General features: G+C 45.5%; 2 protein-coding genes, 1 long non-coding RNA gene and 1 pseudogene across 4 annotated transcripts; 2 read left to right on the top strand and 2 right to left on the bottom strand.

The window, feature by feature from the left end:
- The first annotated feature begins 33596 nt into the window (after nucleotides 1–33596).
- SYCE1 (synaptonemal complex central element protein 1) lies at nucleotides 33597–44495 on the top strand. Its single transcript, XM_039465232.2, has 13 exons — nucleotides 33597–33698; nucleotides 39282–39344; nucleotides 39961–40020; nucleotides 40388–40462; nucleotides 41127–41174; nucleotides 41413–41467; nucleotides 42170–42259; nucleotides 42505–42568; nucleotides 43294–43360; nucleotides 43438–43561; nucleotides 43633–43743; nucleotides 43893–43980; nucleotides 44201–44495. Exons 1-13 carry the CDS (start codon nucleotides 33626–33628, stop codon nucleotides 44276–44278), a joined length of 996 nt encoding a protein of 331 aa, XP_039321166.1. The 5' UTR covers nucleotides 33597–33625; the 3' UTR covers nucleotides 44279–44495.
- Nucleotides 44496–49119: 4624 nt separating this feature from the next.
- CYP2E1 (cytochrome P450 family 2 subfamily E member 1) lies at nucleotides 49120–58694 on the bottom strand. Of its 2 annotated transcripts, XM_074383159.1 has the most exons (13): nucleotides 58562–58694; nucleotides 58154–58443; nucleotides 57700–57870; nucleotides 57377–57593; nucleotides 56375–56534; nucleotides 53521–53670; nucleotides 52966–53126; nucleotides 52403–52579; nucleotides 51990–52145; nucleotides 51398–51539; nucleotides 50942–51129; nucleotides 50314–50455; nucleotides 49120–49445 (listed from the first exon to the last, which is right to left on the bottom strand). In XM_074383159.1, exons 3-13 carry the CDS (start codon nucleotides 57714–57716, stop codon nucleotides 49255–49257), a joined length of 1701 nt encoding a protein of 566 aa, XP_074239260.1. In that variant the 5' UTR covers nucleotides 57717–57870; nucleotides 58154–58443; nucleotides 58562–58694; the 3' UTR covers nucleotides 49120–49254. The 2 variants fall into 2 exon arrangements, with proteins under 2 accessions (XP_074239260.1, XP_039321228.2); XM_039465294.2 differs by lacking the exon at nucleotides 51990–52145 and having other exon boundaries at nucleotides 58562–58689.
- Nucleotides 56468–70287, top strand: LOC141580674 (uncharacterized). Its single transcript, XR_012512987.1, has 3 exons — nucleotides 56468–56555; nucleotides 58784–58904; nucleotides 68550–70287. It is a non-coding gene; the product is annotated as an uncharacterized LOC141580674 (long non-coding RNA).
- Nucleotides 59866–59901, bottom strand: LOC120362570 (U7 small nuclear RNA; annotated as a pseudogene).
- Nucleotides 70288–70673: the final 386 nt, after the last annotated feature.

The following is a 70673-nucleotide window of genomic DNA, read 5'->3' as shown; positions in this document are numbered from 1 at the left end:
ATTACATTGAAGAAGCTCTAATATTTTCCTTTTAGTGTTCTACATAAAGGCTTGGCTACATATCCAAATCTGGGCACACATAAGCTGCAGTACCCAACTGTCACCTAAAAAGGCCCACAGCCATTTGTTGGACTAGGACTCTTGGATGACTAAAAAAACTTTTTTTCCTTCAAGGGATGTTGATCAGTTCCAGAGGTTAAGATAGATTCCAAATATTTGAGTCTTTGAGTCATAATCTGAGTCTTGTATGGTGACACCCTATAGCTGCCATTTCCCAGGAAATATATCAATTTATCAGTATTATTATCTGAGTCATTTTTAGTCAGGCTAGCAATGAGCAAGTCATTTGCATACTGAATAATTGTGCCCCTTTGCAATTGTGAATTTAAGTCCTTAGTTAGAACATTTTCAAATAATTGGGGCTAATTAAGAACTCTTCAGAGAGGACTGTCCAGGTTAGTTTGGAGGCTAAATGAGTATCTGGATCAGTCCATTCAAAGGCAAACATATGGTGAATCTGGATGCATTGAGATGCAGAAAAATGTGTCTTTCACATTTAAGAATGTAAACCAGGCCGGCGCGGTGGCTCAAGCCTGTAATCCCAGCACTTTGGGAGGCCGAGGCGGGTGGATCACGAGGTCGAGAGATCGAGACCATCCTGGTCAACATGGTGAAACCCCGTCTCTACTAAAAATACAAAAAAAACATTAGCTGGGCATGGTGGCGCATGCCTGTAATCCCAGCTACTTAGGAGGCTGAGGCAGGAGAATTGCCTGAACCCAGGAGACGGAGGTGGCAGTGAGCCGAGATCGCGCCATTGCACTCCAGCCTGGGTAACAAGAGCGAAACTCCGTCTCAAAAAAAAAAAAAAAAAAAAAAAAAAGAATGTAAACCAGCTTGCACTCCCCGAGACTTGGGTAAGAATTGGGGACAATGGGGTGTACGGAGACAAGAACTGCATTTATTAATGCTCTAAGGTTTCTGACAAATCTGTAGGCTTTTGATCTGGTAACATGCGAGCATTGTAAGGAGATTCTCATGGTCTTAATAAGTCATATGGCAAGAATTTGGCAATAAGGGGTTGAATTTCCTCTCATGCTCCCTGCCTTAAAGTGTATTGTGTTTTCCGGGGGTGAGGAGCATGAGGCTGAAGTTGGATTTGAATGGTCTTTAGTGTGTTTCCCAGAGCCTGGGTGGCCCAAACCTCAGGATTTACTTGAGATAACACCTCAGGTGGTAAATGTGACACCTATTCTTAACTTCTTCCCCTCCCCCAGGGGTCAGGAACAAAAGTAACATTTAATCTGCTTTATGAATACACCACTTACTTCTCAAAGACAGAGAAAGAATATTTCCTTCCATTTAGGTATCATATATATATATATATAGAGAGAGAGAGATCTTCTTTATAATATATATTATATATTTATTATAAATTATATTATCTATCATTATATATATATTAAAGAATATATATACACTACTTATTTCTCAAAGATAAAGAATATTTCCTTCCATTTAGGCATTCCTAAATTGCTGCCCAGTGAACCCTAAGCTCTCGGAGGAGGCCAAGGCAGAGCAGAGCCCTCAGGTGGCGGGTAATGCACTTGACCCTGAGGACATCAGGTGCCAGGCCCGCCAGTCCCCGCCGGCGCCCGAGCCGCCTCTGCAGCGTAGGCGTGGCGCCGGCAGCAAGTGGCTGGACACCCTAGACCAGGCCCGCGCCCCCAGCAGCAGGGATCCTGGGGCCGGGCGCCCAGGCGGCAAAGTCAGGCAGTCGCCCCACCAGCAGCCACTCCATCTCATAGGTGTGGATGCAGAGTCCCCAGCGCAGGGGCCCAGGATCCAGAGAGGTTTCCAAGAGGAGCGCACCCTCAGGCCAGATGAGCTGTGCACTGCGCGACCCTGATGCCATCCCAGGGAAGCTCCGCCATCCCGCGCGGGTGCCAGAGCTGCACCTGCAAACTGCGCATCAGGCATGGGAAGCAGTGGGGCCGGGAGGGCTGCGCGCCTGCAATCCTGCGCCTGTGGTCCTGGGGCCGCCCGGGGAGCCCAGGAGAACCCGGAGCCCAGGGGCGCTTGCTCAGAGCTGCGGCTCCACCCGCCTGCGCGCGCATGGGGGTGACTTCGGGAGCCAGGGGGGCCACCGCGGGGCAGGCGCGCGCGTAACGACTTCGCCGGGCTCGCTCGGAGGCTGCAAGCTTGCTGCTGATGGCTGTGGTGGACCCGGCTGGATCGCGGATTCCGGGCTAGAAAGCAGATTTGCGGACTGGGGGTTGTATCGGGGATTTGGGGCTGGGGTGGGGGGCGGCGAAAAGGTGACAGGGGACCGGGCGCGGTGGCTCACGCCTGTAATCCCAGCACTTTGGGAGGCCGAGGCGGGTGGATCACGAGGTTGAAAGATCGAGACCATCCTGGTCAACATGGTGAAACCCCATCTCTACTAAAAATACAAAAAATCAGCTGGGCATGGTGGCACGTGCCTGTAATCCCAGCTACTCAGGAGGCTGAGGCAGGAGAATTACCTGAACCCAGGAGGCGGAGGTTGCGGTGAGCCGAGATCGCGCCATTGCACTCCAGCCTGGGTAACAAGAGCGAAACTCCGTCTCAAAAAAAAAAAAAAAAAAAAAAAAAAAAAAGGTAGCAGGGAACAGCCGCTGCTCAGGAGCGAGTGGTTGGAGATCTGAGAAGTCACCGCCATGAGGAAGTTCCTCCGCCTCGGAGCCTCAGGGGCCAGGCGGTCCTGGGCTCCATAGACTGGACTACACGGCTTCCGCGCTCCGAATTCGGGACGCGGAAGATCCACAGCGGCGACTGTCAGCGGCGACACTGCAGAGGTGGAGCCGCCCGGAGCGCGGGAGCTGAGACCTGGACGCCCGGACAAGCCGCGCAGGTAGCGGGGCTCAGTCCGGGGTTGGGGGGAGCCCGAGGCCCGGCTTCTCCTTGGGACCGGCCCTTGGAGGGCGCCGAGCACCCTCGGAGCAGCCAAGCCAAATGGAGCCTCAGCTACTTTCTTTTCTTTTTTTATTTTTATTATATATATACACACGTATGTATACATATAGATGTATACATACGTGTGTATATATATATTTAAAGACGGGGTTTCACCATGTTGGTCAGGCTGGTCTTGAACTCCCGACCTCAGGTGATCGGCCCCCCTTGACCTCCAAAGTGCTTGGTTTACAGGCTGAGCCACCGCGCCCGGCCTCAGCTGCTCTCTATCCCTCCGAATTCCCGGGCTGCAGCACTTGGTGGGGAATGGGAACGATTTAACTCATTAAGTTAAGCAAACGCAGAATTTTGCTGTTGTTCTTAACCTTCACGTTTAAAGCACGGTGTTTTATACATTATAGGAGGTGCCTAATGAGAACTCATTCCCCCATCAAAAATACCGGGAGTCATTTTCAGTAAGCGAAGAGTTCTCAGGTAAAACTGCCCGTTTGACATCGATACCCGCCTGCGTAGATCGGTTCTTTACTGAAGGTTCTCAGAGGGAAACTTGGAAGTGGGAGTGGGTTCTGTGTTCCTCAATGGGAAGAACATGTTTCTCAAAATGTGAGCTCTTTCTGTGTTTGTCAATTTTACATAAACAGAATGAAAATATGAAGGTTTTAACATTGCTGCATGACACCTGCTGTCTTTTAGTATTCTGATGACATTTTTAAAATTTTCATAATGGAGTGAAAAAACACTTGTTTCTCTAGATATTAAAATGTGCTATTAATTTCTTCAATTAATTGTTTGCTAACAGCTGGAAAGACAGATCAATGCATGGAATAGTACAGGAAATCCAGAAATACTGAAATTATATAAGATATATGTAAGAATTGATCATGTTAACAGTTATGAATGGAAAAGGATTAATTATTGATGAAAACATGCCTGCTTTTTGAAGAAAACTAATAAAATTGTATGCCACAAACATGAGTTCCTGATGGAATACAGATTGAAATTTTTACATATGCAAGTCACAAAAGTACCAGCAGAAAACACAAATGCTTATTTTACAGGTACATTTTATGTTGAGAAAGGCCCTCCTAAGAATTACCTCACAGGCAGGCATTCTGAAGTTTGATTTAGCAAACTAAAGATTAAAACTGCCTCTGTAGCAGGAAAAAAAAATAGAACGTACTTGAAAAGTATTTACTATATTATATATATTCAGATGAAAAGTGTGTTTTCATTTTACAGGGAATTCATTATATATCATATGTATACAGTACTGATATGTATAACATATGTTACAGATATATATATATTAGTTATATATACAAATTAGATAAAATTTTAAATATATATACGCATTAGATGAAAACTGCATCTTCATTTTACAGGTAATTTTTTCAAATCACAACTTTAAAAGTGAGTAAAATACTTTTTTTCAGATCTATGTTACTTATGTACATAGGAAAAAATCCTTTGTGTCCCTGGTATAAGAATTTAAATTAAAAGAGGAATGAAACTGTTTTCTGTTCAATATGTGTGAGGATGTTTGGTACTGCTGCTTAAAGTTTAAGTTACCTATTACTTTTCAAATAGATAATTGGTGGCAAGTACTACATTTTAAAAATGTGTATACCCTTTACCCATCAGTTCCATTGTTGAGAAATGTTAAGTTGTTGAGAAATGCTAAGTGTATGAATATTGTGAAATGCTGAGTGTATGATAAAATATATTGTTTGCTAGGGAGAAAGATGGCAAGGAAAACCTAGCTGCCTCCCCCACTCCGAGTGGAAGATGACTTGGGGCACTCAAACGTGGCAGGACAATATATAAATATCACACACTGGTTAAAACAATTCTTGAAGTGTGGGACATCTGACCCTGCCCCATGGCTTCCTTGTGGAGAATGCTTTTAGTTGGCCTGTGGTCAGTGGTAAGTGGGCACCAGCTGCCTACTTGGTATATTTTTGTGTTATGAGAAAATACTGGGCATCTGTTTGTTAATAATCATCACCTGTTCAGAGAGAATAATTGCATGGGTCAGGGTCTGCCTGAGGCCCACAGCCTGGAATGCTGTCAGCCCCCTGGGGCTGTGAGCTCGGAAGGCTGCTGGTCCTTTGGATAGCTCACTTTGTTGTTCTCTCTGGGTGTCTGCTTCTCAATTCCTTCCGCACCACCTGGGTGGAGGTCTCTATGGCTGAGCTGGTACTCAGTATTGCATTATACTAAAATACCCTTAGGAAATAGAAATACATGTACTTTGTTTTTTGCAGCACTTATTTTAAAAAGAACACATAAATAAATAAATTTCTGTTGCATCCACAGGATGGAATATGTGACCACTGAATCTGACAATAGATATAGAAGTATGTTAATGTGCAAAGATGTATTTTGTTATAGCCAGCAAGGAGAAAAGAATCAGTCTGATTATACATACACACAACATACCATGGTCTTGTGTTAGCAAAAAAGTATGCAAAATATAAAATTTGTAATTTCTGAGCCTTTGTATTTTAAGTAAAGTTTTTTTTTTCTTTTTCTTATCTTTGATTGCTACAGTGAGCATGTATAACACTTTTAGTAAGAGTTTATTATTAATGGAATAATCCTTGGGGAGAGAGGAATACGAATCTTGTACAGATAAAAATAATTTCTCACTTTATATTTTTATCATTATTGTGTGTCATATTTGAACTTTTTCCCTCTTCAGAAATAAAAAGGGAATGTTTTTATCTGTGTTTCCAGATTTTATGTATATAATTATGTACATATGTTTTTATATATATGGATTTATTCCATATATTGTAAACAATGATAGATTAATCATTTCATTTTACTTGTATTCTTTAAAAATAACAAATATAAGTAATTATTATTGCAAAAATGCTGCTTTATAGAAAATACATTTATATTAAATGTATTTTATTTAAAAATATTGAACTCCCCATCTGTGTTAATCCATTCTTTCATTTCATTTATTCATCAAATGTAACCTGAGTACCTACTATGTAGCAGACATATTCTACTATCTCTCAGGACCCTTCCATCCTTAAAAACTTCATGTTTATCTGTACTGTCTGCACAAGCTGAGAGATTTGAAATGGGGATATTAGGACTTATTCTCATTTAAACTTTATCTCCCACCTTTCAAACAAATGAATTTCTGAAGTTAGGAAATAGAAGATAACCTTTAACTGCCCTTTCAAACATTTATCATTTTAAAATACTAATATTAATTAATGGAAAGTCTGGTTTGCATATATTCTGTAAAAATGAGTCATATCTATTCATTTGAATCAGGAGATTCCTTTGACTTCAAACTGTTTGAAAATCAAATAATTAAATTGTTTAAAAAATGTATTATTGTTATTTCAATGCTCTTTCCCCACAGTACCTTTAAGAACTAAAATGTATTTAAGTGCTGCTTATATGCCTAGAACTGCCCTAGACTTGCTGAGTATACCATATTCTGCTTAACATAAAGTCTCATGGATTGCGTGATGCCCCATTATTTTATATATCAATAAAATAATTTTTAAAATGCTACCCGTTATAGTTGTAATAAATCATGAATTATAGGTGGCATTCCAATATTAGAGGTGTTAAAATGTCACCTATTTAAGTCATACTACAAAGTAGGTATAATTGTATTATTTTACTTAATTAAAATGTCATTATTAAGTAGTAGTAATAGTAAGAATGATAACATCTGGCTGACTGCAGCGGCTCACACCTGTAATCCCAGAACTCTGGGAGGCTGAGGTTGGAGGAAAGGGATAACTCTATGAGCCAAAAGCAAAGTAATACGCTTTAGAAACGAAGCAGGCTGGAAACCCACAGTGGCAAAGCAAATAGAATTTCCAGCTGCCTCTGGTAGCCCCTTCCTGGAAGTAGTCACAGCCCAGGGTGTTCAGACTTCTTCCTCTCTTTTTTGTTTGTTTGGGGGTGTGTGTGTTGTTGATGTTGTTTGCTTTAAAAAAAAATCCCTTTCCCTGCTTTTTTGTCACAGTAGCCTTTGTCGCTTCAAACACTGCAAGTGTTCTTTAAAAAAAATATATACACACACACATATTTATATATATATATGCATATATATATATATATATATGCATATATATATAAAAATATGTGTTTCTCAACCTTTCAATTAAAATGCAGCATGTCCAAAACTTGGTATCTAGTGAGATGAGATGGACAAAGGAACCCTTGTCACTGCATGTCTTCTTGCCCCAGCCTTCACCTTGCACACAGCAACAGACAATGAGCAAAGCCACTTCCTTCTGGACTGAAATTCTGAATATTGGATATTTTTGTTTTCTTCTCAGTGACAGGGGAACATATTTGGGTCTAATGTATCTGTGACCCAGATGCTTCTTTTTCTGGAATGCATTTATTTTGTAGCAAACATTTATATCCATTATTTTTCACTGTCTTTTGAAAATAACTAGGCAATATCTCATCTGAGGTAGGCCGTCTCCAGTGGTTGTATTCTTAGGGAGAAAAGCTAATCTGTTCTCTTTCCACTGCATTCCAGGAACAGTAAGAGGACGTTGTGCATGAATAATTTGTTTCCACACTACAAAGTGGGTAATAAGCAGATTAGTAAAATTAATTCTGCTTCACTCCAATAACAATCTCCTCCACCTCATTTTTTCTCTACAAACGTATTTGTCCAGCAGAAGAATCCCAGGCTTCTTAGGGAACCCAGTGATTTTTCACACCTTAAATCTGTTAAAACTTCATGTTTTCTTCTGCAACATGCATAGTTCAAACATACAAAGATGAAGCAAAGTCAGACACATTCCTGAAGGAACCCAAGAAATTTCTCTTTCTCTCTCTAGAACAAAATGAATTCTTTAGACCATCAGTTCTAACCTTCAAAAACCAAACCTGTTTGTGAGATCTCCTTTAAATACTACTGTAGACCCCAGGGTTTATTCACTAAATATTTTGGATACTTGTTTTATTTGGAAGCAATTTTTTGGAACTTTAGTATTTGTATTAATATAAGGGAGAAATGTTGAAATCTGTCTATGCCATATGTGCCTCTGGCTTATTGCACAAATAATTGTAGCCTCAGGCTAAACTTTGGTTTCTGTCTCTAATTTTTGTCAGAATAAATACAACTGATCTCAAAACATCTGCTTTTATTGTAGGGACTCATGCTTCCATCTCCATTCCTCCCTCTTTTCTTGCAATCTGGGTGGAAGTTCTTTGATATGAACGTTGTAACCACCTTCACACTCCCATGTCCTCTATCAGCACATTCAGACTTACCCAGTCAAGGCTGTCATCTAAGGCCACGGATTTTTCAGGAATCATTATTTTGCTGTGATGTTGTTGGCAACCCTTTGACTTATTTTATCACCCCAGGGTTCTTTTCATTTTAGGAGCCCAAGAGGGCAGAAAAAGAAGTAAGTGAGTAATTAAACCCTCTGACTCAGGAGATTCTCCCCTTGCGTTAAGCAATGTTGTAGAACATCGCATGTAGTAAGCTCCTAGCAGATGAGCCACGTGGCTGCCGAGCACAAATGCCTGCTTGCTGCTGTGAGCTCAGAGACCATCATTATTAGTCTTTTCCACTTCTGGAGGGAATAATCAGGGCCACTTAATAACCTGTAAGTCATACAGAGTTAAAGGTGTTTCCCCAAAACACTGAGGACAGAATGAAAGGTGACAAGTGTTAGCCACAGGTCAAAAGTGCAGGAAAGTCTCTCAGTGTGTGTTATTGGAGAATTGCAAGTCTTTTTTCTTTTGGAAGCCTCCCTAGAATGGGGTCAAGGATCTGCCCATTCTAGGATGAAAAATTGGGATATTAGACACCCCCAAATATTTATCCCAAGCCTTCATTTAGGGTTCTTAGTTTGCTCAACCATTACATTCTCAAATGCTAAGCAGGGCATTTGAATCTCTCCACAGTCCATATCAGCACTGTCTTTTGAAGTTGAGTTTCTCATTATTTTCACCTGACACATCTTATTTATCCCACACCCACCCCATAACATGTCGTACTCACTGTTATATTTGAGACAAGACTTGAATTTTACTCTGCCTGGAGCGCTCCTCACATGCCTTGTCCAGATCCAGTTCTGATTCATTCCTCAGCCATGCATCAGTCATTGGGGGCTATGTTAAACCATTGTGACAGACAACCTAATTTCAGTGGCTCAAAAATCTTCTTCCTCATTTATTTACATCTCATTATGGGTCAGGTGAGAGGTAGGTCTGTGCTATACCGTCCTAACACAGGAATCCAGGCTGAGGGAGGTACCATCAATAAGATCCCCATTGCTATAGAAAGGAGAAAAAACATGCTCAATAGAACTCTGCTTCCTGGAGATTCCTCCTGAAAAAGTCACATTATTTTTTTCTCACCTCCATTGGCAAAAATAAAATAAAATCATGTGGCCATGCAAAAATTTAATTAGGTGGGCTGGAACAGTCAGAGTGCATTCATAAAAAGTAAACTGAAAATATTTGGAGAACAGCACCAATGACTATTGTGAATGCCAGCATGCGTCCCAAACAACTCAGTACTGTTACCCTCCGAACTTTTCATGGCTTGCAAAGTATTAGAGCTTTATTTATTTATTTATTTATTTATTTATTTATTTTTATTGCATTTTAGGTTTGGGGGTACATGTGAAGAACATGCAAGATTGTTGCATAGGTACACACATGGCAGTGTGATTTGCTGCCTTCCGTCCCCTCACCTGTATGTGTCATTTCTCCCCATGCTGTCTCTTCCCACCTCCCCACCCCCCGTCCCTCCCCCATTTCCCCCCAACGGACCCCAGTGTGTAGTGCTCCCCTCCCTGTGTCCATGTGTTCTTATTGTTCAACACCCGCCTATGAGTGAGAACATGCGGTGTTTGATTTTCTGCTCTTGTGTCAGTTTGCTGAGAATGATGGTTTCCAGGTTCATCCATGTCCCTACAAAGGATGTGAATTCATCGTTTTTGATGGCTGCGTAATATTCCATGGTGTATATGTACCACATTTTCCCTATCCAGTCTATCATCATTGGGCATTTGGTTCCAGGGTTGGTTCCAGGTCTTTGCTATTGTAAACAGTGCTGCAATGAACATTCATGTGCCTGTGTCCTTATAGTAGAATGATTTATAATCCTTTGGATATATACCCAGTAATGGGATTGCTGGGTCAAATGGGATTTCTATTTTTAGGTCCTTGAGGAATCACCACACTGTCTTCCACAATGGTTGAACTAATTTACACTCCCACCAACAGTGTAAAAGTGTTCCTATTTCTCCGCATCCTCTCCAGGATCTGTTGTTTCCAGATTTTTTAATGATCGCCATTCTAACTGGTGTGAGATGGTATCTCAATGTGGTTTTGATTTGCATTTCTCTAATGACCAGTGATGATGAGCATTTTTTCATATGTTTGTTGGCCTCCTGTATGTCTTCTTTTGTAAAGTGTCTGTTCATATCCTTCGCCCATTTTTGAATGGGCTCGTTTGTTTTTTTCTTGTAGATCTGTTTTAGTTCTTTGTAAATTCTGGATATCAGCCCCTTATCTGACGGGTAGACTGCAAAAATTTTTTTATTTTTTTATTTATATATATTTTTTGAGACGGAGTTTCGCTCTTGTTACCCAGGCTGGAGTGCAATGGCACGATCTCGGCTCACCACAACCTCCGCCTCCTGGGTTCAGGCAATTCTCCTGCCTCAACCTCCTGAGTAGCTGGGATTACAGGCACGCGCCACCATGCCCAGCTAGTTTTTTGTATTTTTAGTAGAGACGCGGTTTCACCATGTTGACCAGGATGGTCTCGATCTCTTGACCTCGTGATCCACCTGCCTCGGCTTCCCAAAGTGCTGGGATTACAGGCTTGAGCCACCGCACCCGGCCAAAATTTTTTCCCATTCTGTTGGTTGCCGATTCACTCTACTGACTGTTTCTTTTGCCGTGCAGAAGCGGTGGAGTTTGATTAGGTCCCATTTGTCTATTTTGGCTTTTGTTGCCATTGCTTTTGGCATTTTGGTCATGAAGTCCTTATCTATGCCTATGTCCTGAATGGTTTTGCCTAGATTTTCTTCTAGGGTGTTTATGGTGTTAGGTCTGATGTTTAAGTCTTTAATCCACCTGGAGTAAATTTTGGTTTAAGGTGTCAGGAAGGGGTCTTGTTTCTGCTTTCTGCACATGGCTAGCCAGTTTTCCCAACACCATTTATTAAACAGGGAATCCTTTCCCCATTGTTTGTTTTTGTCAGGTTTGTCGAAGATCAGATGGTTGTGGGTATGTTGTATTTCCTCTGAGGCCTCTGTTCTGTTCCATTGCTCTATATCTCTGTTTTGGTACCATTACCATGCTGATTTGATTACTGTAGCCTTGTAGTATAGTTCGAAGTCTGGTAATGTGATGCCTCCTGCTTTGTTCTTTTTGCTTAGAATTGACTTGGCTATGCGGGCTCTCTTTTGGTTCCATATGAAGTTTAAGGTGTTTTTTTCCAGATCTGTGAAGAAGGTCATTGGTAGCTTGATGGGAATAGCGTTGAATCTGTAAATTACTTTGGGCAGTATGGCCATTTTCATGATGTTGATTCTTCCTAACCATGAACATGGAATGTTTCTCCATCTGTTTGTATCCTCTCTTATTTCGTTGAGCAATGGCTTGTAGTTCTCCTTGAAGAGGTCCTTTACATTCCTTGTTAGTTGTATTCCTAGGTATTTTATTCTCTTTGTAGCAATTGTGAATGGCAGTTCGTTCTTGATTTGGCTCTCTTTAAGTCTGTTGCTGGTGTACAGGAATGCCTGTGATTTTTGCATATTGATTTTGTATCCTGAGACTTTGCTGAAGTTGCTTATCAGTTTCAGGAGATTTTGGGCTGAGACGATGGGGTCTTCTAAATATACAATCATGTCATCTGCAAATAGAGACAATTTGACTTCCTCCTTTCCTATTTGAATACCCTTTATTTCTTTTTCTTGCCTGATTGCTCTGGCTAGAACTTCCAGTACTATATTGAATAGGAGTGGTGAGAGAGGACATCCTTGTCTAGTGCCAGATTTCAAAGGGAATGCTTCCAATTTTTGCCCATTCAGTATGATATTGGCTGTTGGTTTGTCATAAATAGCTTTTATTGTTTTGAGATATGTTCCATCAATACCTAGTTTATTGAGGGTTTTTAGCATAAAGGGCTGTTGAATTTTGTCAAAGGCCTTCTCTGCATCAATTGAGATAATCATGTGGTTTTTGTCTTTGGTTCTGTTTATGTGGTGAATTACGTTTATGGACTTGCGTATGTTGAACCAGCCTTGCATCCCCGGGATGAATCCTACTTGATCATAGTGGATGAGCTTTTTGATATGCTGTTGCAATCAGTTTGCCAGTATTTTATTGAAGATTTTTGCATCTATGTTAATCATGGATATTGGCCTGAAATTTTCTTTTCTTGTTGAGTCTCTGCCGGGTTTTGGTATCAGGATGATGTTTGTCTCGTAAAATGATTTGGGAAGGATTCCCTCTTTTTGGATTGTCTGGAATAGTTTCAGAAGGAATGGTATCAGCTCCTCTTTGTATGTCTGGTAGAATTCGGCTGTGAACCCATCTGGACCTGGGCTTTTTTTGGGTGGTAGGCTCTTTATTGCTGCCTCGACTTCAGACCTTGTTATTGGTCTATTCAGGGTTTCGACTTCTTCCGGGTTTAGGCTTGGGAGGATACGGGTGTCCAGGAATTTATCCATTTATTCCAGGTTTACTAGTTTATGTGCATAGAGTTGTTTGTAATAATCTCTGATGATGGTTCGGATTTCTGTGGAATCTGTGGTGATATCCCCTTTATCGTTTTTTATTGCATCAATTTGGTTATTCTCTCTTTTCTTTTTTATTAATCTGGCTAGTGGTCTGTCTATTTTATTGATCTTTTTGAAAAACCAGCTCCTGAATTTATTGATTTTTTGAAGAGTTTTTTGAGTCTCTATTTCCTTCAGTTCTGCTCTGATCTTAGTTATTTCCTGTCTTCTGCTAGGTTTTCAGTTTTTTTGATCTTGCTCCTCTAGCTCTTTCAATTTTGATGATAGGGTGTCAATTTTAGATCTCTCCTTTCTTCTCATGTGGGCACTTATTGCTATATATTTTCCTCTAGAGACTGCCTTAAATGTGTCCCAGAGATTCTGGTATGTTGTGTCTTCATTCTCGTTGGTTTCAAAGAACATCTTTGCTTCTGCCTTCATTTCATTGTTTATCCAGTCAACATTCAAGAGCAAGTTGTTCAATTTCCATGAAGCTGTGCGGTTCTGAGTTAGTTTCTGCATTCTGAGTTCTAACTCGATTGCACTGTGGTCTGAGAGACTGTTTTTTATGATTTCCGTTCTTTTGCATTTGCTGAGGAGTGATTTATTGCCAATTATGTGGTCAATTTTAGAGTAGGTGTGATGTGGTGCTGAGAAGAATGTATATTCTGTGGATTTGGGGTAGAGAGTTCTGTAAATGTCTATTAGGTTTGCTTGTTCCAGGTCTGAGTTCAGGTCCTGGATATTCTTGTTGATTTTCTGTCTGGTTGATCTGTCTAATATTGACAACGGGGTGTTAAAGTCTCCCACTATTATTGTGTGGGAGTCTAAGTCTCTTTGTAAGTCACTAAGAACTTGCCGTATGTATCTGGGTGCTCCTGTATTGGGTGCGTATATATTTAGGATCATTAGCTCTTCTTGTTGCAGTGATCCTTTTACCATTATGTAATGTCCTTCTTTGTCTCTTTTGATCTTTGTTGCTTTAAAGTCTATTTTCTCAGAGATGAGAATTGCAACTCCTGCTTTTTTTTGCTCTCCATTTGCTTGGTAGATCTTCCTCTATCCCTTTATTTTGAGCCTTTGTGTATCCTTACATGTAAGATGGGTTTCCTGGATACAGCACACTGATGGGTTTTGGCTTTTTATCCAATTTGCCAGTCTGTGTCTTTTGATTGGGGCATTTAGTCCATTTACATTTAGGGATAGTATTGTTATGTGTGAATTTGATACCGTCATTTTGATGCTACCTGGCTGTTTTGTTGGTTAGTTGATGCAGATTCTTGATTGTGTTGATGCTCTTTTAACATTTGGTATGTTTTTGAAGTTGCTGGTACTGGTTGTTTCTTTATATGTGTAGAGCCTCTTTCATGAGTTCTTGTAGTGCAGGTTTGGTGGTGATGAAATCTCTGAGTACTTGCTTGTTCGCAAAGGATTTTATTTTTCCTTCACTTATGAAGCTTAGTTGGCTGGATAGGAGATTCTGGGTTGAAAGTTCTTTTCTTTAGGATGTTGAATATTGGCCCCCAATCTCTTCTGGCTTGTAGCATTTCTGCTGAGAGATCTTCTGTGAGTCTAATGGGCTTCCCTTTGTGGGTAACCTGACCTTTCTCTCTGGCTGCCCTTAGCATTTTCTCTTTCATTTCAACCCTGGTGAATCTGACGATTATGTGCCTTGTGGTTGCTCTTCTTGAGGAATATCTTTGTGGTGTTCTCTGTATTTCCTGTATTTGAATATTGGCCTGCCTTGCTAGGTTGGGGAAGTTTCCCTGGATAATATCCTGAAGAGTATTTTCCAGCTTGGATTCATTCTCTTCATCACATTCAGGTACACCTATCAAACGTAGATTAAATCTTTTCACATAGTCCCACATTTCTTGAAGATTTTGTTCATTCCTTTTTGCGCTTTTTTGTCTGTTCTTGCCTTCTCTTTTTATTTCATTGAGTTGAACTTCGACCTCTGATATTCTTTCTTCTGCTTGGCCAATTTGGCTGTTGAAGCTTGTGCATGCTTCACAAAGTTCTCATGTGTTTTTCAGCTCCATCAATTCACTTATATTCCTCTCTATGCTGTCCATTCTCGTTAGTATTTCGTCCAATCTTTTTTCAAGGTTCCTAGTTTCTTTGCATTGGGTTAGAACATGTTCTTTTAGCTCACTGTAGTTTCTTACTACCCACCTTCTGAAGTCTGATTCTGTCATTTCATCACCCTCCTTCTCCATCTGGTCTGGTTCCCTTGCTGGTGAAGAGTTGTGATCCCTTTTAGGAGGAGAGGTGTTCTGGTTTCGGGAGTTTTCATCCTTTTTGTTCTGGTTTCTTCCCATTTTTGTGGGTTTATCCACCTGTTGTCTTTGTAGTTACTGTCTTTCAGATTGGGTCTCTGAGTGAGCTTCTAGTTCGTGGATGCTGAAGTTACTTTTTTTTTTTTTTTTTAAGCTTTCCTTCTAACAGTCTGGCCCCTCTGCTGTAGGACTGCTGAGGTCCTCTCCAGGCCCTGCTTGCCTGGGGATCACCTGCAGCAGCTGCAGAACAGTAAGGGTTGCTACCAGTTTCCTCTTCCGCTATCTTTGTCCCAGAAGGATGCTCGCCAACTGTCAGTCCATTCTCTCCTTTATGAGGTGAGTCTTCGGATCTATGGGGGTCAGAGAGCTACTTGAGGAGACAGTCTATCTTTTATTGGGGCTTAAGTCCTGAGCTGTGAGCTCCATTATTCATTCAGAGCTGCTGGGCAGGTACGTTTAGGTCTGCTGCAGCTGAACTCATAAACCACTTTTTGTTCCCAGGTGCTCTATCCTGGGGAGTTAGGGCTTCATGAGTTTCCATTGTGCTGCTGCCTTTGTTTTTTCTTTCAGGGCTGCCCCGCCCAGCTAGCAGCCCACCTGGCCACTGTCTGCCTGCAGAGGCTTTGTTGAGCTGCTGTGGGCTCCGCCCAGCTGCCCCGTGCTCTTCCCTGGAGTCCTGTTTATATGGGCATAGTTAGAACTGTCTCGGCAATGGTGTCCCCACCTCTGTTATGGCGGACTCTCTCTGTTGTGGCAGGTTGCCTCAGCAACAGCGAGTCGCCTCGGCAACGGTGGCCTGCCTCTGTAGTGGTGGAGAGTCTCAGTAATGGCGGACACCCCTCCCCCACTGAGCTGGACCATCCCGGGTTCAGCTGTGCTTGCTGTGAAGGGCTCAACCCAGAGAGTTTTTAATTACTGTTTTTGTTTTCGTTGTTGTTGGGGGTTGGGGAGGTGGGACCAACTGAGCCTGATCACCTGGCTCCCTGACTCGGAGTCTTTTCTTTTATTTTTCAAGTTGAACGACCCAGCGTTCCAGTCGCTTATTGAAAAGGTGCCAGGATCTCCCGTGCTGCGACTCACTGAGTCGGCTCAAACAGCAGCACTGGCTCCTGGCAGATTTTTTGCCAGGAATCTCCTGGCCTGGCTCACTATTTCAGATGAATGGGCAACTCTGCCGTCTCAGGGCTCCAATCACCGGCTAAGAGGGCTCCCAGACCAGCAGCTTTTGTTCGGAGAACTGCCGCGACAGGGCGTGGTCAAAGCAGCCGCGCGGGCCAAATCAGCCCCATGGGGGCCAAAACAGCCACACCGGCCGGAACAGCAGTGCTGGCGACCCCTCTGCCTGGGTATCTCCTGGTCTGTGGGCAATAAAAATTCGTCTGGAAATGCGGCGTCCACTCACCCTCTGCACTTTCACTGGGAGCTGAAGTCCTGAGCTGTTCTTAGGTGGCCATCTTCCCAGAATTCCCAACAATGCATTTTTCTAATACAGGATACTAGCTGTGGCACTGGCTACCTTGACACGTCTTCATATTTTCTTCTAACAGGCTATCCAATTTCAGTGATCTTTTAACAGGCATTTTGAGATTCGGGGAGGCACCACTGCCGCTGAATAAACGAACCCAGCAACTTCTGAGAACAGAAAATTGGCCAAAGGAAAAGCCAGAAGCATGAAAAGTGCGCGCTGGATGCTGCGTCACGCCCACCGCGGCCTAGAGCTTCTTATCTGAAGCCATAGCACTCAGAAGGACTGCAAAATACATAATGACATCTCCTTTAGGATGTCCTTAGAAAATCCAAGGAAAAGAAGTTACATAATTCAAAAGTGCTCTTGGGTACAGCTGTTTAGTGCTAGGTGGTAAGATTAGAGATAGATCGTAAAGATAACAATAGGGTTAGGGTTAGGATTAAGGTCTGGGCCAGAGTCAGGGCTGGAAGTATGGTTAGAGGTGGGGTCATGGTCAGGGTCAAGATCAAAGTCAGGGTCAAAGTAAGGTTCAGAATGAGGGACCGAGGAAGGGATTGGGGTTTAGGGTCAGGGTCAAAATCTAGACACAGGGTTAGGGTTAGGATTAGAACCAGAGCTTTGTTCTGAGGACCCACCTGAGGAGAGGCCATGACTTTGGAGCATCTGGTAGTGTGTCCACAGTGAGGAGCAGCATTTTGTCCTCAAGACTGACCTGGGGAGACATGACTGCAGGCCAGGTGAGCAAGGGGAGGCAAAAGCTTCCTGTCTGCTCCCGGTGTGCTGAGACAGGAAGTCCACCATGGGCTTTATTTTCGTATGTCATATTCTACGAGTCTTGTTTACAAAGGCATCCCTTGCTTGAGGCTTTAGCTGCTCATCATCATAACATATGGTAAGATTTGGGTTTGTTTCTCGGGCAAGATCTCCATATAGAGAAAAGAGAAATGCTTAGAGCCACGATTAGGACATGGGGATGAAAGCTGGGGGTGGGTGGGCGTCTTTCAAGTCACCCCAAGCCTGAGGCTGGAGGAAACATGTGCACCCCCTGTAAACACTTTTATTCATGTTTTAGTCATTTTTCTTACTTTTCTTAAAGTAGGCAAAACAGCATTGAAAATTGAAAAGTAGGTATATTAAAACTTGCAACATTAAGTTTAAATGTATTATTTGTACCTCATCATTTTTTAATTTGCTGAGGAAATCTATCAGACAAAACAGGCAGAGACTTAAAAGAGAGGCAGGAATGTGAAGACGTCCAAATTAAAATTCCCTGCACAGGACCCTTGGGCTGTTTTCCTGCACGATCAGCCTGCTCCTCTCGGGGCCTACCTATTTTCTCTACAATAAGCTCTTTCCACTGTATTTATTTCCAACGACGTTATCTGCCATCTTTGTACTGGCTCTTGGTGAAAACCTTTCTTCCAAGTTAGACGAGAACTGGGACATGAGCGCTCTCCAACAATAGCTCCATTTCAGTTTAAATTTCCAGGGCTCTGGGTGCTGAGTAACCGGCACTCCGACTTCAGGTGGTGCAGAGGGAGGCCAGCAGGGGGCGCCAGCCATCACACTGAGCAACAAGGCACTACAGTGCGCCCAGCAGCCGGCAGGGGGCGTGCTGCCATTACACCGTGAGCAAGAAGGCCCGGCAGTATCGGCACCACACCGTGAGCGGGAGGACCCTGCATTGCACTGGTTGCCAGCAGGGGCCGTGCTGCCACTACACTGAGCAACAGGGCCCTGGTGCCCGGCAGCCAGCAGGGAATGTGTGTCACCGCACTGTAAGAGGGCCCTGCAGTGGCCTTAGCCGCCAGCAGGGGGCGTGGGCACAGCACCGCGAGCAAGAGGGACCTGCAGTGCCTGGCAGCCAGCAGGGGGCGCCCCAGCTCGCCGGCATGCGTGGCATCACAGCGCCTGCGTGCCTCGCGTCACAGCGCCAGCGTCCGTGACGTCACAGGGCCTGCGTGCCTCGCGTCACAGCGCCTGCGTGGTGCGTGACGTCACAGGGCCTGCGTGCCTCCCGTCACAGCGCCTGCGTGCGTGACGTCACAGCGCCTGCGTGTCAGTGCCTGCGTGCGTGACGTCACAGCGCCAGCGTGCGTGACGTCACAGTGCCTGCGTGCCTCGCGTCACAGCGCCTGCGTGCGTGACGTCACAGTGCCTGCGTGCCTCGCGTCACAGCGCCTGCATGCGTGACGTCATAGCGCCTGCGTGCCTCCCGTCACAGCGCCTGCCTGCCTGGCGTCACAGGGCCTGCGTGCCTCCCGTCACAGCGCCTGCGTGCGTGACGTCACAGCGCCTACGTGCCTCGCGTCACAGCGCCAGCGTGCGTGGCGTCACAGTGCCTGTGTGCCTCACGTCACAACCCCTGCGTGCGTGACGTCACAGGGCCTGCGTGCCTCGCGTCACAGCGCCTGCGTGCGTGACGTCACAGCGCCTGCGTGCCTCCCGTCACAGCGCCTGCGTGCCTCCCGTCACAGCCCCTGCGTGCGTGACGTCACAGCGCCAGCGTGCGTGACGTCACAGCGTCTGCGTGCCTCGCGTCACAGCGCCTGCGTGCGTGATGTCACAGGGCCTGCGTGCCTCGCGTCACAGCGCCTGCGTGCCTCCCGTCACAGCCCCTGCGTGCGTGGCGTCACAGGGCCTGCGTGCCTCGCGACACAGCGCCTGCGTGCGTGGCGTCACAGCGCCTGCGTGCGTGGCGTCACAGCGCCTGCGTGCGTGACGTCACAGCGCCTGCGTGCCTCGCGTCACAGCGCCTGCGTGCGTGGCGTCACAGCGCCTGCGTGCGTGGCGTCACAGCGCCTGCGTGCCTCGCGTCACAGCGCCTGCGTGTCTCCTGTCATAGGGCCTGCGTGCGTGGCGTCATAGGGCCTGCGTGCCTCCCTTCACAGCGCCTGCGTGCCTCGCGTCACAGCGCCTGCGTGCCTCGCGTCACAGCGCCTGCGTGCCTCGCGTCACAGCGCCTGCGTGTCTCCTGTCATAGGGCCTGCGTGCGTGGCGTCATAGGGCCTGCGTGCCTCCCTTCACAGCGCCTGCGTGCCTCGCGTCACAGCGCCTGCGTGCCTCCTGTCATAGGGCCTGTGTGCGTGGCGTCATAGGGCCTGCGTGCCTCCCTTCACAGCGCCTGCGTGCGTGACGTCACAACGCCTGCGTGCCTCCTGTCACAGTGCCTGCATGCGTGACATCACAGCGCCTGCGTGCCTCGCGTCACAGCCCCGACGTGCCTCCTGTCATGGCCGTCTGCAGAGTTGCCTTCTGAGTACAGACCTCGGGGGCCTATGCAAGGGTGAACCTGCCTGCTCCTCAGCACAGACCCCCGGGCAGGGCGGCGGGGGCATCGCGAGGGTGGAGCTGCGTTCTCCTCAGCACAGACCCGAGGGCGCTGCAGACGCAGACCTGTGTTCTTAGTACAGACCTCGGGGACCCGGCGTCCACGGTAAAATCCCTCTGGTTTGCAGCCCTGGCTGCCGAGGGTCAGAGACTAGCGAGAAGGTCTCGGCGTGGAAAACCGGACACCAAACTTCCCTCTGAATTCTGCGCACCCAGGTTCTTCCCAGCCAGGGCCGGGGGCTGCAGTCTGAGGTCCACAGCGCAGCCTCAGAACACAAATGGCGCGTTCCCAGGGCAGATGTGACATCCGGAATACGACACGGCACCCGCGGCGCTCACGGAATCTGAGGCACGGCCTCAGGACCGAAATGTGACTGTGAAATGTGCGCTCCCCACGCGGCCCTGCCAGTACAGCGGTGCTGGTAACAGCACTGACGTGTCAATGCAAACGTGGGAACTAACCTATGGCGAGGATTAGGGTTCAGGGTGAGGGTTAGGGGTACAGTTAGGGGTTATAGGTCACGGATTAGGGGTTAGAAGAAATTTAGGCACAATAGATTTAAAGTTTGTTTGAGGAAAGGAATGATCTATGAATCACGCCTGAAGCACCAGAACAGAAAACAGGGCTTGGGGCTTCGAGCTCTTAGTGGCGGCAGCTAAGTGAGGTTTCTCACTGGCTCCAGCTGGGCGGCCGCCTTCTGTGGGGACGGTTCCCTCAGCATCCCTAGTCATACAGTCAACTGGCAGCTGCGCATTTTGTCATTGACTGTGGTTGGTTTGTTAATTTTTTAAGTCTAAATGCGTCCAAGTTTGGTCTCCATTTGCTTAGGGAAGACTTCAGGCTAACGGGCTCCTCCTTTTTTGCTTAAACATATCAAAACCCTAATTCACTTTCATTTTACTTTCCTGGCGTTAATCGAAGTAAATTCACATTTTTATTGCTATTCAGAAAGTTGGTTTATTTGGCAACCTATTTGTGGTGGTGCATAAAATAGTGTCTTTTAATCACTGGCATCTTAGATGAAATATGTTAACTCTGTTAAACCTTGTTATTAAACCATAGCAGGTGTTGAGTTTCTTTTTTTTTTTTTTTCTCCTAGGCTTCAACCATTTAAAATACACTCAAGCATCTCCTAATGAGGTGGATATTTTCTGAGAAATTTGTCCTTATTGATTTCATCTCTCTGCCAACACCATAGAATGTCCTTATACAACCTGGATGGTGTAGCCCACTCCACATGTAAGTTATATAGTGTAGCCTGTTGCTCCCAGCCTACAAACCTGTATAGTACGTCTCTTCTGAATGCTGTAGTTAACTGTCACACCGTGGTGATTGTGGATTGTGATCCCAAAATATCTGAGACAGGTCTCAGTCAATTGCCAAAGTTAATGACAGTGCCCATGACACAGCCTCAGGAGGTCCTGACAACCTGTGCCCAAGGTAGTCAGTGTAGAGCTTTTATACATTTTAGGGACACATGAGACACCAATCAATATGTGTAAGATGTACAGTTGTTTGGTCCAGTAAGGCGGAACAACTAGAAGCAGGAAGTGTGGATGCTTCCAGGTCAGAAGTAGATAAGAGACAAAAGGTTTCATTCTTTTGAATCTTTGATCAGCCTTCCACTGAATACGTGGTTTAGTCTGGCTTAGTGAATCTGCATTTTTACATATACAATAGGGCAGAGGAATGGTGCGATCTGGACCCACCACAACCTCCGCCTCCCAGGTTCAAGCGATTCTCTTGTCTCAGCCTCTCGAGTAACTGCGATTACAGGCATGCACCACCATGCCTGGCTAATTTTTGTATTTTCAGTAGAGACGGGGTTTCTCCATGTTTGTCAGGCTGGTCTTGAACTCCTGACCTCAGGTGATCCACCTTCCTTGGCCTCCCAAAGTGCTAGGATTACAGGCATGAGCCAACATGCCTGGCCAGGAAGCATATTTTGATTCTGAGATTGTCAACTGTATTTCTGGCATAACTTCTTTTCCTTGGAGTAGTAAATACTGCTTTGGTATTTTATTACACAAATAAAGTGCAGATCCCTTTTTATCATTACATTCGTTACTAGCTATATTGACATCTACATTTAGAAACATTCCAGAGTCTGGGCTTCCAGGAATTCTTTGTGATCCTCTAAAAGGTAAATTATTTTTTCCCACAAGACACAGTGACACCTAACATCACATTGAATGTCCTGCCACTTTTGTTTCTCTAGTTTCATCAGTTTCTGCAAAGCATCTTTGGGGGAATATCTTCCCTTTAAACTCTTCTGTATTAGAAATCATGATGAAATATTGAAGGATTGTGGTCACAAATTCTGTTTACATTTTTCCTGTCTTTGAATATTTTTTTCCAGTGGCAGATATTTGCTTCTGTTTTATTGTAGCCAAAAGGGATGCTGGGAAACAAAATAAAGAAGGCATTCATTAGAATAAGTGATCCAGTCACAATCAATTTGCTATTTGAACTTTTTTTTTTTTAAACACAGTAATACTTTTGAAAACATCCAGCCGTAAATTGAAATAGTCTCCAAAATGTGAATTTTTTCCCTTGTTCTAAGGTGACCAGCTTTCCTGGAGAGTGAACCATACCACAAGAAAAAAGATATGATAATTATGTTTAAATGAATGTATTGTTTTAATATAAAATGTGTAAAAGAGACATTTCCTTGAAATTATCTATTAGTTTGCATAATTTACTTTGCAGCATCATGAATGCTCTTACTTTAAAAAGTAGGAACAGTTAGTGTCAATTACTACTTCCTGGTACAAGTAAGCAGACATTTTTTAAAAAAATTATAATTTTTTAATAAAGGTTTTATTTTAAATTAGTTTTAGACTCACACAGAAATTGGGAAGAAAATGCAGATTTTCCATGTAGACCCAACCGAGTTTCTCCTCTTAGTAACATATCAACATGTATCATATGTTATTAACATCTTTTTTTTTTTTTAGATGGAGTCTCATTCACCCAGGCTGGAGTGCAGTGGTGTTACCTCAGCTCTCTGCAACCTCTGCCTCCTGGGTTCAAGCAACTCTTCTGCCTCAGCATCCCAAGTAGCTGGGATTATAGGCAGCTACCATCCCACCCAGCTAATTTTTTATATTTTTAGTAGAGATGGGGTTTCACCATGTAGGCCAGGTTGGTCTAGAACCCCTGACCTCAGGTGATCCTCCCATCTTGGCCTCCCAAAATGCTGGGATTACAGGCATGACCCACCATGCCTGGCCAACATCTTATATCATTTGTTACAGTTAATGACCGGATATTACTATATAGGCTCACATTTTATTTGGTTTCCCTTAGTTCTGCCTTTTTCTGTCCCAGGATCCTATCTGGGATCCCACATGACATTTAGTCCTCATGTCAGACTCTTCTTGGCTGTGACAGTCTCTCAGACTTTCCTTCTGAGGACCTGGAACAGTGTTAGAAGGATTGGTCAGGTATTGTGTAGAATGTCCTCCATTGTGGCTTACTTGGTGTTTTTCTCATAATTAGACTGGGGTTATGGGTTTGGGGGAAGCAGATCAGATATGTAGTATGTCCACAAGAAAGAGTCAAGGTCTGTAAAATATTTGAAGAGAAGTATTCTAAGCCAAATATGAGTGACCATGGCCTGTGACACAGCCCTCAGGAGACCCTGAGAACATGTGTTCAGGGTGGTTGGGGTGCAGCTTGGTTCTATACATTTTAGGGAGATAGGAAACATCAATCAAATGTATTTAAGATATATACTGGTTCGGTCCAGAAAGGTGGGACAACGCAGTGGGTTAGGGTCGGGTGAGGCTTCTAGGTTATAGGTAGATTTAAACATTTGCTTATTGGCAGTTGGTTGAAAGAATTACTATCAATAGAAAGGAGTGTCTGGATTATGATAAGGGGTTATGGACACCAAAGTTTTATGCAGATGAAGCCTCTAGGTAGCAGGCTTCAGAAAGAATAGATTTTAAATATTTCTTAGCAGATTTAAGGTTAGATTGTAAATGTTTCTTATCAGATTTAAGGTCTGATAAGAAACTAAATGCTGATTGGCTTTTCTTGAATTCTAAAAGGGAGGAGGGAATAAGGAGGCATGCCTGAGCACCCCTTTCCCATCAAGGCCTGAACCAGTCTTCCAGGTTAAGTTTGGTGTCCCCTGGTGGAGAGGAGGGAGTCTATACAGACGGTTGGGGGAAGGGCCTTTGAATTTTATTTTTGGTTTGCAGGTACTGTTCTAGTCACTTCATGCCTCAAGATGTGTTATCACCATTAATGTTAGCTTTGATCACCTGGCTGAGGTAGTGTTTCCAAATTTCTCACTGTGAAGTTACTTTTTTCCCGTGTCTACATTTTATATATGCTTTTGGAGGAAGTCACCGTGCAGAGCCCACACTTCAGGAGTCGGGAGCCACCTCCTTGATGGCTGAGTGTCTATATCAGGTATTTGGAATTCTTCTGTATAAGAGATTTCTATTCAGGCCATGTATGTATCAATTTAATCATAAATAGATACCAGTATGGATGCTCAGTTACTTTAATGTTTTGGTTTTTATTCAATTCTGCAGTATTTTGTTGCTTTTTGTTTATACCCTGTGGCCATTGGGAGCTCTTTCCACTGGCTCCTTTGACATAATTTCATGTATTTATTTATTTATTTATAATTTCTTTCTGTTAACTTCAAAAATACCCTGGCTCATATATTTTCTTTCCCAGTCCTGGTTTAAACCAGTTTTTCCAAAGACCCCTGATTTCCTTTGTTAGAGAATGGTATTAAAAACGTACATCTGGCCACTAAATGTGGTTATTGCATCATGACCCTCACAGCTGACAGTGCAAACAAATATATGTGTGTATTCTAACTTATATGTACCCACTTAATTATACAGGTTTCTACATGGAACCATCTGTATATACATATTAAGTTAAATCTGAGTTTCTACATATATATATATATATATATATATATATATATATATATATATATATATTCTGATCCATTATCACAGAGATCATTCCAGGCTTCCCATATTTCTTATCTGTAACTTCTCACTCTAACAGTGAGGAACCTGGCTGTCACTATCTGCCATTTATTTCATCCCTTGTTCCATTGGGAACAGGGAACTCATTCTTGATCCAGATTCCAGGTTGGTAATTAATGAGAAATATATTTGGTCTCTGTCTCCAGTTCATCGTACAGAGCTCCTAAAACGTTTATAATTTCCTGAACAATAGGGGTGCTAGGAACATCTTGTGTTCTAACAGTTGGTCTTTGGCCCTGGTTCCTGATGTGGAGTTCCTAAATTCCCTGGAATCTCCTGAGTGATAGGAATGTCTTCTGTAAGGACCCTCTGTGGGTTCCTGGATGGTTTCAGGATGGGAGATGGTCACCAGAAAAACCAAGCCCCGATAAGAAGCTTGTAACTTTTAGCTTCACATGCAGTTCTTTGAGGGTGTGAAGGGACTGGAGATTGAGTTAATAGTTGTTCATGTCTACATGATGAAGCTTTCACAAAAATTTCTAAAATATGGAATCTGGAAAGTCCCAGATCAACTTTCACAGATTTGATGTCTAGTGAGGGCTCATCTTTCATAGATGGTGCCTTCTAGCCATGTCCTGACATGGCAGGATTGGGGGAAGAAGGCTCCTAGATTATTTTATAAGAGTGCTGGTTTCATTCATGAGGGCAGCACCCTCATGACCCAATCACTCCTCAGTTACCTCTGAATACCATCCCTTTGGGGATTATGTTTCAACATAGGAATTTGGAGGGTATACACACATTGAGACCGTACTAACTAGTAAACATAAGTAAGTGTTTCCCTGAGTTCCATAAGCCATTATAGCAAATTACCAAACATGAGGAGGGGGTGTAGGAGTGCATAGTTTCTAGCCAAGTCATAGAAGTTTGGGTAAACTGGGGATTCACTACTTTTGATTGGCATCTGAAGTTGGGGCCAGTCTGGTGTTACTAAGCCCTTAACCTGTAGGGTCTGTACAAACTTCAGTAATTAATGTCATAATTGAATTATAGGACACCCAGTTGTCCAGAGAGTTGGAAAATTGGTTAGTGTGGGAAACACCACCCACCCCAATTTGCTCTCAGAAGTGAAGTGTTTAGAGTATAGGGGAAAGGCATGGTTATTTTTCTTTTTACAGATATAGTGGTTTCAAAATTAACTATTATCCCTATGGGAAATAACTTTCTGAAATAGAGTCCACTGTTTGTGCATAGTACATTTTGCTTTTAGTCTATGAATTCTACTCATTTCCAAAATGACTTAGGTCAGTACCTTTGGCCCACCATTTGCAACATACATTGGTAATACAATTAGATTCTTAGTTGCACTCTGTATTTTGTCCTTAGATACTTCCATAACCTAAATAATTTAATTTGTGTAGATTGTGATTTGTTCTTTGTGCTTTAAAAATCTTTGGGTTTAAATATATACATAGTGTCGGATATCCACCACTAAAGTACCAGAATACTTCAGATCCCCACCCCAGTCACTCATCTGATTATCATCTCTGTAGTTGTGCCTTTTCCAGAATGTCACGTGAATGGAGGCATATAATGTATAGCATCTTCATGTTGCTACCCTTCACTTAGCAACATACATGCAAGATTCATTCATTTATTTTCATGGGTTGAATGTTCATTCCCTTTTGTTCCATTACATTGTTGTACTTCAAGTTAATTATGCTAGTTTTTGTTAGAAAATAATTTTCAAAGCATCTGTCTAAACATATACATTTTAGGGGCACATTTGTTGGATTATAGGTAAGCATTGTTTATCTTTGGGAAAAACTGCCAAACTACCTCCCAAAGTGGCTGTACAATTGATGCATTCTGCTAACAGTGAATGACAGTACCTATTGTTCTTCAGCCTTCAATTGTTATTGTTGAGCTTTTCTTAGAGTCTTACAGTTCTACTAAGTGTGCAGTGGTATCTCTGCATTATTTTAATTTGCAGTCTTCTAATGAGACATGATGCTGAAAATCCTTTTGTGTAATTATTTGCTATCTGTATATTTTCCTTGTTTTTTTTTTTTTTTTTTTTTTTAAGACAACATTTCGCTCTGTCATTCAGGCTGGAGTGCAATGGCATGATCTCAGCTCACTGCAACCTCCACCTCCTGTATTCAGGCAATTCTTTTGCCCCAGCCTCCCAAGTAGCTGGAGTTTCAGATGCCCACCACCGTGCCTGGCTAACCTCCAGATTTGGAGTTACTTTTCAGGATTGGTTTGGTTTTTCAGGATTCCTTGAAATTCCACATCAACATTAGGATCCGCTTTCCCATTTCTGTCCCAAGGCCTCTGGGATTTTCGTAGGAATAACATTGAATCTGTAGATTGCTTTGTGTAGTTTGGCAAACTTAACAAATATCGTCTTCAAATCCATGAACATGACATGTTTTTACATTTATTCGGGCTTTGTTTAATTTCTTTAAGCAATGTCTTATAATTTCCCCCTTTTAAGTCTTACCCTTTGATTACATTTATTCCTAAGCATGTTATTGCCATTGGTATTATTTAAAGTGAAATTTTTATAATTTTGTTTTCAAATTATTCATTGCTAGTGTATATGTATAAGATGGATTTTTTTGGCCAAGGACAGTGGCTCACACCTGCAATCCCAGAACTTTTAGAGGCTGAGGAAGACAGATAACCTGAGGTCAGGAACTGGAGACTAGCCTGGCCAACATGGTGAAAACCTGTCTCTACTAAAAATACAAATTTAGCTGGGCATGGTGGCATATGGCTGTAATTCCAGCTTTATTGAAAGCCCTTTCTTTAACAGCTGAGAAAATGATGGTATGTTTTCCATTCATTCTAACAATACTGTGTGTTACATGAATGGTATTAGTGTGTGGAACCACCATTGATTCACTGGGATAAAAAATTGTGTTCATGGTGTTTGATCCTTTCAAAATGCTGTGGGTTTTAATATGCTGTTATTTTGTTGAAGATTATAAAGTCTGTATTTCTGAGGTTATAGATCAGTCCTTGAAGTGGCATAGCACTGAGTAGGAGAGATCAGGATGAGACTGTGTACAGACTGCAGTTAGTATTTACAGAGTTAGTGTGTCAGGATATTATAAAATCAAGAGATTCTGCTATTGATACTTGTATATGCTTCACAGAGTTCTCGTTAAGCTCCATCAGGTCATTTATGTTCTTCTCTAAACTGGCTATTCTAGTTAGAAATTCATCTAACCTTTTTTTGAAGATTCTGAGCTTCCTTGCATTGGGTTAGAATATGCTTCTTCAGCTCAAAGGACTTTGCCATTACTCCCCTTCTGAAGCCTACTTCTGTCAGTGTGTCAAATTCATTCTCTGTCCAGTTTTGTTTCCTTGTCAGCAAGTTTGTAGGAGAAGAGACAATCTGGTTTTTGGAATTTTCAGCCTTTATGTGCTGGTTTCTCCCTATCTTCATGGATTTATCTACCTTTCGTCTTTGATGTTGGTGACCTTAGGATGGGGTATGAAAGGATGCCCTTTTTGTTAATGTTGATGTTATTCCTTTCTCTTTGTTAGTTTTCCTTCTAACAGCCAAGCCCCTCTGCTGCAGGTCTGCTTGAGTTTGCTGGAGTATCAGCAAACTGACCCTGTTTGCCTGGGTATCAGCAGCAGAGGCTGCAGAACAGCAAAGATGGCGCCCTGTTCCTTCCTCTGGAAGCTTTGTCCCAGAGGGGCACCCTGCAGATGCCGGCCATAGCTCTTCTGTATGAGGTGTCTGTTGGCCCTTACTGGGAGGTGTCTCTCAGTCAGGCTACATGGGGGTTAGGGACCCACTTGAAGAGGCAGTCTGTCCCTTATTAGAGCTCAAATGCTGTGCTGGGAGATACACTGCTCCCTTCAGAGCTTTCAGACAGGGACGTTTAAGTCTGTGGAAGCTGCACCCACAGCCACCTCTTCCCCCAGGTGCTCTGTCCAGGTAAATGGGGGTTTTTAATCTATCAGTCAATGACTGGGGCTGCTGCCTTTTTTTCAGGGATGCCTGGCCCAGGTAAGGAGGAATCTAGAGAGGTAGTATGGCAGCAGTGGCCTTGCTGAGCGGAGGTGGACTCCACCCAGTTCAAACTTCCCAGGCAGCTTTGTTTAAACTGTGAGGGTAAAACTACCTACTTAAGCCTCAGCAATGGCACATGCCCCTCCCTCAACAAACTTAAGTGTCCCAGGTCAACCTCAGACTGCTCTGCTACTAGTGAGAACTTCAAGCCAGTGGATCATAGCTTGCTGGGCTCTGTAGGACCTGCCAAGCCAGACCACTTGGCTCCCTGGCTTCAGCCCCTTTTCCAGGAGAGTGAAGAGTTCTATCTCGCTGGCATTCCAGGTGCCACTGGGGTATGAAAAAAAAAACTCCTGCCACTAGCTTGGCATCTGCCCAAATGGCCACCTAGTTTTGTGCTTGAGACCCAGGGCCCTGGTGGCATAGACACTGGAGGGAATCTCCTGGTCTGCCAGTTATGAAGACTGTTGGGAAAAGCGCAGTATCTGAGCTGGAATGTGCCACTCTTCCTGGTATAGTCTCTCACAGCTTCTCTTGACTAGGGGAATGAAATCCCTCCAGCCCTTGCACTTCCCAGGTGAGGTGACACTCCACCCTGCCTCAGCTCACCCTCCAAGAGCTGCACCCACTGTCCAAACAGTCCCAATGAGATGAACCAGGTACCTCAGTTGGAAATGCAGAACTCACCCACCTTCTGCATCTATCTCTCTTGGTGCTGCAGACCACAGCTCTTCCTATTTGGCCATATTGCCAGCAAAGCAAGGTGATCTTTTTCTTTCACCTTTCTGGAAGCTTTCCAGATCTTTAGCTCTGATGTTCTCAAATGTCACAATAATGTGCTTTAGTGTAGAATTTTGAAATTCATTTTGAGGGGAACTCAATAGATCTTTTAAATCTGAAAATTCAAAAACTTTATTTCTGGAAAATGTTTTTGATTTTTAAAATGAGATATCATTAAAATACTACATTTTACTCATTTAAAGTGTACAATTTAGGCCTTCTCTCCCTCTTCTCTCCCCATCCTTCTCTCCCTCTCTCTCTTTCCCCTGTCCCCCTCTCTCCCCCGCCCGCCTCTCTCCCCTTCTCCCCCTCTCCCCCCTCCTCCTCCCTCTCTCCCTCCTTTCCTCCCTACCTCCTTCCCTCTCCCTCTCTTCTCTTCCCTCCCCCTCTCTCTCCCTCTCCCCCTTTCTTCGCTCCCCTTCTTTCCCTCTCGCTCTCCCTCTCCCCTTTTCTCAAGAGGCCCTCTCTCTCTCTCTCCATCCTGCCCCCTCCTGCTCTCCTCCTCCCCCTCCTCTCCCCCTCCCCCCTCCCTTTCCCTCTCCCCCGTCCCTCTCCCCCATCCCTCTCCCCCGTCCCTCTCCCCCCATCCCTCTCCCCCGTCCCTCTCCCCCATCCCTCTCCCCCCATCCCTCTCCCCCATCCCTCTCCCCCGTCCCTCTCCCCCATCCCTCTCCCCCATCCCTCTCCCCCGTCCCTCTCCCGCCATCCCTCTCCACCTCTCCCACTGTCTCCTTGCCTTCTTTTCTCTTCCCCTCCCTCCTTCAAAAAAAGAAAGAAAGAAAGAAAATAAAGTGTACAATTTAGCACTTTCTGGAAGTAGCACAGACTTCACCACTATTTAATTCTAAAACGTTTTCAGCACCCTGGAAAGAAGCACTGTATTTCCCATTTTTCCCTCCTCCAGGCTCTGGCCACAATTCCTTTTTGAGGCTGCATAGTATTCCATTGTGTGGATATACTTCATATTATTTATCCGCTCATCAGTTGGTGGACATTTGGGTTGTTTCTACTTTTTGGCTATTATAGGTAACACTGCTATGGAAATCTGTGTAGACATTTTCGTGTGGACATATGTTTTTAATTCTCTTCAGTATGAAGACTTCAGTAGAATTGATGGGTCAAAGAGTAATTCTATGTCATACTTTTTGAGGAACTTCCAGACTGTTTTCCAAAGCAGCTGTACCATTTAAATCCCATTGATTTTTTTTCTGACATTTTTATTTCTTCTGCTTTTATTTTTTTCTCTCAATATGAATCAGGAAAATCAATGCAGCTTCTTCAACAAATAAATTACAAGAAAATGATATACAGAGCATATAGGGGAAATGTATATCTTATATAGGCTTAAAAACACATCATCTAATCACAACATATGAATTTTATTTGGGAATATAGAGGGAACATAATTGGCCACGTGTTTCTGGTTGTTCTGAAGGGTTATAGATATAGAGGGGTTTGTTATATTCATTGTTTATTTACATATATGTTTAAAATTCTCCATGTAAGGGCTTTAAAAATTCCATTGGAAGCCATATGTTTTAAAATGTACTCAAAATTTGTTTTAATCAGCGATGTTAAGCTCTGCAGACACGGAAGTGACTGCCCCATGGAAATACGTTCATACTCATAGACCCCTAGAAATAGGAGGCATAGGGAAGCCTGGGCAGAAGCAGAAGGAGAGAGGGGAAGGCATGGGCAGGAGCCTCTGCTGTGGTCTCTGTGGGAGAGCAAGGCCCAGCAGGGCAGGCAGGCTTAGGCTGGCCAGTGTGAATAACTTCAGCAGGCTCTAGGGCATAGGGGCCATCTCTAGTTGCCTAGTACCTGGACCTGGGTGATTAGGGAAGGGTGGTATTTTCTCCTATAGTATCAGAGCAGGTAAGGTAAGTGGTTTGGAGTATGAGTTCTAGATTGGTAGTTTAATGGGCTGGCCATGGGAAAGGCAATCTTTTCCCAGTAAACCCCAGATGCTAGAACATCAGTAAAACAGAATATAAGAAAATATAATTAATGCATTCTGTATGCACAGATGGAGTCTTCCTTTGCTTCCCCAAAGAAAGAGTGCATGGGAGCCTGGCACTCCTGGACCTGAGGAAACCTGAGAGTGTTGGTATCTGCAGATCTCCAAGAAGAGTTTGCCAATTTCCTGTCTAAGAAAGCAAGCCTGACCCCAGCATTCTGGGAGACAAAGGGAGAAAGAGTCTGCAGTTCTCCCTGCTTAGCAGATGGAATTCCACTAAATACTCTGTTTGCATAAGCAGCATTATCCAGCATCCTGGAACTTAGAAACGTTCTGTTTTGATGTCTGAAGAAAATAAATTGTTTATTTTTCTGATGTCAGGGAGGAGTATTTGATGGCCAGTGTGGAATGAGGGGGTCTTAGGATCACACTTCCCAACATACTTTGAACCAACCATTCTGTGTCTACCTTTTCATCTCGTCTGCTTACCAAGAAACTTGGGAACCCTAACACAAGCCCTTCTAGGAGTCTGTGGTGTGGCTCAGCTGCCTCTGTAGGCATCTCTTGGGGTTAAACATTTTCCACTCTAAGTCAGTGCCATCTAACCCTAACCCTAAATCCTAACCCTAACCCCAACCCCTAACCTTTAACCCTAACCCCAACCCCAATCCCTACCCAAAAACCTCTAACACTAAGACTCTAACCCTAATTCTAACCCTAACCCTAAAACTAACCCAACCTTAACCCTATCCTAACCTTAACCCCCAACCCAAACACATAACCCCTTACCCCAACCCTAATACCAACCCTACCTCTACCCCAACCCTTAATCCCTAACCCCAATGCCTAATCCCTAACCCTTAACCCTAACAATAAACCCTAAACATAACCCTAACCCCTAACCCTAAACCCAATGTTAACCTCAACCGCAATCTGTACTCCAAACCCCTACCCCAAAACGGTAACCCTAACCCTAAAACCCTAATCCTAATGAACCCTGACCTTGACCGTAACCCTAACCACAACCCGTAACCAGAAACCCCAAATACTAAACGTTAACCTTAACCCTACCCCAACCCTAAACCCAACCCCAACCCTAAAGCATAAACCCTTAATCCTGACACTAACCCCTACCCCCAGCACCAACCCTAACACCAAACCCCTAACCCTGAACCCAAAACTTAACCCTAAACCCCATTTCAACCCCATTTCAACCCCTAACCCTAAAACCCTAACCCTAACCACTAACCCTAATCCCTAGCCCTAGAACTAGCCCTAACCCCAATCCCTAAACCTGACCCTAACCACCAACTTCTAACCCCTAACCCTGACACTAGCCCTAACCCCCAACGTTAAACCCTAACCCTAAACCCTGATCCTGACCTTCACCATCACCCTGACCCTCACCCTTACTCTGACCCTCATCCTGATCCTGACCCTCAAATGCTACCCTCTAACCCTAACCCTAAAACACTAAGCCTAGCCACTAACCCTAACGCCTAACCCTAGACCTAGCTGTAACCCTAACCATGACCCCTAACCTTGACCCTGACCCCGACCCTGGCCAGAGCCCAATCCCCTAACTCCTAACCCTAAACCCTAACACTAATCCTAAACCCTAACCCCCAACCCTAACTCTAACCTTAACGTCCTAATCCTAACCCCCAACCCTAACTCCCTAATCTTAACCTGCATAGCCGTGACTTCGTGAGGCTGCTGAAGCCACAGCGCCATGTGGAGTTGTCCGTGAGACACACGCTTCACAGGCAGGGGTGGCTCGGCACATGCGCATTGCTCGATGAGCGGGGCTGCAGAACCAGGGCCAGCCCCTAGGGAGGCCAGCACACCTGCCCGGGGGCACCAGGCACTGGGCCAGTGGCAAGCCTGGACGCACGTGGCCCTTGCTGGCTTCACGCCGGGATAGTTGCCCTTGCGCCCTTACGCATGCGCACTAGCTTCCAGGCAAGCGCGCTGGACCGTTACCTTACCCCTCGAGAGCGCGCAGGACTGCATTGCGCAGGCGCGCTGCCCGGAGTCCCGCCTCCTCTCCCACCCCGCAGGGTTTGCTCCAATCAGGTGGCTCCGACGGCGGCGGTGCTGGCGAGTGGAGAGGAAATGGCCGGAAGGTCCCCGGCGTCAACTGCCGAGCCCGTCGCGGGAGCCGTGGACGGGGCGGAGAAGGCCGGAGGTAGTGGCGGGAGGCAGAGAGCCGTGCGCAGGGGGCTGACCTCACCGAGGCGGGGCAGGGCGGCGGCGGCTTCCTCGGCCCGGTGCCGACGGTGCCGATGGGGGCTGAGCGGGTTTCCTCAGAGCCTGCCGGGGTGAGGGAGCGCTTGCCGTCCCCCGCCTCGTTTGAAAGCGCTGCGCTGTGGTCGCGGTTGCTCCCATGTTGGTTCCTTTCCCTTGGTTTCCGCAGACTTCCCGTACGCCCCTCTGAGGGCACGAGGACCCCTCCCGACGCTCCCGGCCCCGGGGAAGCCCTCGCCCTCCTCTCCCCAGAACCGGCAGGCGTCCGGCTTTCCCGGACGGGGGTCCCCGCGGCCCGGCCTGCCGCAGCGGCGCCGCTCGCCGGGGAGGGGAGGGACGAGGCGCCGGCCGGACGCGTCCCAAGTGCGGGCGCGGCGCGTTCCCGCGGGTCTCCCCTCAGGGCGCCGTGGGCCGCCGGGCGCCGTGCGAGGACTCGGACTCCGAGTGCAGAGAGCCGCACGGGGCGTCCCCGCCGCCGCTCCGCGTGTCCCCGGCCCCGAGCGCGCCTGCGGCCCCGAGTCAGCGCCGCCGCGGCCGCCCCCGGTCCCACCCGTGCGGACGAAGGCTCGGTCCACGGCGGGCGCCCCGAATCCCGAGACAAGCTCAGCTCAGAAAGCGCCCGCAGTGAGCCTGGCACAGCGACGGCCCCGGCGACGGGCGAAGGCACCGGCAGGACGGACGCAGGCGCCTCCCTCTCGTTGAGTGCCCGGCGGCCCGCCGGTAGCGTGGCCTTCCGGGGTCGCGGCTCCACGCTCCTCCCGTGACCCAGTGTATTTAGGTGACATTCAATCGACACTGCCGGTGCCTCATTTCAAACTGCTATAACGGAAGTGCCATTATTTCTCAAAGTTTTCGAAACTAGAAGTTCAAGATCCAGGTGCAGTTCGGCCTCTGCTGAGGGCGTGTTTCCTGGTTACGGACTTCCGTCTTCGCATTGTGTCCTCGTGGGGGCGGATTTGCTGCAGATCGCTCTGGAGTCTCTTTTAGGGGCACTGGTCCCATCGCCGAGGGCCCGACCTTGATGACCTACGCACCTCCTAATGCAGTCACACTAGGGGGTTCGGATTCCAACATACGGATTGTGGATGGTGGCACGAACATTCAGTCTGTAGCAGCCAGCTATGGAAGAAATTTAAAGGACAGGTTTCCAGTTTCAGTCTGTTTTAAAAAGGAAACAGGGTTGTTACCTAGTTATCAGTGACACTAGATACATTTTACTAAAAGGTCTGTTAGTCTTCACCTAACTGGCTGCAGTTATTACAAGAAACGGGAATAAATGGGGAAAGGGAATGTTGGTGTTTCCATTTTTCTTCATGCTTTTTCACACATGCCAATTACTTGAATACTTTAAAACTTAATACAAAAATTTATGAGCAGTAATTTGTATAAGATTTCAGATGGGACCAAAATGAGGGGACTCCATCAACTCAAAAATAGGCATTTCATAAAATTTTATCCTTGATTTTTTTTTATGATTCATATCATACGTTGAGATATGAATCAACATATCCACACTTACACACATACACACACATCTTGGATATTAGCTTTGAATTAAGCTGACTTTTAACCATTTGAGTTTCTTTTAAAAAATATTTTAAAATCTCACCAACATATTTCAGCTAAGACGAATAGCTGCTTTTTTACAAGTACCTTTTGTTTTAAGAGGTGTTTTAACTTCAGGGTTGTGCTCTGTTGCCCAGACTAGAGTGCAGTGGTACAATCATAGCTCACTGCAGCCTTGACCTGGCCTCAAGCAGTTCTCCCACCTCAGCCTCCTGAGTAGTTGGAATCACAGGTGAATGTCACCACACCCAGATAATTTTTAAATTTTATTTATTTGTAGAGATGGGGTCTTGCTATGTTGCTCGGGCTGCTCTTGAACTCCTATGCTCAAGCAGTCCTCCTGCTTCAGCCTCCCAAAAGTGCTGGGATTATGGATGTGAACCACTGAACCTGTCCTTCATGTATGCATGACTTTTAATGGCTGTAACCAATTTCATCCTGTGTGTGTGCTATAACTTATTTAACAAATCCCCTAAGGTATATTTAGGCTTCTTGCAGTTTTTCACTGTTATAAACAATATAGTGATGAAAACCTTGCCCATTATCTGTATCCACACTTACTTAGGACATAGTCTTAGAAAAGAAGATGCACCCAAACATTTGATATTTACTATCAGAGTTTGTAAGGACACACCTTAATTTTGCGTATCTGGTTGACAAAGATGAACACATTTGAAAACACAGGTGATTGGTAAAAATGAAATCCTGGGCATCATGTGTACATCAATGGAGAGTAATCTGGTAATATCAATCAAAACTGTGACAAACTTTGATCAGGCCCCTCTGAGCCTTTTCAACCATGCCTCAGCCTTGACCTGTGATATGGTTTGGATCTGTGTCCTCACCCAGATCTCATGTTGAATTGTAATCCCGAGTGTTGGTGGTGGGGCCTGGTGGGAGGTGGTTGGATCACAGGAGACCAGTTTTATTTAGATAGATAGTCCCTATCTTTTAACTAGATCTCTGAGCTCTGGGAAGAGGCCACACTGAATTCCGGGTCTCTAAAAAGGGAGAATTATGAGGCTAGACCACATGGATGCTTTTAGAGTGCACTTAAAAAACTTTTTTTAAACAAAGATTTCGAAGTGTCTAAAATATATTCTTCCTTAAAAACCCAAAAGTAGCCTTTGTTGCAATAACTATTAAAAAAAAATCAGGTAACACAATACAAACACAAGCAGTTTAAGAGCTGAGATGAACTTGTCTTTTTACACTCTTAGGGCTGGATAAGGAAAACAGTTTTCTCTGCAAAGGGAGTCTGGTGCCTTCTCTGTTTTCTTTAAGGAACCTCAGGTTATTATAAACTATTTTAGGTCCCTCATGCAGCAGAGGATGCAAGAGAAAGGAGAAACAGCAGAAGTAGATGAAGAAAACAGCATTCAGTCAACTGAGCAGAAAAAAAATTTTTTTTACTCATAAAACACAGGGTCCTAGGAGAGAGAAAAAAGAAAAACCGTGAAGGCTTTTTTTTTTTTTTTTTTTTTTTTTTTTTTTTGAGGCGGAGTCTCACTCTGTTGCCAGGCTGGAATGCAGTGGCATAATCTTGGCTCACTACAACCTCTGCCTCCCAGGTTCAAGCAAATCTCCTGCCTCAGCCGGCCAAGTAGCTGAGACTACAGGCGCATGCCACCACACCCAGCTAGTTTTTGTATTTTTAGTAGATAACGGGGTTTCACCATGTTGGCCAGCATGGGCTCGATCTTTTGACTTCGTGATCCACCCGCCTCGGCCTCCCAAAGTGCTGGGATTACAGGCGTGAACCACAGTGCCCGGCCCATGAAGGCCTTTTAAATACACACACCACATACACACACACACACACACACACACACATCTTGGATGTCAGCTTTTAATTAAGCTGACTTTTAACCATTTGAGTTTCTTTTAAAAAATGTTTTAAAATCTCATCACCATATTTCAGCTAGGACGGATAGCTGCTGTTTTACAAGTAGCAAGTATCAAACCAGAAAGATACTGATTTAGGAACCAAACCCATGCTGTCACGGAAAAAGAAGAGAAGCTTAGCTATGGAACTGCATTGTGGGGTGACAATCCTTGCTCTTTCAGTTTGGCCTGGCTAGCAAAAAGGTGGCCTTGTTGTGCTTGTTTTGTAAATAAAGCCCCTTAAGTAGTCAAGATTAAAAATCTTCCCCTCACTTTTTTCCTTTTACTGGCCATTTTCCCCCCACACCACCCCCTTTTTTGATGGGAATTTAACCACTTTAGAGGCCTTGTTCCACATAATTTGGAACTTTCCTTTGGATTTGATCAAGTGAGATAGAATTGGTCAAACCCAATGGGAAAAAGACCAAAACAACAGCAAAAATAGAAACAAACACCCAAAAAACCCAGTTAGGCAAAACAAACATGGTCTCACAACTTGTATGATTACTGAGCACTCTAATGGAAAGGAAAAATTAAGACCAGCTGGTTGTTAATCTTATCTTTAGCCAAGACAAACCCCAATTTAATTACTTACCTAAGGATGGGTCTTAGGCTGAAGACTGCTGTCTATCATCTTAGAAGCAGGGAAAAAACCCTCAAACTTGTCTTCCCTGTTGTGAGCAAGTTCCAACTACAAGAAAGAAGAAAGAAAGAAAGGAAAGAAAAAGAAAGGAGGAGAGAGAGAGAGAAGAAAGAAGGAAGGAAGGAGAAAGAAGAAAGAAAAAGGAAGGAAAAGAAAAAAAAAGGCAAGAGGGAGGGAGGGAGGAAGGAGAAAAGAAAAGAGTTGTACAGAAAAATATACTTTGGATCTCAAACAAATTTTGGAAGATGAGAGATTCCCTGGACAGGGTGCTTCCAGACCTCAGCACATTGTTATATTAGTTTGAGACATAAAGATAGCTCAAACTGCTACCAAGCACTGATAGGGTATTTGTCAAAGGTCGGGGCACTACTACTCAGCATCCCTTTGTGGTTGCCAAAATGTGAAAACCAAAAATCTGAGACAGGTCTCAGTCAATTTAGGAAGTTTATTTTGCCTAAGTGAGGGACGCATGCCTGTGACACAGCCTCAGAGGTCCTGATGACGTGCCTGGGGTGGCAGGGTGGTCAGAGCACAGGCTGGTTTTGCAGTTTTTCGGGAGACATGAGACGTGAATCAACATATGTAAGATGAACATTGGTTCGATCTGGAAAGATGAGACAACTTGAAGCAGTGGGGGGAGGATCTTCAAGGTCATAAGTATATAAAAGACAAATGGCTGCATTCTTTCGAGTTTCTGATTAGCCTTCCAAAGGAGACAGTTAGATATCCATTTATCTCAGTGAGCAGAGGGATGACTTTGAATTCATTTATTTTCAGATTTATTTTATAAAAAGATTGCTTTTCCTTTCACAATATTAATGCCATAAATAGTAATTTATTCGACCCACTAATTTATTAGAGTGGTAAAAATAGGTTCCAATAATGATTATAAAAAATTAATATGAAATACTATTTTATGGGGAGATTTCTGATTTGGTATTGGTTGTATATAGGAAAGCTATTTGTATTTATATATGCTTTAACCTAACATCTTAATGCATTTTGTTACTAATCCTTACGGTTTTGTGGAAAACTCTCTAAGAACTTCCTAGATTATGCCATCTGCCAGTTACAGTGATTTTTGACTCCTTGTTCCAGTTTTTTATGCCCTCGTTTTTTTTTACTTGGTTTATTACATCAGGAGCTTTGACCTTACTTTGAATAGCCTCAGCAGTGAGAGTACACCCCTGCCCCCACCCAGAGTTTTACAAAGAGGATACCTGAAATACTTTTACCCTAATAGGGAACAGTTGACCGTGGAGGAGCCCAATTCATCTAGCGTACCATCCACCTCAGGACAAGGAGCAGGGGTACCACTCTGGCTGGATACCTGCCCTTGGCCCACCTCAGTCCCAGTCCAGGGCTGTCAGATCCTTCCTCTGGCCTCTCTCCCTGCTGGAATCTGAAATGTTTTTGGTTTTGTCTCCACAGGGCAGGACATATCCTCACAGAAAATTGAAGACTTGATGGAAATGGTGAAAAAGCTGCAGAAAGGTCATGTGTCTCATCCGTGTGAGGCTCAGCCTGAAGTTTGGGGCCAGGCTGATGTGGGGTCTGACTTGGGAAATAATCCTCTTCACCTTTTCGTTTTTTAAAAAATTAATTACTTAAACTAAAAATAGGGCTCCATGATTCAAAATTAAAGAAGTAAAGGGGTATAGAAGGCAAAATGTTTTCCAAAAACCTTGTCCCAGACTTCTTGCCACTCCCTCTTTGCTCACTAGGCTCCTGCCAGCCATGTTCCCACCTCAGGGTGGGTCTTTGCACTGACTACCTCCCACCCCCACCCAAAGAGCTTCAGGGCCTGCCCCCTGCCACTTGATTTGGGGTCGTCATGACACCTTCTCATGTCTGAGGAGCACTTCCCACCTCTTTGCTCTTTATCCTGCTTGCCCTACTTTATTTCTCTTGAACAGAGTTACCACAGCTCCATTCGGTATCTCATTGTGTCTATTCCCAGTCTCACCCACCCAGAACATGAGCCCTGTGAGGGCCCCACACAGCACCTGCTTGCAATAGGTACTCTGTTGCATGAAAGCAGCAGAGACACAAGGCTGGCAACCACCTCACCTCTACCTGCTCTGTCAACTCAACCGCCTTTCTCCTGCAGTGGGAAGCCTAGAGCCCCAAGTTGAGGTCCTGATTAACCGGATTAATGAGGTCCAGCAAGGTGAGTTCAGGGGCCTTGGCTGCCAGCTAGGACCAGCTACATGGTTTGTGGGGCTCAGTGCCAAATGAGAGTGCACGGTCCCTTGTCCAAAGTTACTGGTTATTCGCAGCAGCGACAGCAGAGCCTTAAATTAAGTACAGGACATTTCTGCATGCAGCTGCCATAGTCATATTGCCATGATCCTGGCCCTGCTCTCAACAGAGCCTGGCAAGAAGAGCCTGGACCCTGGAAGCCTTGTTTCCTACTCTATAAAATTTAGGCAACTATAGGTTTACCTGAAGGCAAATGAGAAATGTCACTGTTGGCAAGAGAATAGTGCAGCTGGAGGCTGCCCTCACACACAATGTCTTTCTGATCTTTGATGAAGCAAAAAAGAAGGCCAATGAAGACCTAGGAGAGGCCCAGACCATCTGCGAGGCCCTGCAGAAGGAACTGGACTCACGTAAGGGAGCCAGGGGTCACCCAGAGGTCCCCACAGTGTCTCAAGCCTCCCCTAACCCTGTATTCCAGATGATCAGCATCCTTGCCATGGCCAAGGGTCCTGTACCCTCTCCTGCCTCATGTCCTGCCGATCTCCCCCTCTCCTCTCTGCTTGTGGGAGTGTTAAGGAAGCACCCTCCAACCTCACTCCCACCTCAGGGCTTTTGCCAGGTGCTGCCTGTGCTTCCATGGATAATACAGGTTCCTCTTTTCCTCATGTCATCAGCTCTGAGTTAGAATGTCCCCAGACAAGATGATTGGCATTCCCTGGCCACCCCATCTAGAGATGGCGCCCTGCCTCCATCTGTTCACGTGCCCCTCCCTATTCGATATGTTTCTTCACAGCCCTTAATCTCACTTCATGGGTGTTTGTGTATTTTCTGCCCTCCCCACGTAAAAGCATGGGCATCCTGCAGGGCCTGCACAGCCACCCTCTATCACTGTGAAGGCCCTTTGGTGCTTACAGGGAATGTGGGCACCAGAGGATAGGGAGGGGCTCACCTCGGGGGGTTCACATTTGGGTTGGGGGCAAGGCTGTGCCCAACTTCCCATATGACTGTGAGCAAGCTCCATCCCTGAGGGTGCAGTGGGTAGTCCTGATGCCCAAATGCATCACTGTTTTCCAGTGCACAGAGAGAAAGTACGCCTGAAGGAGATCTTGAACAAAAAGCAAGGTATATGCAGCTCCCCTCTCTCCAGGCTTGTGCCTTTGCCACCCCACAGAAGCCCACTCTCCCTATGGCAGCTGAAGCCTTTCAAAGCTTGCCTGTCTCCTGTAGCTTCCACCAGACTTGCAGTAAATGTTAAAGCTCAATTAGGTGTCCACAGATCTGATGTGATCTGGCCCTGTTCCCCCTACCACAACCCAGTACCCTGACAGGTTCTCATAGGGCCCTGTTGCTCTCCCTGTAGAGACCCTGAAGATCCTCCGGCTGCACTGCCAGGAGAAGGAAAGTGAGGCACAGAGGTAAGAGCTTCCAGCTGAGCCTAACTCTGCCCCACCTCTTTATTCTGGTGGAGCAGAAAGAGGCAGGAAGATGAGTGTCAGACCACAGCTCTCATTCTGCCTCTAAACAATGCAGTGTCCAAAGAGTGTCTTTCCCCTTGGGCTCCGACAGCAGGCAGTAGTGTTAAGGGTAACTGTCTCGATGGCATAGACACTCATTTGCCAAATTACCAATTAAATTTCTTCAGCTCGTTTTTGTTCTTTGCCTTTTACTCTTTGTCGTACTCCTTGGCTGTCTGTTCACTCATCTGTTCATTTAGGCATTGAACCAACCATTTGTCCATTGTCTCTCCATCCATTATCTTTTATCTACCCAATTATTTGTCCATCCATTTCCCCACTTCCTGAATGCTTATTTAGCTTGTTTTCTTACCAGAGGCCCCAGGCCCTGGCACACTGAGTTTTCAGCTCTTTGGGGAAACCAGATGATATGATGTGTGTGCATTTGCTCACTTGACCATGTCTGCACTAATCTCTCTTAACATGACAACAGTACTTACAGGGGGCAAATGCTCACATTACCCCCTACCCATCACATGTTACAGAGAAGAACCTTAAGGTAGGAGGGAAAAAATAGCCTCAATAGAGGGAGGCAGAAGCCCCAGCCCAGCACCCTCTCAGGGCTTAAGAGAACATGGCTGAGGGCTGCCTTGCCTCTCCCAGGAAGCATGCCATGTTGCAGGAGTGCAAGGAGAGAATTTCTGCTCTGAACGTAAAGATCGAAGAAAAGAAGGAAAAACAGAGACAGCTGAGGTAAACCTTAGCACCTGAGGCAGGGGGTTTGGATGGCTGGTAGTTGGGGTATAATATCAAAGATGGGGGTTAGAAGAGCTGGCTACACTGAGCCTTGGAGGGTTAAGGTGGTGAAGATGCTCCCAGTGGAGCAAGACCATGGGCAAAGCACCCCGATATCTGTGCCAGAAGACTCACAGACATGAACAGGCTGTGAAGGTGATGATCTCAGCCCATATCCCTTCATGCCTGTGGTTGGCCCCCAGGTTGGCTTTCGAGGAGCAGCTGGAAGATCTGATGGGCCAACACAAGGACCTCTGGGACTTCCACGTGAGTCCCTCAAAGCCACTCCTCCCACTTCCACATCTTCCGTAGCAGCGCCAGGCCCAAAGGGCCGCTTCCTCTCACCTGCCACATCCAGTCCCTGAATAAGCCCTGGTGATGCTAAGATCAACATTGCCCAGAGCCAGTCCCTTGTCACCACCCTCGTGGCCCTGCTACCCCTCCTGGGTCCACTCAGTGGCCAGGGGGATCTCTGATCAAACCAAGGTCAAGTCTTCCGTCAATGTCCGTGGATATGTCTGGGACCATCACGGGCACAAGGGAGACAGTGAGGATAAGCAGCCAGTGTTTGCCCCCCAGGAGGATCCCAGGCACTGAACAAGAAAATAGACAGTGAGTGTTAGAAGGGAAGGGCTCAGTGAGGAGGCCCCACGAGGACGGAGGGGAGTAGGAAGGAGCTGCAGAGCCTAACTGGTACCTGACCCTCCAGAAAACAGCCAAGACTCGCAGTGTTTGCTGGTTTCTCTGTTGTAAATAACAATCCATGAGCCTCCCCACTGCAGCACTGCAGGGATGTAGGGTGACAGAAGGGCACAGGGAGGGAATGGCCAGTGCCATGGGCCTGAGGCTGGCTGTGGCTAGTATACACAGAGGGGCAGAGTTGCTGGAAGTGAGCCACGGTGAGCAAGTACAAAACAAGATCCAGATAGCCTTCTTCGAGGCATGGGAGAAAGCCAAGAGGTGTGGACAGACCTCTTTTCTGCCCGCCTCAGAGGCCAGAGCGGCTAGCAAGAGAGATCTGCACCCTGGACAGCAGCAAGGAGGAGCTGCTCGAGGAAGGTGAGGCCAGGGAAGGTGGATGGCCCTCATCTGACCTCACATACCCTCGTGTGCTCACTTGCCCCTTCGTGCTGCAGAGAAGCTGGTCAAGGTGAAGCTGGAAGATGTGAAGCAACAGCTGTGCTCCCTGTGTGGTGCTGAGGGCCCCTCCACCCTTGATGACGGCCTCTTTCTCCGCAGCCAGGAGGCAGCAGCCACAGTGTAAGATGTGGAGGTGAAGGCGGGGGAGGAGGGAGTGGCCAGTGCTAACCACCCCCTCCTGGGCCCCCCAGGCAGCTGTTTCAGGAAGAGCACAGGAAGGCTGAGGAGCTCCTAGCAGCTGCTGCCCAGCACCACCAGCAGCTGCAGCAGAAGTGCCAGCAACTGCAGCAGAAGCGGCAGAGGTGTGCGTGGAAGCCCTGTCCCCTCAACCCCCACCAGGAAAGTGACCAGTGTTGTATCTCCTCTCTCAACCTTCTGTCTCTCTGACTCTTGAAAACCTCTTGGCGCCCTTTCCCTTTCTTCCTTCCCCATCCTACCTCTTCCTGTCTAGGCTGAAGGAGGAGCTGGAAAAGCATGGGACACAGGTCCCTGCCCAAGCCCAGAGCACACAAGAGGAAGAGGCTGGCCCAGGAGATGTGGTAAGCCCCAGAACTGGGTGTCAGGGAACAGAGACGGCTACTGAAGGGATGGGGGAAGGGCAGGAGGACAAGGGAGGGTGTCGTGGGACTCCTCAGAGGATGGTTTGTGGGGAGAGGCTTTCCCATAGGCTGTCCACCCAAGGTGGTGATGGGGTAGGAGGCGACCGTGTGGCCATGGGGGTGACTGTAGATTCCCATCCTGAACACTAACCTCCTGCAGGCCAGTTCCAAGCCCCTAAAAGCCCATGAGGAGAAAGACCTGGAGCTGCACACCGAGCAGGGCTTGCTATCCTCATAGGCCAGGAGGATACTCTCCACCCCTGACCTTGGCCCAAGGCGCTAATAAAGGAGCTATTTTGATACAGCCTGTCTCAGCTGAGTCTACTGTTGAGGAGTAGGAGTCAGGCTTAAGACCTCCAGGCTCCTGTGACTGATTGAAGCCTATGCTTAACTCAGCCTCTTGGTCTGGGCCAGAGACACACCACAGGTTTTCAATAAATGCTTCCTTAACCTCCTGGTCTCCGGATTGCTCATCTCTGGGTCCCCAGGCAGAGGGGCGCACACCTGAGATGCTCCCACAGTGTGCCCAGGAGGTCTGGAACCCACTTCCATGCACACATACACACACCTTGTGGTTATTTCTTCAATTCCTTCATTACAGGTCTGGACTACAGACTCCCAGAAATCAAAAAAAAAAAAAAAAAAAAAAGAAAAAAAGAAAAATGAGAACCAGTGAGCTGGGATTCAAAATCAGTCAGTTCCATATGGTAGTCCCCACCAGTTAGTTGTGTAGTTTGTGCTCTCAGAAACACAAAATGTATAACTAAGGCACTTTTGGACGGGAACATGATAGAAGTCCTCAGCGTGCAGGGAGTCAGTCAACTACGATGTAAATCATGTGCCTCTGATGCATGTTTCAAATTCACTGAAAAGCATTGACCCAATTAAGGCCAATGATGGGAGTCAGTCTGCATCTCCTGAATCAGAATACATTGAATTAATGATAGAGAGATCTCTTTTCTTGATAGGCTCCCAGACCGGGTAGACCAGTGACATGGCAGAGTTGAGAGGCTCACTGGAGAGCACCATTTCCATGGAAAAATGGAACGTGGCAAAGTACAGAAATTCTTCAGTCAGTTCAGGAGAGAGGAGTTCTCTAAGATGCCATTAATCATACCTGTTTTTAAACAAACTGGCTTATATATACACTATCCAACATGACTTTTAAATCAAGTGGAAGTTAGAAAGTATGTTGAACTGAACGGCAATGAAGACACCACATTTTAAACTGCAATTGAGTAAGCCCATGATTAGAAGGAACTTTTTAGCTTTTGTTGGTTCACTACAATTTTTTTTAAAAATCAACCAGTTACTCAGTTAAGAATAAAAGGTCTTTGACACAGTTCAACACCTATTCATGTGAAAAAAAAAACTCATAAGAAAGTAAATAGGCAATTCCCTTAGATTTATTTGTTAGATGTTTAAAGAATTTCATGTTGGGAATAATTCAAGGATGTCTGCAATATTCAAATACTATTTATCACACTGAAAGTTCACTATAATACAGTGAAAGAGTTAAGACATGGATTTATGGCTATATGCTTTATGAATCTAAAATAATCTACAGATAAATTTCAGAACATCTAAATGAGTGTAAAAGTTTGCTAAATATAGGTCAATTTTTTATTGCATTTTAGGTTTGGGGGTACATGTGAAGAACATGCAAGATTGTTGCACAGGTACACACATGGCGGTGTGATGTGCTGCCTTCCTCCCCATCACCTAGATCTGGCATTTCTCCCCATGCTATCTCTCCCCAACTCCCCACCCACCACTGTCCCTCCCCTGTTTCCCCCCGACAGACCCCAATGTGTGATGCTCCCCTCCCTGTGTCCATCACTCATAGGTGGTTGTTGAACAATATAGGTCAGGCGTCCCCAAACTACGGCCCCGTAGGCCGCATGCGGCCCCCTGAGGCCATTTATCCGGCCCCCCCACTGCACTTCAGGAAGGGGCACCTCTTTCATTGGTGGTCAGTGAGAGGAGCACAGTATGTGGCGGCCCTCCAACGGTCTGAGGGACAGTGAACTGGCCCCCTGTGTAAAAAGTTTGGGGACGCCTGATATAGGTCAATATTTTTAAATCACCTTTATGTCTCAGTGCTACAGCAAAGGACCCACAAAATACATCACTTAAGAATCTACAGTTGTGGGGCAGGTGCAGTGGCTCATGCCTGTAATCCAAGCACTTTGGAGGCCAAGGTGGGTGGATCACCTGAGGTCGGGAGTTCAAGACCAGCCTGACCAACAGGGTGAAACCCCATCTTAAAAAAAGAAAAGAAAAAAGAAAAAGAATCTACAGTTGGTTGATAGAAAAGGATACAATGAACCAGTAACAAAGTAATGATATGCATCAGATAAGGATAACCATCTCAGCCACAGGCTGCCTCACAGTGAAGGATCGGGAGAGGCTGGTATGAGCTGTATTTTTCGTCTTGCAAGGTTGTGTCAGGATGTACTTCCTCAGATGAGAAACCAGCTGTGTGCATAGAACACCTCAGAATGGGGGAGCTGTTCTGGTTCTCTACACTCTATTTGGAGCCGTAGTGAGGAGTATAGTGTAAGCTGAGCTGCTTATATACCCTGCTGATCATGTAGACATATTCTGACTGTTAACCAGCTCCCAACAGAAGATCACCTATGTTTTCACCAACAGCAGCTGGGAACCTGTTTAATCGTCAGTTTTACTACTACCAATAACAATGGTGATGAGAAGGTACCAGCCACCCTGAAACTCAGCTTGGATTCACTGAGCAGCAACCAAAGTCATTTGCTGCATTACAATGGAATATTTTGGTTAAATAAAATTGTAAGTGCCATTAAAATATAAGCCACAGATAAGGTAAAGAGATTATAATTATATATACATATGACAATATAGGCTTAGCATCCACAATTTATAATAATCTCCTGCAAATTCACAATGATAAAGAACTCAATACTAAATACAAACCAAGATTTGAAGAGGTAACTCACATAACACAAACTCCAAGACCAATAAACACATGGAGACGTGTTCAACGGCACTACCCATGCGGGAAATGCAAGTAAAATACTGGCATAATGCTCCTATTGGAAAATGGCCCAAAGCTTCAAGGTTTGTCAATGAAAAATAAGCATGGGAGAAGCAGCCTTGAGCCCTCCTGATCAGCATGGACATAAAGGGTCTCTACCTATATTTGTAATAATTTGTTTCCTCAGAAAATCTGATATAAAAGCTAGATGGTAGGTACACAGGTGTTTGTTGTGTTTATCTTATACTTGTCTTCATATATAAAATAATTTACAATAAAAACGTTTAAAACATTACAGAAAAAAAGCTAATGTCATGGGCAATCATTGCTGCTAAAATAAAGAAATTAAGTAGCATGTGTAGAATGATTTCATTTTTGAAACGATGACAATTATGTCATCTGCAAACCTAAATATCAGAGGGCAGGCACTGGATGGGACTGGCCTGTGAGTGGTGGGGTTTTGGACACTTTTCATTTTTTTCTGTTTCTTTTTGTAGTTTTTATTTCCTTCTTTTTTCTTATTTCGAATTTTTAAAGTTCAACTTGTGTTGCACTTTTTAAATTCTTACTTTTTTTTCCGAATAAAATTGCATTCATTGTAACTCTACAGTGCACCAACCCTTTATTCCATCCTTGGAGTTTAGGGGAAAATGTGATCCTGGCCTCAGGAAGTTTAGTGTACAAAAAAAAAAAAAACACAGGAAACAATTCTCATACGAAGGAAGCAGTTAAATTCTTCACATTTAGGTTTGGGGAAGATATCCCAAATACAGCAAAGCAACATATTTGTGTAGCTGTATACTTCAAAGAACAGAATGGGGTCAGTTAGGAAACCAATTTGAGATTAGAAAGATTCCACTGAGATTATTGTAACAGGGTTTAATTAATTGAATTTTGTGGATTTCTGAATTAAACTTTTATCTCATTTAAAGTCATATGAGAGCCTTTAACTAGAGGCTTTTATATCTTAACAAAGTCATATCCTGTAAGTGTTAAGGGTCAGCACCTATCAGTGTTCCCATTTGATGCCTGTGCTGAGGTAACAGAGTAAGAAAGGAAATTCGCCCTTGCACTCACACAATTCTGTGATGGCTAATACTGTCAGCTTGATCGACTTGAAGGATGCAAAGTGTTATTCCTGGGTGTATCTGTGGGGGTGTGGCCAAAGGAGATTAACACTTGGGTCAATGGATGGGGAGAGACAGACCCACTCTCAATCTGGGCAGGTATCACCTAATCAGCCGCCAGTGGGGCCAGAATAAAGCAGGCAGGAGGAGCTGGAAGAGCAGACGTGCCGAGTCTTCCAGGCTTGTCTTTCTCCCACGCTGGATGCTTCCTGCCCTCAAACATCAGACTCCGAGTTCTTCAGCTTTCAGACTCTTGGGCTTACACCACTCTCGGACCTTCGGCCACAGACTGAAGGCTACACTGTCGGCTTCCCGACTTTTGAGGTTAGGGTACTCGAACTGGCTTGTCCACTCCTCAGCTTGCAGACAGCCTGTTGTGTGAGTCGATTCTCCTAATAAACTCCCTGCATGTACACATCTGTCCTATTGGTTCTGCCCCTTCAGAGAAAACCGACTAATACAAATGCCCCACCTCAGTATGTTGCTGGCACTGAAGTGATGTGATCCTAGAGGTAAGAGCTTCTCAATAATATGAAAGTTATATTCAAAACCTCTCTGTGGCCAGGCACATTGGCTCATGCCTGTAATCCTGGCACTTTGGGAGGCCGAGGAGGGTGGATCACCTGAGGTCAGGGGTTCCAGACCAGCCTGACCAACATGGTGAAACCCCATCTCTACTAAAAATACAAAAAATTAGCTGAGCGTGGTGGCATGCGCCTATAATTCCAGCTACTCGGGAGGCTGAGGCAGTAGAATCACTTGAACCCAGGAGACGGAGATTGCAGTGAGCCAAGATCTAGCCACTGCATCTGGCCTGGGCAATAAGAGCGAAACTCCATCTCAGAAAAACAAGCAAACAAAAACCTCTCTCTGTAAGAATCACTTCAACAAATAAGATATTCCATGATTTAATGTACAGATAAAATAATCATGTGATGATTTGTTTATATTCCAGGAAAATGTTTATTTTCAAATATTCATATGCAAAGAAAGGAATGGGGTTGAGGAATCCTGACCTCAAACAATTTGAAAACTTGCTTGAAAGCGGGGGGCTCAGGAATGAGTGTGTCCTCCTTACACCCACGAGCGAGGAAGGGCACAGAGTTTGTAATGCGGGGGAATGCGGCCAAACCCAATCGTTACGGGGCTGAGGTCGATGACCTCTGGGTCCACGAGAGACTTCAGATTAAAGTGCTGCAAAATGGCAGACAACAGCAGAAACAGCTCCATGCGAGCCAGGCCTTCTCCAGCACACACCCGTTTTCCTGGAAGTAACAATGGTACTGATGAGACGCTGAGGGAGTTTCAGAGACACGACACTGTTAGCAGTGGGGTTGGCAGAAGCGGGAGGGGAGGCTGTGGGCAAACGGCATCACAAGGCAGGGCCCACCCCCTCGGCCCATCAAAAGCAGCGCAAAATGTGCTCGAGTGGAAGAATACCAGTGACATTGACTTATCCAGGGACCAGGCTTCATACAACCTCAGTCATCCAGAGCTCAACTGCAAAAACCTATGTTAGGTTGGGAAGACCTTCTCTGCCCAGTAAAGAAGGCACCCCCAGGGTTCACCAGTGATGCCTACAGGAGGGAAGTAGTGCCCTGTTAGAAGCTGGGGCTCCAGCACTGGGGGGTTAAAAGTATAGAGTTGGTTGTGTGATCTTCGTTCACAGCAATCCCTGAGATGAGGCCCTGGGAAGGCGGACAAGTGCCTCAAAGAGTCACTGAGTCACACCCCAGGAAGGCTTTGATGCTTCCTGTGATGATTCTAGGTAACCAAATGTTAGATTCTGTTTAGCAGCTCTGGTTTAAAATTAGGAAGAATTGGGTAATACGGTTTTGAGAACTTTTCACTAAGTCTTGTTAAAATAGAAACAGAATTTAGCAATGAATAGTGTAAAACGTCTAGTCTTTGGGAAAAAAAATCCACCCACGACACTTCATTCCCAGGATTGCTGCTGGAAGATGTTATGGACGTTCTCTGACTAGGGAAGAGCACATGTGGGTGTCATTGTCAATAGACACAGGGCACAGGGGTGTCAGTGCAGGCCTGGGATGAGGGCAGAGCACACGTGCAGTGGAGGTGAGGCCTGTGAGCTGCTCCTCAAGGGAATGTGCTGCCTCTGGACTTTCTCACCTGTGGAAAATGGCTTGAAATAGTCACTGTACTTGAACTTCCCATTTTCATTCAGGAAGTGTTCTGGCTTAAACTTTTCTGGATCAGAAAATTCTTGGTTGTCATACAAAACGGAGTCCAGACTTGGAATTATGACTGTGCCCTAGAAGAAACAAAGATTGTCTCAGTGAGTCACATGAACAAAATGTGGGCTTTCATCTGGAAGCCCCCGGTGAAGAATGCTGCTGTGGGTGTTATGTGATACACGGTAGCATATTTCCAGCTGAGGGAGTCGCTCAGGGAAGGACTACACAGAAGGCGGTCAGGGGTCAGGTCTAAACGAAGATAAGATCACAAGATTGACTCCAGGGCTGGTTGTGACTGTTTGCTCCTGGCATCAGAGTTCATGAGTCCCAGGGACTGTCCCCGGAGGCACTTTTGCAGACTTCCTCCACCTGTCTGGTCACCAGATGGATGTGAGCAATGCAGCGAAAGCGGCACTCCACAGGGTGGGAGTGGGGCCCAGCTCCTCCATTCAGTGCCCCCTGCCAAAGGGAAGGGTCTTTGGGCCCCCATCCTGCTCCCTGGCAGGAAGGCAATGAGCGGATAGGCCGGTGTTCATGCTGTGTGCTCCAGGCTCATGCTTGACCTTGGGGATGACGTATCCTCTGAAAATGGTGTCTCGGGTTGCTTCATGGGGCAGGTTGGAGGGCACGAGGTTGATGAACCGCTGAATCTCATGCACCACAGCGTCCATGTACGGCATCTCCAGCCTGTCCTTGACGGCGGGGACTCGGCTTGGCCCAATCACCCTGTCAATTTCTTCATGGAGCTTCTCTGCCAAGACATGAATGGGACAAATTTAAGGAATTGGCTCCTGGCCAATTGGACATCCACCCATCTAGTCAATCACCCTTTTATCCATCTACTTGCCTACACATCCATCCACCCCTCCATCCATCCACCCACCACCCACCCTCCCATCCATCCATCCATCCATCCACCCACCCATCCCCCCATCTAGCCATCCACTCTCCTATCCACCCACCCATTCATCCAACCATCCACCCCGGACCTGTCCGTGTCCCGCCGGTCACCTGCCTACCTTCGATCTCAGGGTATTTCATGAGAATCAGGAGCCCATATCTCAGAGTGGTGCTGGTGGTCTCTGTCCCCGCAAAGAACAGGTCAGCCACGGTCACAGTGATACCGTCCATTGTGTACAAGGGTTCTGCACTGGGCTTTTCCTGTGATGCCAGAGATAGGCAGGAGGAGAAGGAGCTGCTTGTCTCCCTTCAGCACAGAACCAGCCACCTCCCAGGTCCACAGGGACAAAGGAGACAGTGTCCAAGAGATCCCCCCAGTGGAACTGTGACTTGGAGCTGTGAGAGTCAGGGTCATCTCCACCTCACAGCCAGGGAAACTGAGGCCTCAGGAAATCTGCTGAAGGCAGGATGGGGCTCTGCTTCCCTCAGTAGCACACAGGCCATCCTGGGAGAGGTGAGATGTCCCTGACCTTGGTCACAGCTCAGGCAGGAGCTGAAGGGCTCCTGCAAACCCTCCTGCTGCAGAGCTAGTGTCTGCTGCTGTGAGAGGCCAAACTGTGGAGGACATGCTCAGGCAGCCCCGGGAAACCAGTGTGGATCCACATGTTCTTGAGCCACAAAAGGACAAGACAAGGGGACAAGGAACTTTACCATGCTGGGCAGGGGGCAGGGGATCCTGAGGGCTGCAGGTGAATGAAGCTGGGGAGGCCCGGAAGTCCTGAAGCTGTGCACAGATGGGGAATACCTGCCCACAAGGAATGCTGGGGGCTTCTCCTCAGACAAGACGCAACTCTCAAAGTCTGCGGACTAGAAAGGGTTGGGCAGCAGGGCCTGGAAGGGGCTAAGGGGCCCACCCACGCCACCTCGAGCTGCTAGGCCAGCTTGGCAGCAAGGCAGCTGACTGGTGCCAATGGTTATGCTGAAGCGAAGGGTGTGTGTGTGAAACTGACAGCGTGCTGCGGCCGGAGCCATGCACTCCAGCAAGTTCAGGTCACACTGCAGATCCAAAATGCACGCTCCCTGCCCGCCCCGGAGAGCCCGCCTCTTGCAAGGGCTGAGCCTACCTTTTCCATTTCCACCAGCAGGCAGTCAGTGAGGTCCCGGGGGCAGTTGGGGTCCAGAGATTGATGGTGCTCCTTCACCCTTTCAGACACATACTCTTTTATTTCAGCCACATTTCTTATGACTTTTCTATGGCTTCCAGGCAAGTAGTGTAGATAGCTGGAAAAATTATTGTAAAGCTAGGGAGAGAAAAATATTTTACTATTTTTTTCCGGATGCAACATAATTGTGTATGTTGGACCAACAACTTTCTCCAAACCTGAATTTGTGGCTGAAATAATTGTTTATTTGGAATATTTTGGGTCAACAGTGTCCTTCTTGGGCACCATTCTCCTCAGCAGTGCACATTCTGTGGTGCAAATGTGCACACAGAGGTCGATACGTATTCTAAGGTTAGCAAAGGGTGCATAGGACCCCAGATATGTCTTTGGGAAGAATATTTGGGCTCTCCTTGAAGCTATGTTCTCTGGCTTTTGCAGTCCTATCACATATAACCTGAATTTTCCTTCTTTTTCTAATGTAAAGTGTACAATTGATGATTGATGAAAAAGGAACATGGCTTCACCTGGAGCCAGGGAGTACTGAGCAGGTAGAAGTTCTCATTAAACAAATGCATCAACCTCAGAAACTTCTCATCATCGTACTCGAAACGCGTGCGGAAGAGGATGTCAGCTATGACGTTGCAGGGTGCGCAGCCGACGAGGAAGGTGGGGTCGAAAGGCTGGCCTGGAAAACAGGCAGACAGGCCGTCAGGGGATGGGCGCAAGGAGACACGGGGGCTTCTCCGCCCACTCAGTCACCTTCTGGGGCTCACCCAGGCCTGTGAGAAGGCACCCTGAAAACTGGTAATCTACAAAAGATAGCGAATGTCTGAATCTGTTTGGGTCTTCTTCACTTTGTGACAGTATTTAGGATATGAGTCACGTGCTTAATGGCTACACCTGCTCCCTGAACTGTGTGGCTGGAAACCAGAGTTGTAAACACAGTGTCTGGGGACTCATGAGACCCTCTCCTAGTCCGTAGGTCCCTGTAGTTCAGATGTGGTCTAGGGGTCCCGGCCGGGGCTCCCCGTACCCCTGGCCTGCATGAGGACGGCCCCTGCTGGGCAGCAGATACACACCCTGGGTCTTCCTGAGCGCTTCCACCAGGAAGTGGGCCTCCCTCTGGATCCGATTCTCGTTGCCTTGTTTGCCCATCCCGTAGTTCCGGAGGGTGGTCAGGGAAAACCGCCGGATGTCCTTCCAGGTGGGCCCATTATTGAAAATGATTCCTAAGGCAGAGGGGCCAGCAGAGGGTTATTCCGAAGGCCCATTCGGGGGAGAAACGGAATAGAGAGGGCCTTGGAGAGCAGAGCAGGTTTGCAGGTGTGTAAAGAAGTGACAGAGGGGGCATGGGAGCTGCCAGCACAGGCCACTTGCTGGTCAGGTTTTGGGGGAAGCCTTTCTGGGGTCCCCGCAGTCTGCACTGTGGTTTTTGATCACATTTACCCTCTCCTGGGTGCTCTTATTCATGCTGCCAACTCACCTTCTTCCTTTTTCCTTTCTGCCGAGTCTTCCCCATGTTAAATAAAACCACATATGGCCACTCCAAAAACACCTCCCACGTCTTTCCTGTCTACCAACAAAATTCTTGAAAAGCCAGCTATTCTGTTCTCACAGGTTTTTAACCCTCACATCACACACGCCTCAACTTGCAGCTCTCCGGCTCCACAGCAAGTTTCTTCACTAAATTCTGGCAGGTCACACAAGCCCCTGACTGTGCAAAGCATCAGAGCTGGGAAACCTGTCCCTTCTGAGCTGTCAAGGCCTGGCCCTGCCCTGTCTGGATCCTCCTGGGAGTAGGAGCACATTTGGCATCAACACATCTAAACTTTTTATTCTTTAAGAATGTTGACACATTCCCATCTTTCTCTCAGCTAACTATAAACCTGTTTATTTTCTCCCAGACAGGAACCTTGAAATTATCCCTCTTCCTCTACAGACTCCCAGCCACACCCCGCTTCCACCTCAGGGGCCCCCCTTCCACCTCAGGGGCCCCCCTTCCACCTCAGGGGCCCCCCTTCCACCTCAGGGGACCCCCTTCCACCTCAGGGGCCCTCTCTGCCTTGCTTTCTGGGTTCCTCTTGTCCATCATCATTGCCTCAGTAAATACATTTCGGGTACCTCCTGCATTTCAGACATCCTGCCAGCTCTGGGCATTCTGCAGTAAACAAGGGTCATATCTTATGCAGCTTCATTAGCTGATTAACCACTGACCACTGACCACTCCTGGGAGGCGCCTGCAGGGTGCTTAGAAAGTGCCTTGGGAACCCGTGCTCACCTGTTCCAGAAGCAAGGTTGGCCGGCCTGAGAGGGGTGGGGAGCAGATGAAATGAGTCTGGACAGAGGGTTTCATTTCATCCTGAATAGTAGGAGGAAGGACTAACAAGACTGAGGAGGTGGGGAGAGGGGTGGTGATGGTGGTGGTGGTGGTGGTGGAGGGGCGGACGTGGTCATGTTGAGTGGAGGATAGCCGAGATGACCCATTTAGACAGCTGTTCAACAAGTTAAAAATCTAGGTTGGGAACGGCGCTTTCTCTGTGTTATGGACTTTTTCTGAAAGGATGTGTGCAGTTCCTCTGGCACACTGTCACACAGCCTGTGCTCAGTGTTATGCTAATAAGGAATATTTTCATCATCGTCCCTCAAGGGCCAGGTGCCGCCCATGCCCAGGGCTCTGCTAATTATCCTCCAGTCTGGGCCCTGTGGGTCATATAAAAATGAAACTTTAGAGCCCCCAGGCAGAGGCAGCAACGTCCGCTTGAGCTCGAGCTGCCGAGATGCACGCTCCGAGCCCACCCTGCTGCCTCGGACTCTGCCTTGGATCTGTGGGTGGCAGATAAGGGCTCCGGGACCCAGAACTAGCTCCTCAACCGCGGAACCGGGCCCTCCCCCCAGTAATGCTTTTCCTGTGTTAGCGACAAGGACTGAGATGGTCAATTTTGTTTTTGGCAACCCCAGAGAAGTAAAACCCCACAATGCAGGAGAAGCAAAAGCAAATGACACTGATTGTGACACAATATAACCTAGAAATGTAGACTGGACAAACAGGGCGAGGACACCAGCTCTCAGATTTAAAATTCCACACAGCATGGCAAAGGCTTTCTGGAGCCTCCTCATCAAAGTTGACTCAAAGAACTAGAGGCTTCCTTGTGCGACACTGTTTATTTCTAATCTACTTTGAAAGCCTCTGCAGGGCAGGGAGGGAGGGAGGAGGAAGAAGCAGCAGGCCGGGTCTGGAAGCAGGAAAGAGGGAGCAGGCAGCAGACCCCGCCGTGCTGGGGTCTGAAGCCAGGAGGCTGGGAGAATGCTCGGATCAAGACCAGCCAGACCTCCAGCCCCCAACCCTGCTCTCCCTAGAGAGGGGACACGCCGCTTTCTGTATATGCTGAACTCGGAGCTCTGGAGACAGGGAGGGTGGAGGTGAGGCTGGGAGACGGGCTTTCAGTGGGTCTCTTCCCCCTTCGCGGTCTTCAGAACATGCCCCAGCGGGACATCAGAGGCCCCCTCTCTGGAGGTCACCAGCTGCAGCTGAGCAAAGCCCTGAAGCGAGCAGTGTCCGCAGCTTCTGACGCCTCCGCGTGGGTGAGGGGACCGCGGTGGCAGAAGCCGCCTGTGCCCAGGCCGTGGAAGAGGAGGGGACGCGCTCCCCGAAGGAGGCTGCGGGCCGGGAGGCGGGACGGCGGGGTGGGGGAGGCGCCCCCGGCTCAGAAGCAGCCCCGCCGCGGATCCCTGTAAACTCGCCGGTGGGTGGCCTAGAGGGCCACCTCGTGCAGCAGGCAGCGCGCGGGGCCATCGCCCGAATCATCCTTCGGATGCCATTACTGTCATATTACCGTGACTTTAGCATTCGGCCCGCGCCGACGTGGCTGGCGCCCGTAACTGTCCCGGGGCGAGTTGTGCGCCCCTCGCCCCGTGCCAGGGACGCGGACTCACCCCTGTCCTTGTGCGCCTGGAACGCGGGGATTTCGCCTCGGCCCGAGAACTCGCTCTTGTAGTCCAGCAGCGCCTCCCTCACGGCCTTGTAGCCGTGCATCACCACCACGCGCCGCGCGCCCAGGTACAGCGTGAACACCGGCCCGAAGCGCTCGGCCAGCTGCGGAGACCCAGGCTGCAGGTGAGGCCCGCGGCGCGGCTAATGCCGTTGCTCCAGAGACCCGGGGGGCGCGTGGGGAAAGGCAGCCTTTGTCCAGCCCAACGTGGGGTTACCTTCCCCACACCGGGCTGCTGCGTCTGCGGGGCGCGCGGGACCCGCGCATCTGCGCACCCAGCCGCCCACGGGGCCCCAGCCGCTCCGCTCCGCACCCGCCTGGACTCGGTCAACTCCGCGGTCTCTGGGTCCTCAAGTCCCTTCCCTAAGGTGCGCCCACCAGCCACCCCGTCGCTCGCTTCCAGAGTCAAGGTTCGGGACCCGCCGCCAGCCGGCGCCCCGCGGAGCGCACATTCCAACGCGCGAACACCCAGCGCCTGCTCTGTGCTGGCGGCGTTATCAGCTCATTTAATTTTTAGGTTTGTTAGCTCATTCAGTGTTCACGGCCGTCGTAGGCGGCAGATATTGGTGCCACACGCACTGGCCCAACACTTCACGTTTCAGCTCGTGCTTTGGCAAACGCGGGCTGACGCCCAGCCGGTGCGCATCGGGCTGTGAGCGCGGTTACCCTGGCGTCGCAGCAGCCCGGCCTCGCCGGCCTCCCCAGCATCAGCCCCGAGACGAGGCAGAGGCGCGGGGGGGACGGGGGGCTCCAGGGCCTGCCATGAGGGCTCAGGGCTCCAGCTGGGCGACACGTTTTGAGTGTCACTCCAGGATGCTATCAATTCAGTTAATTCTTAACAGGCTGGTATTGAACAACCACAGTTTGTCTGCAAATGAGTTGAATGCACACATACCAGATCCAGTTTCTGAGTTACTCTCCCTAAAATCAACAATATTTCTCTTACCTGGGTGAAGGACTTGGGAATATTCTTCAATTCCAATTGGAAGAGATTCCCGACGATGGGAAGTGGGAAAGGGCCTGGGGGCAGATTCCAGCCGCTGTGCACCTGCCTCCAGATGGACACCAGCAGGAGAATGGCCGCCCACACCAGCAGGGCCACAGTGATGCCGAGGGCAGACATGGTGCCGCTGGGGGCCGGCTGCCAGCCTGGGAGGGCAATCCTGTAGAAACGCAGGGCTTTTTATACTGTGTTTTGAGAAGGAGGGTGACCCACCAACCAATGCCATCTTCCTTCTCGTCTAGCCCAAATTATTAGTTTATTATTACCTGCTGTTGGCCATCATTTCAAAGGCTGATTCCCTCAGTGGTGGCCTTCAGAGGTTCCATCCAGTGACCTGGTGAGGTTGGAGCTGGGCCGTGTCAGCACCCTGGTTGCTGGAACCTGGTGCTGTGCCGGTAAACACATCCAGGGACAGGTCGCCAGCCTGTGTCCCTGGGCTGGGGGTGAATGTGGGGTGAGAGACTGTCCTGACCTTCGGCACTGGTTGGACAAAGGGGAACTCCAGCCACATTGCCATGAATTTGTTTGGAGTAGGGTTTATGTAATGCAACACCAACCACAGGCTGACCACCCTCCTGCTGCAGCAGCCTGCTGATGTCTGATGAGGAGGTTTGTCTGGAAGTCAAACACTCAGACACCCCTCTGATGTCCCACTGGGGTGGATGTTCTGAAACCAGGAAGGGGGAAGAGACCCACTGAAACCCCGTCTCCCAGCCTCACCTCCACCCTCCCTGTCTCCAGAGCTCCGAGTTCAGCATATACAGAAGCGGCGTGTTCTCTCTCTAGGGAGAGCAGGGTTGGGGGCTGGAGGTCTGGCTGGTCTTGATCCGAGCATTCTCTCAGCCTCCTGGCTTCAGACCCCAGTGCGGCAGGGTCTGCTGGCCTGCTCCCTCTTTCCTGCTTCCAGACCCGAAAGCATCCCCCAGGAGTACCTAAATCACCACCTGCTACATGAATGGGGCCAGAAGGAAAATTCAGCATCTGAATTCTATTCCGCTTTGTCAGGTTAACTGGAAAATTCCATGGAAGAAAAAAAAAAAGGAAAAGAAAATTAATCTCTGATTATTAAAAAAAAAAAAGTTACATATTCTTGCTGTAGAAAATTGTAGCATTGTCTGTGCAGCTTACCTGAGTGTGGACATCCTGGGCAGGACTCACGTGCCCTGGACTGTCTGCACCTCACAGGGATGCAGCTATGGTCTGAGTCCTCTGGCCATAATATTGTTAGATGCCCAACCAACATCAGATTTTAAATACAGGAACATATCTTGTTTGAAAATAATGACATTTCTGTGTACTTCTTTTCAGAAGTCAGGGCTTTTATTTGTTTTGCATCTATCCCATTGGCAGGACCTTCCAGGACAAGGTTCAACAATCAGGAAGACAGAGCGCCTGTGCCCGTGCCCATGCCTGTGGCAGGGAGCCCTTCAGGCTTTCATCACATCTGCTGTTGGCTGGGTGTGGCAAAGAGGTAATTGTATTGGGACAATTTTCTTCTTTCTCTAGCTAACTAACAGTGTTTATCAGGGATGAGAGTTGGGTTAACGAAATGTCTTTCTGATTGAGACAATTCCATAATTTTTCTCCTTAGACTTGCTAGTGTGAGGCTAGATAAAAACACTCTCACAATGTACCATAAAAGTACCATATACTTTTATATTGAATCATAAAAGTACTTCATAGTTCCACATCACAACCAACTCTTTCATGGAGTGATACTCTTTTAACACTGTAAGGATTCAACTTGTTAATAGTATTTTTGGTAACTTTATATCTATACCTGCAAATAAAATTGGGCTATAGCTTTTGTGTTATATTAGGTTCTTGCATAAAAATTGCACTATTCTAGAAACCATTGCAAAACTCCCATCTTCTGTGTGCCTGGGGATACTTTATATTGTAGGGGAATTGTCTGCACTTTGAAATTTTGATAGAACTCACTAGTAAAGCAATATAGAGAAGATTTATTGGAATTGAATAATTGTTTATGAAGAATAGAAAGCTAATTTTGATCAGGAAAGTAAAATATCTGCTTTTAACAAATGCAAACAACACAGAAGTGGATGAAGTGAAAACTGAGAGTCCCAAATTTACCCTACAAAAGCAGCTTCCATATTTTAAACCCCATTAAGAAGGAAAAATCCTCTGCTAATTCTCTTTTTATTATTTGTAGTTTTTATTTTATACCTACTAAAATACTTCTTTTGCGCTTACTTTAATTCTGTATATAATGTGGATTTGACTTATTAGTATTCTTTTATTTTGGCCCAAGAGACTTCCTTTAGTATTTCTTATGACAGGCTTACAAATTCTCTCAGTTTTATCTGAGAATGTCTTATTTTTCCCGTTCTTTTTGACATTTGATCTTAGCCAAAAGGCTAAGATATATTTTAAACTTTAATTAATTAATCAATGGGGGAGGGTATCAGAAAATGTGCTAGACAAATTCTAAAAGACCTGTAATACTTCATTCTTTTTGGAAGCGTATTTTCCGGATACAGAATTCTTGGTTGGCACTGTTTTCCTTCAGTGCCCTGACTCCGTCATCTCGCTGATGCTGGCCCCGTGGCTTCTGGTGAACAGGGGCTGTTATTTTCTCGAGGGCTGATTTACCTAACACCTCATCTCACTATTGCTGCTTCCAGGACCCCCTCTTTCCCTTTGATTGACTATGGTGTGTGCGAGTGTGGCTCTCCTTTCATTTATCCTGAGTTGGTTAAGGTTTTGGATATGTAGATGGATCTTTTTCATCAAATTTGGGGAATTTTTAGCCATGATTTCTTCAAATAGTATTTTTGTCCCCCTTTTTTTCTCTCTTTCGGAGATTCCCACTGTGCCTGTGTAGATACTCTTGATTATGTCCCACAGGTCTCTAAGGCTCCATTCACATTTTTTCAACAATTCTGTTGGTGTTCACATTGCCATTCTGGAGAAACAGATTTTCAGAGCTGCTTATCCTGCCATTCTGGAAGTGCTTCTCTTGTCTATTGTATTCGTCAAGAAAATAAGAGCTTTCCAAGAAACTTTCAGAAAATCTGAGATTTTTAAATTATTGGCTAGAATGTCACTACTCCTATGTGCAAGAGAGGCTGGAAAGTGGAAAGACTTTACCTGAATGTGTTAAAAGGTTAAGGGAATCAGGAATGGGATTTGATTACTAATAATAGCATGTACTATACTCTGGTTAAAAGTATTCTGTGTATTCTTCCAAACTTTAAAACAATTTATATAAACATACAGCACATACTACATTTGATGAATAGTTCACAATTTGTCTATTTTGAGTTGACAAAAAATTCAAATGGTTTCCCAAATTATTTATGTTACAAAAGGTGCCACAATGGTACCCTATGGACACATTTTCGTTCAGACATGCATGTATCTCTGTACGTCTGTTTTGTGGGAGTGGGATGGTTAGATCACTGGATATGTGGACCTAAGATGTTAACAGATATATAAAATTGCTTCCTCAAAAGGTTGAAACACTTTAACCCCCCTGCCCACAGTAGTATGGGAATGCCAATTGCTACGTATCTTTTCCAACACTGGATACTGTCAGCCCCTGATAACTGAAAATTCATATGTCATTACTTCACTTTGCATTTCTCTGGTTAAAAAAGAAGGAAAGCATCTTTCATCTATTGATTATTTGATTTTTTTAATGAAACAATTCCTTCTCTTTTCATATTGGCATTTTACATATTTCCTCTCAGATTTTAAGGACTCTTTGTCTATCAAATAAATAGTAGTTGTTTTTATGTTTTATGGTTTGGAAGTTACTCCCAGTCTCATGTTTGATTTCCCATGTAGAAAATTAGATTTTTATACAGTTAAAATTTTCAGACTTTTCCTGTATAGCCTTTGGAATTTAGACAATGTTTTCTAAAAAAAACATTTTAAAACATCTAAAACATTTCCCCATCAATTATTTTTAATTTAAAAGTTGCCTTTAGAAAGAAATGTATATAATCTTATCATTTCTAGGTAAGGTGCTTTGATTCCTTCTACTATAACCATGTTTTATTAAATTATTCTTTATTTTAAAAATCTACTCAGTTATTTTCAATATATGTTAAAAATTGGCAATTAATCTTCTAATTGTACCTTTTACTGTTATGTAAACATCCTTTCGTCCCCTCTGATAATTGTTGCTACGTGTGTTTGCTTTCTGTAGTATTTCCCTGGTCTATCTTTGTTCATCATAGTCTTTAAAGTATCTTAATGCCATTTTGTTCTTGATAGGTGTCCTGTAAACATTCTATAGGTTTGACATAAACAGAAAGCTTTTCCTTTTAATAGGAGAATTAAACAGTCGTATTTATCATGATCACTAAATTTGGCAGTCATGATGCATGCGTGAGCATGTGTGTGCAGGTGTGCATGTGTGGGCATGTGTGTACAGGTGTGCATGTGTGGGCATGTGTGTGCAGGTGTGCATGTGTGGGCATGTGTGTGCAGGCGTGCATGTGTGGGCATGTGTGTGCAGGCGTGCATGTGTGGGCATGTGTGTACAGGCGTGCATGTGTGTGCATGTGTGTACAGGCGTGCATGTGTGTGCATGTGTGTGCATGTGTGTGCAGGTGTGTGCAGGTGTGTACAGGTGTGTGCCTGCATATGTGTTTGTGTGTGTGTTTCCTTTCCCTATGTTTAAAATGATCATATTTTGTGTGTTCTTTTTTTCGTTTGATGATTTGGAATCTTGATGTCCTGTTGTCATTCTACCAGTGATTACCCTTGAATCTGAAAGTACATATAGACTTACAGTTTTTTTATTCACTTGAAGAATTTGTCAATGTCTTCTGATCTGAACAAGAAGAGACTTTTAGCACACTTTTCTTCTCTACTTCTCTTGCAATATACAATCTACCTCAAGTCTCGGGAATTTTGGTTTTAGAATATTAGTTTTAAATTTGTTCAAATATACTTTCTATTTTATGAATTAATTTTTATCGCGGGCATTCATATTTACAGCCTATTGAGAGATTATTCGCTTTCAAATCCATGTTGTACCAGTCCCTTTGCCTGTTACTTCTACGTCATTGTCTTCCTTGGATTCCTGCTCCTGGACACACAAAAGCTTCCGCCTTCAGGACCCAATTTTTTGGGGAGAGGGTGAGCCCCACGAGGGGCAGACCTGGAATGCGACCTCCCTGGGCCACTTGACCTCCCTCCGTGGCCAAGTTCTCTTCAGTGGCAGGTCACGTGGCAAAATGTTTTCGGAGCGACAGCGGCGCCGCCCCCCTCGCTGCACGCGCGCCAGCAGGACGCAGGCGAGACCTCGGCAGCGCGCGGGAGGCACCGCAGCGCGGACCCTTGGACCACGGAGCTGAGCAAGAGGCAGAAGAACGTGGCTTTTCTGGGCCCCCACAGGCTGCGGATAAGCAGCGCGGGGAGGACGGCGGGGCGCAGACAGGCCCCGAACGGCCGGTTTGGGGGCGCTCTTCCGGAGCTTCCTCTCGTTCTGTGTGGTCCGAAGCGTCCGGACCCCTGAGCAGACGCGTGCGAGGCAGGAATCGAAAGGTCAGGGCCGCGCTGCGTGGACAACAAGCGCCTTGTCCAAGGCAAACACTTGAGGTCACGCGGGGGCGGAGAACACAGGCTCGCCGCGGCCGAAGGGCGGGCCCGGCTGGCGCGCGAACCGAGCCTCCGCCCCGCGCCTGGCCGGCGAGGCGCCCTCCCGGGTCCGCGGGCTGCGGCTCCCTGAGGTCCGGGGACCCCGCCGGCCCGGGCCCGCCCACCAGGGGGCGCCGGAGAGAGGCCGCGGGGAGGCGCCGCCCGGACGCCCCGAGCGCGCGTTCGAGACCTGGGGAAGCACGTGCGGTGACGGGAACACCACCGGCCCCCAGCCCCAGACAACGCGCATTCACGGCGCGGCCACAGAAGCGCTCACGTCCAGCCGCCTCCCGCTGCGGGCGGCCGCTGACCTGAATTTTGCTTTGAATGTTCCCTGTGATTGTCTTTCCTTTCCTTTATTTTTTATTTTATTTATTTATTTTTTTTTTGAGACGGAGTTTCTCTCTCTTTGCCGAGGCTGGAGTGCAATGGCGCGATCTCGGCTCGCCGCAACCTCCGCCTCCTGGGTTCAGGCAATTCTCCTGCCTCAGCCTCCCGAGTAGCTGGGATTTCAGGCACGCGCCACCACGCCCGGCTAGTTTTCTGTATTTTTAGTACAGACGGGGTTTTTCCATGCCGGTCAGGCTGGTCTCGAACTCCTGACCTCAGGTGATCCGCCCGCCTCGGCCTCCCAAAGTGCTGGGATGACAGGCCTGAGCCACAGCGCCCAGCCGATTTTGTTTTTTATATCATTTAATTTTCTTATTTTTGTATTTTTAAAGGAGATTTCATAACATTCATATTCCCTGAGGCTTGAATTTTTTGCTCGTCGTTCATCATTACCACGTTGTGAGATGTTGCTGCACAAAGTTCATCGACGTTGTGACTTCGCAGCTATGAATATGTCGCACTTTGCTTAACCACTGTCCTGTCAGATTATTCCCAAGGTTTTGCTATTGCAAACTAGGGACATTTTTACACGTGCTTCCTGGAGCACTGTGTAAGAATACCTGCAGGCCAGGTGTGTACCTGGGCAACCTAAGATACGTGGAACCGGACTGTTCTCCGAGTATTTGACCACGTACCTGCTTGCAGTGTGTCCAGGTGGTCCTGTTATTCTCAACTGCAGGTACTAAACATTTTCTTACTATTTTCCCATCTGGTGGATATAAAATGGTATTTAATTGTGGTCCCGTTTTGCAGTCCCTGATTATAAATTAAACTTTCTCTTGTCAGAATTACACATACTCTTCTCTGAAATGCCTACTCGTGTATTTTAAGTATATTGCTCTCCTCTTCCCTTGGGGTTTGTTTGTAGGAATGCTTTATTCTTATCCTTACTCCATTCTATGTGTTGCAGTAACTTTTCCCGCTCTTTAGGTTACTTTTCTACACTATCTATGGCCTTGTTTTTTATGAACAGATGTTCTCAAGTTATCAGTCTTTCATTTTTGAATTAGTGCTTTTTGAGTTAAAAAAAAAAAAAAAAAAAATCCCTTCTTCCAGCCTGGGTGTTGGAGTAACACCATGTCTCAAAATAAAATAAAATAAAACTTTATTAGCCAGAAAGATTAGAAAGATAACTATTTATTTATGAAGTGGTTTTTCGTTTGTTTTTTGAGATGGCGTCTCACTCTGTCACCCAGGCTGGAGTGCAGTGGCTCAGTCTCCGCTCACTAAAGCCTCTGCTGCACGGGTTCAAATGATTCTCCTGCCTCAGCCTCCCAAGTAGCTGGGATTACAGCCTCCTGCCACCATGCCTGGATAATTTTTGTTGTTGTTGTTGTTTGTATTTTTAGTAGAGATGAGGTTTCACCATCTTGGCCAGGATGGTCTTGAACTCCTGACCTCATGATCCACCTGCCTCAGCCTCCCAAATTGCAGAAGTGAGCCACCACGCCTGACCTATAAGATTTTACTGTTCACATTTATGCCCTAAATATAAGTAGAATTTATTTTTTGCATAGTAAGGACTAAGGAAGTTTGTTTTCCCAGATAGGTATGAATTGTTCTGGGATCCCGTCTCTGATCCCCAATTCTTCTTCGAGCAGAAGACAAAGTTCTTACACAGGGGATGCATCAGAGGCCTGTCTCTCCCTGGTCCAATGCCACAGCATTTTAATTATTATAGCTTTGTAGTAGTATTGATATCAAATAGTGCAAGTCTCACCACCATTTCTTATTTCGAGAGTGCATTGGGTCTTTGTTCTTCCATACAAATTTTAAGACTCAGTTAAATTTCCTCAAGAAGTCTTTTGGGATTTTGATTGGAATCACATAAACTCTGTGAATTAAATATCTTTCAAATACCTATTTTTTCTTTCCATGACATGGAAATCTGTTTCCATTTATTCAGGCCATTTTTAAATGTTTTCAATAAATTAAATAATTTTCTGCATATAAATCGGACACATTAGATTTACTCTTAAGTAACTTTGAGTTTTTTAAGCAGAGTTCTTGATGAATTACATTTTCCAACTGTTTACTGCTAGCATACAGCAATACAAATGACTTTTGTCTATTGATCCTACAGGCAGCCTCCTTGCTAAACTCTCTTATTTCCAGTAATTTCTGTGCGGATTCTTTTGTGGTTTCTCAGTAGGCCATCCTATCTTCTGTGACCAATGAGAGTTTTGTTTTACGTCTTTCAAACCTTATTCCTGTGATTTCTTTTTCTTGTATAATTGAACAAATAGATCCTCAGTGCATAGTTGCCTTGATTTTTATTTTAATAGGAAATATCTCAGAAGTTCTCTAAGAGGATGCTCACTAGCCATTGCCCCTTTGTGAATGATGTTTGTTGCAGGGTTTTGATAGGTATCCTTTATGAGTTTAAGAAAAGTCGCTTTTATTTCTAGTCTACTAAGAATTTTTAAGTTAATGATTGATATTGAATTGTACTAAATGCTTCTTTTGAAATGATCGAATGATTTTCCCCTTTAATTTGTTAAAGTGGTGAATAAATTTATATATTCTCTAATGTTGAACCACTGTTGGGACCCTGGAATAAACACAATTTGGTCTTGATGCTTTGTCTTTTTAATGTATGGACAGATTTGCACCCAGAGGAAGGGCTCGCTGGCCGCTGCCTGTGGTTTGCTCACAGGTTGTTTTGAATTTCTGCATCTATGCTCAGTATGAGGCTGGCCCATAGTTTTCTCTTCTGTCTATCTGGGCTTTGAGTATCAAAATTGTCCAGGCTCCATAGAATGATTTGATGATCTTTATTCATATTAGATACTTTCGAATAGTTTATGTAAGATTGAAATGATCTAATAGGTTTAGAAGAACTCACTTTTGAAGCCATATGGTATTTTATTTGTGAAAACATTTAGAATTAATAATTCAATGTATTTAAGAGCAGTATAGTGGTCAGGCTTTATACTTCTTGAATTAATTGTAAAAACTATATTTTTCCTAGGAATTTGTGATTTCTTGTAAGCTTTCAAATTTATTGACATAAATTTGTTTTAGTATTGCCTTATCTTTACAATAATTGTTGTATTTACATTATATTCCTTTTTCATCCCAAACATTGTTTATTTGTTCTCAGAAGCAGTTTATTTACTTCATTAATCTTTTTCAAAGAGCAATAATTGGTTGTGTTCCTTTCCATTTTCTCATTATTTTGTATTTCATGATTTCTGCCTTTATTATCTTGCCCCTGGCCTTTCTTTGGGTAGTTTCCATTGGACCTTTGGCTTAGATATTAATTTAATAAAATATATGTAGGGTATGTCACGTTCATATGTTGGAAAAGATTCTTGTTAATATATCAGTTGTCTCCAGTTTTATCTATAAATGCAATGCTATTCCAATCAGTATCTCAGCAATCAAATATTGATCAAATAATTCTAAAATTTACATGGAAAGACAAAGGAACTAGAACAGTCAAAATGATTCTGAAAAAGAACAAAGTTGTGGGATTCTTGTTACCCAATTTATTCCCGCTACCCAATTTAAAAGATGTGGAAGTTGTGGTGCTTTTAATATATCTATCTGGTTTGGAAGTTTCATATGCAGAAAATACGTTAGTTGTATAACATAGCCTAGGAAATAGAGTTCTAACACTTCATAGTCTGTATTTTTTTAACTTAAAATTCTATTTACAAGGACAATCTTCTGTGTCATACATTTTGCAGGTTAATATATGCCCAGAAACAACTCCTACAAAGCCCAGACTCCTCAAGTCCATGCCAGCGCATAACCTTGAATGAAATCGAATGATAATATGTTGCAAGAGTTAGACTGATCTGCAAAACATTTTGCTGTTCATTGTTAAATGTTGATGAACAGCAAAATGTAAAAGCTGGCAATAAGGCACTTCTGATAGTGGGTATGAGGACATCACCCGTGTATATCAGTTTCAAAAGTTCTTATTTTTTTAGTAACTTGATTTCAATCTCTAGTTAATGAGGATTGGGGGAGTTACCTTTTAACTACTTCTAACTTTGTTGGCTTATGATCAAAGAATGTGGACTGCACAGTGTTTACTTTTTATAATTTGGTAAGATTTACTTTGTTCTCAAGTACAACATTGATTTTTGTAATTGGGACATGAACACAGAAACAAAATATCTATCTTATGTTTAAAAAGCAAGTTTAATGATTACATTATTCAGTTTTTTCTGTATGTGCTTTTTGCACTGAATTTGTCCAATTCTGAAATTGTGTTTTGAAGGTTACCACTGACATAGAATTTCTGTCTAATTCTTTTTTTTTTTTTTTTCTAGTAGACCTGAGTTCAAAAATTTAGTTTCATGTTGTTTGGTATATACAGATTTGTGGCTGTTACATTATCTTCATAAATTATGCCTTTTATAATTGTCTACTACCTCTTTGTGTCCTGTTTAGTACATTTAACTATAAATATTGCAGCTGTTGTAATCTCAATACTACCAAATGCATAAGGAAATGCATGCTAAGTGTATAGCCTGATGGGTTATCACAACATGATGGCCATGCTGATGGGCTTTCAGAGTAGAAATAAACATCACCCACCCTCAGAAAAACATCACTTTCTGTCACCAACTCCTCCCCCAGTCCTAGGGGAGTTTATCCTAACTTTTAACATCACAGAATAGTCCTGGCAACTTTTAGACTTTATGTAACATTCATTGAATCACACAGTATGCAGTATTTGTGTCTTAATTCTTTTTTACTCGACTTCATGTTTATGTGATTCACACATTTGTTACTTGTAGAAGTATTTCATTCTTTTTCACTGCTATATATTATTACACTTCATGAGTATAGCATATACCCCAAATGATATTTTTTTTTACTTTTCTGCTATTGCAAATAATGCTATCGTGAGCATTTCAGTTCCTGCCTTGTTGCTTATTTCTATTGTTTATATATCTAAAAGTGAAATTGCTATAACATAAGGTATGCACAAGTGGTAAGTCAAGGTTTCTTCACATGTGTAAGTCAGGACTTTGTGTGGCTCCATATGTTTATTCCTGCCTTCTTGCACCAATCCCACATTCTCTTATTTAGAACCTTTTAAAAATTAGTCTTGATACCTGATAGTGTAACTGTTCCAACTTTGTTCCTCTCCAAGGGGATATTCTTGACCCTTTGCATTTCTACCTGCACTTGAAAGTCATCTTGTCCATTTCTACCAAAAACTGCTGAAAAGACTGGAACTGCACTGAATCTAGAGATCAATTTGTGAAGAACGGAAATGCTTCAACATTGACTGCTCTAATTCTTAAACATGGAGGCAGTTATTTCTGTGCAAGGAACCTCCCAGAACCCTCTCCTGATCCAGGCTGGGCTGGGATGAGTGGCCCTTGCAGGTGGGGTGGGTGGAGTGGCCCTGCCTCCCTTCAGGTCTGTGCAGCTCTGCTTCATGCCTCTCATCCTCTTTGGAGCAGTGCGGGAGCTTACACGTGTGTCCTCACGACCACGGTGGGAGCACCTTCTCAGACACTTCCTTGCATCGGCTGCTCACTGTTTTAATCATGCACTGTTGGGTCTGACTTGAATTTGGAGAAATCTGTGACCTACCGGAGGGCTCTGAAGACATATCTGGGGTCTCTGCATTCTCTTCGTGTGCTGCAGACAAGTTGTTCAAACCTAAGATTCAGGATGTGAGGGCACTCATGGCAATTTCCCTGCTGCACTAATTTTGGAATTTTCTTTTTTTTGTTGTTCCATTGTTATTCTTTGCTAGTTTCAAAAGAGAAGAATATGGTAAAAATGACACACATCCACCATCATTAAATGGAAGTCTCCATATTACTTTTTGTTCTTTTATTTTACAAAATCATCATATGTAAAATAGACTTCTTTTCCTTTGGTGTACAGATCTATGAAATACAACACTATTACATGTATTATAATATGTATTTATTATAGCATGTTATATTTTGTGTAACTATCTCCATAAACAGGTACAAAACAATTCCCTCAATGCAATTATTTATCCATTCTAGTAGTTTTTTGATGGAGTCTTTTTTTAAAAAAGAGAAGAGGTTTAATTGGCTCACAGTTCTGCAGGCTGTATGGGAAGCATAGAGGCTTCTGCTTCTGAGGAGGCCTCAGAAAATTTACAATCGTGGTGGAAGACGAAGGGGAAGCAGGCACATACCACATGGCCAGAGCAAGAGCAAGACGGTGAGGTGGGGAGGTGCCACACGCTTTTCAACAGCCAGATCTTGTGAGAACAGCACCAAGAGAATGCCACACCATTTACGAAGGATCCACTCCCATGATCCAGTCACCTCCCACCAGGCCCACCTCCAACACTGGTGATTACAGTTTGACATGAGATTTGGTGGGGACAGATCCAAACCATATTAATATGGATATCCAGTTTTTCCAGTATTACTTGTTGAAAATACTTATTTTCCTGGCTGGGCATGGTGGCTCATGCCTGTAATACTAGCACTCTGGGAGGTCAAGTCAGGTGGATCACTTGAGGTTAGGAGTTTGAAAGCAGCCTGGTCAACGTGGTGAAACCTCATCTGTACTAAAAATACAAAAATTATAGCCGGGTGTGGTGGCACACGCCAGTAATCCCAGCTACTGGGGAGGCAGAGTCAGGAGAATCACTTAAACCCAGGAGGTGAAGGTTGCAGTGAGCCAAGATTGCAGCACTGAGCTCCAGCCTGGGTGACAGAGCAAGACTCTGTCTCAGAAAAAAAAAAAAAAAAAAAAGACATTTTCCCATGGATTACTCTGACAACCTTGTAAAAATGTAATAATTTACCCAATATGTGTGAATCTACTTCTGGACTCTATGTTCTGTTGATCTATAGGTCTATACTTTTGTTTTGTTTTGAGATGGAGTCTTGCTCTGTCTCCCAGGCTGGAGTACAGTGGCACAATTTTGGTTTCCTGCAACCTCCACCTCCCAAATTCAAGTGATTCTTCTGCCTTAGCCTCCTGAGTAGCTGGGATTATGGGCATGCGCCACCATGCCCAGCTAATTTTTGTGTTTTTAATAGAAACGGGGTTTCGCCATGTTGTCCAGGCTGGTCTCCAACTCCTGACCTCATGATCTGCCTGCCTTGGCCTCCCAAAGTGCTGGAATTACAGGCATGAGCCACCACACCCAGCCTGTAGTTCTACACTTTCACCAATACCACAATATCATACTATAGTTTTACAGTGTCTTGAAGTCAGGTAATGTAATTCCTCCAATATTGTTATTTATGTTTTTCGAATTTGTTCTGGGCCA

Source organism: Saimiri boliviensis, chromosome 12 (assembly GCF_048565385.1).
Source record: "Saimiri boliviensis isolate mSaiBol1 chromosome 12, mSaiBol1.pri, whole genome shotgun sequence".
NCBI classification, from domain to species: domain Eukaryota; kingdom Metazoa; phylum Chordata; class Mammalia; order Primates; family Cebidae; genus Saimiri; species Saimiri boliviensis.
This window is presented reverse-complemented; position numbering and strand designations above follow the sequence as displayed.

Coding starts and splice junctions, on each gene's coding strand:
- SYCE1 (XM_039465232.2), top strand. CDS start 33,626: ATGGCCGGAAGGTCCCCGGCGTCAACTGCCGAGCCCGTCGCGGGAGCC. Junction 43,361..43,437: donor GGAGGAGCTGCTCGAGGAAG/GTGAGGCCAGGG, acceptor TTCGTGCTGCAG/AGAAGCTGGTCAAGGTGAAG. Junction 43,981..44,200: donor AGGCTGGCCCAGGAGATGTG/GTAAGCCCCAGA, acceptor AACCTCCTGCAG/GCCAGTTCCAAGCCCCTAAA.
- CYP2E1 (XM_074383159.1), bottom strand. Junction 53,127..53,520: donor AGCGCTCAGGAAGACCCAGG/GTGTGTATCTGC, acceptor CCTGTTTTCCAG/GCCAGCCTTTCGACCCCACC. Junction 50,456..50,941: donor GAGGATACGTCATCCCCAAG/GTCAAGCATGAG, acceptor TGTTTCTTCTAG/GGCACAGTCATAATTCCAAG.